This window comes from Thamnophis sirtalis, unplaced genomic scaffold, assembly GCF_051295495.1.
Source record: "Thamnophis sirtalis isolate CommonGarterSnake01/CBP01778 unplaced genomic scaffold, rThaSir2_p1.2 scaffold_2, whole genome shotgun sequence".
Taxonomy (NCBI): Eukaryota; Metazoa; Chordata; class Lepidosauria; order Squamata; family Natricidae; genus Thamnophis; species Thamnophis sirtalis.
In genome coordinates, this window is record NW_028261382.1 from 4,626,078 (window position 1) to 4,696,783 (window position 70,706).

At 46.0% G+C, this 70,706-nt stretch overlaps 3 protein-coding genes across 8 annotated transcripts in view; 2 read left to right on the forward strand and 1 right to left on the reverse strand.

Annotated features, from left to right (window-relative positions):
* The first annotated feature begins 7,634 nt into the window (after positions 1-7,634).
* Positions 7,635-30,018, forward strand: PRMT2IP (PRMT2 interacting protein). Of its 6 annotated transcripts, XR_015695413.1 has the most exons (5): positions 7,635-7,988; positions 19,042-22,448; positions 24,374-24,407; positions 24,847-24,972; positions 28,719-28,817. XR_015695413.1 is itself a non-coding variant. In XM_087704065.1 (4 exons), the coding sequence occupies exons 2-4, from the start codon at positions 19,052-19,054 to the stop codon at positions 28,753-28,755; spliced, it is 3,468 nt and encodes a 1,155-aa protein (XP_087560191.1). In that variant the 5' UTR covers positions 7,635-7,988; positions 19,042-19,051; the 3' UTR covers positions 28,756-28,890. The 6 variants fall into 6 exon arrangements, 5 of the variants coding, with proteins under 5 accessions (XP_087560191.1, XP_087560193.1, XP_087560192.1 ...); XM_087704065.1 differs by lacking the exon at positions 24,847-24,972 and having other exon boundaries at positions 28,719-28,890; XM_087704067.1 differs by lacking the exons at positions 24,847-24,972; positions 28,719-28,817 and adding an exon at positions 25,892-26,002.
* Positions 30,019-39,156: 9,138 nt separating this feature from the next.
* On the forward strand, positions 39,157-51,746 carry LOC106546102 (uncharacterized). The gene is made up of 11 exons (XM_087704070.1): positions 39,157-42,241; positions 43,077-43,135; positions 44,371-44,531; positions 44,798-44,919; positions 45,284-45,342; positions 46,243-46,379; positions 47,168-47,292; positions 47,453-47,511; positions 48,600-48,754; positions 49,502-49,611; positions 51,448-51,746. Exons 1-11 carry the CDS (start codon positions 39,158-39,160, stop codon positions 51,682-51,684), a joined length of 4,308 nt encoding a protein of 1,435 aa, XP_087560196.1. The 5' UTR covers position 39,157; the 3' UTR covers positions 51,685-51,746.
* Positions 51,747-59,533: 7,787 nt separating this feature from the next.
* LOXL1 (lysyl oxidase like 1) overlaps positions 59,534-70,706 on the reverse strand; it is a 21,421-nt gene continuing 10,248 nt past the window's right edge. The window contains exons 2-7 of the mRNA XM_087704071.1: positions 67,844-67,952; positions 64,473-64,610; positions 63,122-63,278; positions 61,949-62,044; positions 60,687-60,802; positions 59,534-59,787 (exon numbers count right to left, since the gene is read on the reverse strand). Coding sequence (XP_087560197.1) covers positions 59,781-59,787; positions 60,687-60,802; positions 61,949-62,044; positions 63,122-63,278; positions 64,473-64,610; positions 67,844-67,952 — 623 coding nt within the window. The 3' untranslated portion in view covers positions 59,534-59,780. The remainder of the gene's footprint in view (positions 59,788-60,686; positions 60,803-61,948; positions 62,045-63,121; positions 63,279-64,472; positions 64,611-67,843; positions 67,953-70,706) is intronic.

Here is a 70,706-nt window from a genome sequence, read left to right on the forward strand (position 1 = left end):
GGAAGCTCTAATTCAGGCTTGTGATCCTTCCATTCCACTTATGCAATTTATTCCAACTAACCCCAGCCGTTTGGCTTCTCCTTTTAGCACTGGAACAATTAGAAGGCCGGAAAGCTGGCATACAGGTTGAACAATTTGGTGGAAGTCAGCAATTGTGTAAATAAAAGGAGGGAATTAAGAAAGAAGAAGCATTTAAGCCCTTTGGCATTTTCTGTTATGTAAACAGAGGTCAATGCATTGTCTTCGGAGGCCTTGATTTGAGATGTTGTCCCCTCCCCCCCCATTCTTTACCCCCAGTATAGGTGGTACCAGGCTCAATAGCAGTAACTGTGGGGCGGGGACTTGGAGTCCTAGTGGGCAACCATTTAAATAAGGAGCCAGCCGTGTGCAGCAGCTGCCAAAAAAGCCAACACAGTTCTAGGCTGCATCAACAGAGGGATAGAATCAAGATCACGTGATGTGTTAATACCACTTTACAAGGCCTTGGTAAGGCCACACTTGGAATACGGCATCCAGTTTTGGTCACCATGATATTAAAAAAAAGATGTGGAGACTCTAGAAAGAGTGCAGAAAAGAGCAACAAAGAGGATTAGGGGACTGGAGGCCAAAACATATGAAGAACGATTGCAGGAACTGGGTAGGTCTAGTTTAATGAAAAGAAGGACATGGGGAGACATGATAGTAGTGTTCCAATATCTCAGGGGCTGCCCCAAAGAAGAGGGAGTCAAGTTATTATCCAAAGCACCTGAGGGTAGAACAAGAAGCAATGGGTGGAAAGCCGCTTTAGCGGCAGAATAAGCCATAAATAAATAAGACAGACAGACAGACAGACAGACAGATAGATAGAGAAAGAGGAGAGGGGTGAGATAGATAGGTACATAGATAGATAGGTAGATAGGTAGATAGATAAAGAGGAGAAAGATGAGATAGATAGATAGATAGATAGATAGATAGATAGATAGATAGATAGATAGATAGATAGATAGATAGATAGATAGAGAGGAGAGGGGTGAGATAGATAGATAGATAGATAGATAGATAGATAGATAGATAGATAGATAGATAGGTAGATAGACAGACAGATAGATACAGAAAGAGGAGAGAGGTGAGAGGTGAGATAGATAGATAGATAGATAGATAGATAGATAGATAGATAGATAGATAGATAGAGAAAGAGGAGAGGGGTGAGATAGGTAGGTAGGTAGATAGATAGGTAGATAGATAAAGAGGAGAAAGTTTAGATAGATAGATAGATAGATAGATAGATAGATAAAGAGGAGTGAGATAGATAGATAGATAGATAGATAGATAGATAGATAGATAGATAGATAGATAGATAGAAGAGAGGTGAGATAGATAGATAGGTAGATAGATAGATAGATAAATAGATAGGTAGGTAGGTAGGTAGATAGACAGACAGATAGATACAGAAAGAGGTGAGAGGTGAGATAGATAGATAGATAGATAGATAGATAGATAGATAGATAGATAGGTAGATAGATAGACAGACAGATAGATACAGAAAGAGGAGAGAGGTGAGAGGTGAGATAGATAGATAGATAGATAGATAGATAGATAGATAGATAGATAGATAGATAGATAGGTAGGTAGATAGATAGATAGATAGATAGATAGATAGATAGATAGATAGATAGATAGATAGATAGATAGATAGATAGATAGGAGAGAGGTGAGAGATAGGTAGAGATGATAATAGATAATAGATAGAAAGAAATAAGGGTAGTGAGAAAGAGGGCTGATGCAATCCAGAAAACTCCTGGGGAAAATTTTTTATTTCTTTATCATTTACCCTGTACCTGTGAAAAACAGCAGAACAGAATAACAGAGTCAGAATGGACCTCGGAAGCCTTCCCTAGACTAAAATCTACTCAATTATTGCAACCGTTCATCCTATGTTTCAGTCTCCAGGCGCGGGTGGGACTAGAAGACCTCCAAGGTCCCTTCCAACCCTGTTATTCCGTGAAGTCTGTTGATGATGATGTCGCTTGGACTTGCAAGGCTCTCAAGGCCTAGGATCCTGGCTGACCGTGGGCCCTCCTCAACCCAACCGCCGGCTAAGCCCCGTGGAAGCGATAAGTCCAGCCGAGGCCGGGGGGGGGGGGGCACGTAGCTAGTAACCTGCTACTCTCCCTTGCTTTCCTCTACAGGATTTCAAAGGCTTCCTCCCCAGGGATCTTGTTAGAGGAAGCTTTCTACTCTGAATTGGCACCTTGACAGAAGGATCTTGCATCATGCTCCAAGGCTCCCTTGTTGGCAAATGTTGGCAAGAGGGAGGCGAGGGAAACATGAGGTGTAGCGGAGTAACGGGTAATAACATGTCAGCCGTTGGCGTGTAATATAAGAGCTCTCTTTTACCCGGGAACCAACGGATTGCCAACAATACCCCCCCTCCCCTCATCCTTAGTGGTTGTGTGGGTTGTGGGTTACACCTAGTGGGTTGTGTAAATCTAACCCTTGTATGGTTCAGAGCTTTGCACGGAGAAGTTGGAACTTAAAAACCTGGGTTGAATAAACCGTAGTTTCACAGGTAATGAAACCACCAGGATGGGCTTAAGATGCTGTACAATACCTGGCACCAGTAAGGCTGGCAAAAATCTCAGCAAACACCTCCCCCAAACGTTGGGAAATGTGACTCAACACGCAGAACATATTATCACGTACGGTGGGCTTGTGGGGAGACTAAGAAGTATTGGAAAAGCGTTAAAAATTGGCTAGAGTCAACAACAGGAGTCAGAATAGATGGGAAACCAGAACTGTTTCTACTAGGAATAATGACTGCGAAATATTAAAAAAAGGAAATCCAGTGTTTAATTTTACACATAATTACGGCGGCGAGGATTGCCTCCGCTCAGAAATGGAAAAACAAATTAATACCAAGCGAAGATGAAATAATAAGAAAGGTGATGGACTGTGCCGAAATGGACAAATTAATAAAAAAAAATCCAGGGAAAAGAAGAAACAGAATATTATTACCAGATATGGGGAAAATTGTATAAGTGGATGGAGGAAAGAAACAAGGATCAATGAATGAAGTCAGTAAAATCCAAAAATAGAAGTTAAGGATAATTAACATATATCTATATCTATATCTATATCTATATCTATATCTATATCTATATCTATATCTATATCTATCTATCTATCTATCTATCTATCTATCTATCTATCTATCTATCTATCTATCTATCATCTATCTATCTATCTATCTATCTATCTATCTATCTATATCTATATCTATCTATCTATATCTATCTATCTATCTATCTATCTATCTATCTATCTATCTCTCTCTCTCTCTCTCTATCTCTATCTCTCTATATCTATCTATCTATCTATCTATCTATCTATCTATCTATCTATCTATCTATCTATCTATCTATCTATCTATCTATCTATCTATCTACACACAAGAGAGTTTAAATTTATCAGAGGTAATCATTCAAATAGCAGATGAGTAAAATAAGAGGGTTAAAAATGGTGAAACACAAATGAAATATACTAGAAAGGGAACTAACATAAGGAGAATCGCATCAATTGGAAATTGCTATTAGAAAGAACAGGAGCTTCCCCTTCATACTGTATTGTGTAAACGTAGTTTACGTCTTAAGTTTTGTGTGTGTGTGTATTTTGTATGTTTGTAAATAAATAAAAATATAAAAAAATTAAAACAAAAAAGATGCTGGGCCATAATGCCGGCAGCAACCTCCCCCCCACCCCCGCCTCGGTGCTTGCCAAAACAGTTGTAAATCTTGGATTACGGATTAGTGGGTTCGTGGCAACTCACCCCAAGACGGTTTGGGCAACCAGGGTCAAGCGATTTGGGGGAGCAAACGCTGAGATTTGTTTTATTTATTTTAAAAGGTTACAGAGTATAAAATGTTCCCTTCCTTGTAAGTCCTACTTGTTGTTTGGGATTTAATTTGGAGTTGATAGGTCCACAAAGGCTCTGCTAAGCCGGGTTTGTTGATTTTAGCCGAAATCTAAACAGAAATAATTAGCTGGTGTATCAAGACAAATTCAGCGCTGGGCACAGGAGGATTATCGTTATTTTTCTTTCCTTTTAGCTGGAAATGGGGAGAGACAGGAGCCTTTCTCATGGTGGCCTGGTGTGTAAATTATAATTTAGGAGACGATTTGCAGCATTCGCTCCATCTCTGAATCAGGCTGTGAAATTTCATTTCATTTCATTTATTGAATTTCTATGCCGCCCAATCCCGAAGGACTCCGGGCGGCTTACAGAAATGAAAATTTTTTAAAAAAAGAATTATTAAAAACAATGGGACACAACAGAGTTAAAAAGGAACACAACAGACACCGAATCAGGAGGGGGCTGGACCTCAATCAAGGGGTCAACAGCCCCAAGCCTGCCGGAAAAGCCAGGTTTTAATAGCTTTGTGGAAGGCCATGAGAGTGGGCAGGGCCCGGATCTCTGGGGGCAGCTCATTCCATAGGGCTGGAGCGGCAACAGAGAAGGCCCTACCTACTCTGAGGCATCGCCAGCCGGCATTGTCCCGCTGAAGGCACCCGGAGAAGGCCCATCCTGTGCAGTCTTATTGGTCCCTCTTAAAAACAGGGACTTGCGTGCGTCGCCAGGCCGAAAGAGGATTGGCTGCTGCGTTTTTGCACCGAGCGAGTTTACAATTTCTGGGGTTGTGCAAATCCAACTCCTGGGGTTCATTTAACCTGGGGTGGTGGTGATGATGTCGAACTCGATTTCATTGAGGGCCGCATCAGGGTTGTGTTTGACCTTGGGGGGGGATGCGGTGGATGTGGCCAGCTCAATGTCACTCGTGTTGAGGGCACCCGTGGTAGCTTGAGCGTACTGCCAGTGAAAACGGGCTCCCAAGCTTGGGAGTGCTGCCTCTAGCAGCCTTGCGAGCTCCGTTTTAGGCTGCGACAGCCTCCTGCAGCCCTCTGCCAGCGAAAACGGGGCTCGGGAGGGCCGTACGCAGCTCTCCCGAGCTCCATTTTCACTGGCAGAGGTACTGCGGGCCGGTTCTTCACTGTTTCCAGGGTGTCCCCCACGGGCCAGATCTAAGCAGCCCTTGGACCGGATCTAGTCCCCGGGCCTTGTGTTTGGTTTAACCATATTTAAATAAATAAGGGGATGTTCATTGGATAAAACGGCTGTAATAGATAGAGCCGAGGTGGCGCAGTGGTTAGAGTGCAGTACTGCGGGCTACTTCAGCTGACGGCTAGCTGCAGTTCGGCAGTTCGAATCTCACCAGGCTCCAGGTTGACTCAACCTTCCATCCTTCCAAGGATGGTAAAATGAGGACCCAGATTATTGGGGGCAAACAGGCTGACTTGTAAACTGCTTAGAGAGGGCTGTAAAAGCACTGTGAAACGGTATTTAAGTCTAAGTACTATTGATTCCTTCCTTCCTTCCTTCCTTCCTTCCTTCCTTCCTTCCTTCCTTCCTTCCTTCCTTCCTTCCTTCCTTTCTTCCTTCCTTGTGGTTAGAATGCAGTATTGCAGGCTCACTCTGCCCACTGCCATGAGTTCGATTCTCACTGGCTCAAGGTCGACTCAGCCTTCCATCCTTCCAAGGATGGTAAAATGAGGACCCAGATTACTGGGGGCAAACAGGCTGACTTGTAAACCACTGAGAGAGGGCTGTAAAAACACTGTGAAGCGGTATATAAGTGCTATTGCTATACTTTGGGGCTATAATAGCCCAGGATTCTGCAGAGAATAAAGTGGCAAATTTAAAAACTATGATGGCTTTTTCTGTCTGATCCACCCATTGCAATTTTAAGTGTCTTTCTTCCCTAGAGGCTTCAGGGATGATGAAAAAAATCCTTGAATGGTGGATCTTCCACTCTGGCTGAAAGATCCCTTGTCTTTTGGTCCAACTGAACTGGATCTTGTTCAGATTTGAAACCAAAAAAACAGGGATTGAATCTGGTCACTGCCTGAAGTTTGGAGACCAGCCATGGACCCATCTGGCTGCTGCACCCATGGCAGATGTGCCCAATGGTTGGTGCAACATTAGGCTGGCTTCCATCCCATTCATCCAAGAGAGGAATTGATGGGTCCTGTGGTACAAGTTACAGTTCATGGAACGCTCATTTGGATGGTGTCCATGGATTATAGAGACACAAAGTTTCCATCCTGATCTACTTACCTGATCGATTATTGATTATGCGCCATTCGGAGGGGGGGGGGTTGGCTCCTAGGTACCCCATAGATTTGACCTTCTCCATAATGATCTATATGCACCAACAAAGGTGCGTATAGTCAATGCTATGGTTTCCCCAATTGCAATGGATTGCTGTGAAAGTTGGACCATAAGGAAGGCTGGGTGTCAAAGAATGGAGGCCTTTGGACTCTAGTGCTGGAGAAGACTCCTGCATTGAGTCCCTTGGACTGCAAGGCCATCCAACCGGTCAGTCCTAGAGGAGATCCACCCTGACTGCTCTTTAGAAGGCCAGATCCTGAAGTGGAAACTCAAGTGCTTTGGCCACCCAATGAGAAGGAAGGACTCCCTGGAGAAGAGCCTCATGCTGGGAACGATGGAGGGCAAAGGAAGAAGGGGACGGCGGAGAATGAGGTGGCTGGATGGAGTCACCAAAGCAGTTGGCATGAGCTTGAATGGACTCCAGAAGATGGTAGAGGACAGGAAGGCCTGGAGGAACGTGGTCCATGGGGTCGCAATGGGTAGAACACGACTTTGCAACTAACAACCACCACCACTACCAGAGAGCTGGGATCTTCCCATGACAGATCCACATAGGATATTTTAAGCCTTTTAGGCCTTAGGTGAGAATTCTGGGGATCTGTTCCATAACCCATGCTTTGCTATGATTCCCTAGTTGCTGTTCTGTGCACTTTTTCCAAAGTCCCAACATCTTTGTGTGTGTGTGTGTGTAATTCAACCTTGTTTCACAACTGTTTTTTGCAAACCGGGCCGCCTTTCAGTAGGTTATCTAAGTCGGGGTTGTGCGGTCTCCCGGTATATCCCCCACCCACTCACCGGCTCCCACAGCCCCGTCCCGACGGTGGCTTCTTCGGGCCACGTGCATGCCCGCCCACGCGTCTCCGGAGTCTCCTTTCCCCTTAAAACATCTGGGCGGCCTGCAGAGGATGCTATTTCTCCCCTCCCCTCCTTCCCTCCGCGCCTTGCAGAATTGCAACCGAAAAGTGCCACGCTGGGCGAAGGTGGGCGAGTGGGGGGGGGGGAAGAGGCGCCCCTTAGAAGTCAAGCGGCGCAGAGGAACGGGGCGCCCTTCGCGCGTGGCTCCCTGCAAGTCACAACTCACTGGAATTGCAAAGGGTTGGGAAAGGGGGAGGGGGACGCTGAAGGGCTCGGAGGGGACAGGCTGACCTGCCAAGGCTGTTGTGCCAAGGAGGGAGGGGAGAGCCGCAGGAAGGCACATCGTGCCAGGGCAAGGAGGAGGAAAGGAAAGGCAGGCGCAGCTTCCCACCCCGAACCAGAGCGCAAACTTCTGGCTTGGCCGCTGGGTTTCCATTGGCTGGGCGCGACCGGGTCCCGGCTCCTCCTTTCTCTCCCCCCCCCCTCTCCGCCCCCACACCCATGGGCGCCTTCCTCCTCCTCTCCTCCTCCTCCTCCTCCTCCCGCCCTTGACTCGCGAATCGCGATTGCGGGGAGGGATCGGCGCGAGAAGAGGAGCGGCTGCGCCACCCCCGTCACTCCGGATCAAGCTGGCGGGACTTGCCGGGCGCAGGGAGAGCGGAGCCGGCTGCTGCTGCTGCTGTGACTAAACCGGAGCGTCGGATTTTCGGGGAAAGCGGAGCGACTCCGGATCGAGGAGCCGGACCGGAGGTCGGACTCAGGAAGGAAGGAAAGAAAGAGGGAAAGAAGGAAGAAAAGAAGGAGGCGAGCGCGCCCTCTCCCCCCAGTTCCCTCCAAACGGCGCGCCGCCTTTGCAAACTCTCCGTCCGGGCGCAGAAGCGGAGCGTCCGGGAAGAAGATGCGGCGGCGGCGAGGGCTGCGGGCGCCGGAGGTGAGAGGAGAGGAGAGAGAATGGAAGGAGAGAGAGAAGGAGAGAATGGAAGAGAGATAATAGAAGGAGAGAGGAGAGAAAGAAAGAAAAAATGGAAGGAAGGAGAGAGAGAATGGAAGGAGAGAGAGAGAGAGGAGGAGGAGGGGGACTACAGCCCCCATCGGGCGCAGCCGGGCTGCTTCCACCGGGTGGGGTGTTGGGCACGATCCGGAGCGCCTGGAAGGCTGCCTCCGCTTCGCACGTGACGGGCGAGGAGAGAAGGAAGGAGAGAGAGAGAGAGAGACGTGTTTACACGGAAGTCAGGCTTTTGAAGGGTTGGGGTTGTGGAGGGAAGGGGCGAGGGGTCGCCCTCCCCCTCCCCTCCATCCCGACCGGTGGAAATGCTCCGGATCCTTCTGATTCTGACCACCAACGATCAATTGCGGTTCTGATTTTGCTGCGGCGCTTTGAAAACTTCGGCCAAAACTCGGGTGGAATTGGGGACTCTCCTCCCGAGTCGATTTGCAAAGGATGCGGGGGGTGGAGGAGAGAGAGGAGCCTTCCCATCCCGGTTTAGCGCACCCCTTCTTTCTCCCTCCCCGCCCCCCCAATAAAAGCTGGGCATCCTCCAGCTCGGTTGGACTTCGGTTCCCATCCTCCCCTGCCCCGGTGCCTCTCTGTCGGTGGGCAAAGGAGGTTTGATCCGCAACAGGCCTGTGTTGAAAGAGATGCCGCTTGATAAACCCCTTGATTGCATCATTTTTCTGGGGGGGGGGGTAGGGGGGAGGAGGAGGAGGAGGAGGAGGGAATGGTGACCCAGAGCATCCAGGTGTTCTGCTTTCTGCAGGGAGGGGGGGTGCCCCCCCCTCTCTTCCCAGATAAACAGATGTTTTGTTTTTTTTAAGAAATAAAAACGAGAGGGGAAGAAAACAAAAATCCTGTTTAGTCTAATAAAGGGTGGGATTGGAAGGAAGCCAAAAACCACGGGTGGGGGGCACCCAGTGTTCTCCAACTTCCTCTGCCCTTCCTTGGGCACCATTAGCCCAAGTTTTAAACCAGGGTCTCCTTGGAAGGAGCTGCGGAGGGATGTGGGTTTGGGGGGTGTCAAAGAAAGAAGGGGAAACTGGGGGAAAGGATTTTTTACTTCCTCAAATTCCGCTGTGCCCAAGTTGACTTGCCAAAGCCTCCGGATGACCACACGCTCTGTACGTGTGCTGGGACTGTTAAAAAGTCATGTTATCGCTTGCTTTTTTTTCCCCAACAACAATGGAGTTTCTGAAGTAACCAAAAAACCAAAAACCACAGGGCGGCCTTTTTTTTAAGCACACGGATTCCATCCGATGCATTTATTTTTACGAAGCGGAGGGCAAATATCTGCGTCCCACAATAACGTCGCAAGGATCCAATCTGGGCCGATCAACCGGGGACCAGAGGTTTTTAGTCTTCTGAGCTTTCGGATTCGTGCTAGAGCCTCCATGCTCAGGGATAGTCTCTCTGCATTTCTTTTGGCTGTTTTTTTGGGCTGGCCTTAGCTAACCTGGTTTCCTTCTGCGTGCGCGACAACATATTTACATGAGTTGTTTGAGATTTCCCGAGCGGTGTGTGTGTGTGTTTTCTTCTGCGTGTGACAAAAAACGTTTAAATGAGTTGAGATTTTAAGAAGGGATTGGACTTGTCTGAGATGGTAGACGTTCTCCTGCTTAAGCAGAGGGCTGGACTAGAAGACCTCCAAGGTCCCTTCCAGCTCTATTCTATTTCTATATGTGTCGTCCCCCCACCCCCGAGATCAACTGTTATGGGTTGGAGGGCTACAAAAGTGGCCTTGAGCCATTTAGAGATTGCTGGGGTATATGTGTGTGTGTGTGTGTGTGAGAGAGAGAGAGATTTATTGATTTATAAGTGGGATGTGTGTATTTGCACAAGCATGAAAGCATGCTTAGGCCTCCTCTGGGGGGGACCGGTGCCCTACTATGCTCTTAAAAGGAGGTGTTATACCCCCTGTAGAGATGGGAGGGGTGGTTAAGCTGTGAAAGCAATGTTTGCGGTAACTATAGAGCTTGGGTACACAAAAGGTGATGTGTGTGTGTGGAGGGTGTAGGAAATGCCGCTGCTGTGAGTTAGTGAGTGCCGATTGGAAGACAGGGCTCACACGTTAGGTGCTGATTGGCTGCAGTTGCTCTGTAAAACCCAATCCTATAAAGCATTGTTGTCCGTCCTGGGCAACCTTTAAGCCTGGTGAACTTCAATTCCCAGAATTACTCCAGCCCAGGGAATTCTGGGAGTTGAAGTCCACCAGTTGCCTGGGTTTGGACATGCCTGCTATAAAGAGTCAAGAGACGAATAAGGCTTGTTGTCGCATTTCGAATCCCAGTTGTTCAGATTGTGCCTGCTTTTTCTTTTGAAGGCACCTGGGGCATATGTGCGCTATCTTGTGTGTATTTTCTTATGAGTAGACCACCCTGGCTTCAATGTTAGGTAAGCTCCCCGTTGGGAGAAGCAAGTGCGTTCAGAGAAGCGTTGTGAGAGTTGTGTTGGAGAACACACAAACCAGCATACACAGACACTGCAGTTTAAATAGGCTTTTACTTTCGTGGAAATAGAGGTATCAGAGTCCATCCAAACAGTCCAAGTCATACATGGATAAGACAGTCAGTCATCAACATCTTTCAGTTAAGGGATAATCCAAATAACATAGTCCAGTAATCATATAATCAGTCCGGTACACAAAGTTTGCTACCAGTTGCAAAACTTACAATAGCTCACGGCACTTTCTAACAGGCAGCTTCCAAAAACACTCAGATCAGATCAGCCCAGCATCTTAACGAAACAGAGAGCTAACAGTCACTCTGGCTCCCTCTTATGGCCGATTGAGGAAAACAGCAACCAATCACGTTTTACAGTATGATTTAAAGAAACAGGCACAACATTGTTACATGATTTATATATTGCCAACCCAACCCTTAGAATTATATTTCTAACAGTAAGACTTACACTCTAGGGGGGGAAAATTAAATCTTTTTGGATGAAAACTGGTCCTGTCCCCTTTAAAACCTTGTTGGCATTTTTAGTGCCCCTATTTAAGTTGGGAAGAGATGGCAAAAGTTACACATTTGCCCCTTGTTCTCTGTTTATTTATTTATTAGTCTGTGATTTTTATATAAGACACACACAACGCATAGATGCAAAACTTTTAAGATCTGCCTAGAAAAAACCTGTCCAAAAACACCAATAGGCACAGAAGAAACATTTCTATATATTCAGTTGGAGTGAATATATTACATATTAAATGAGTTTTAGTTGCAACAATCAGCAGGTTTGATGCAACACACAGGCCACGTTTCCTGTTGGAGGAGGCGAAAGGGAGAGAAAATAAGGAATAATCCCTTTTGGTTTTAAGTCCAGAGAGTCCTCAATTTATAACCCTCCATTGCATGGCCGTTCAAAATTAGAACGGCACTGAAAAAAGCTATTGAGGACCAATCCTCGCACTTACAACCATCCGTAATATCTCCCTGGACAAAAGTTGATAGACAATTTAGGCAAATTTCTACAAGTATGGATTTATGACGATTGATTGCAGAGCCCCGGGGTCAAGTGATTTTCGGAAATTGTGAATGTTGGTTTTGTTTTTAATATGTTTGTCTCATTTCCCCCCTTTCCCTTGTCTTTTGTGAGCCGCCCGGAGTCCTCCGGGAGTGGGCGGCATACAATAGCAATAGCAGTAGACTTATATACCGCTTCATAGGGCTTTCAGCCCTCTCTAAGCGGTTTACAGAGAGTCAGCATATCGCCCCCAACAATCTGGGTCCTCATTTTACCCACCTCGGAAGGATGGAAGGCTGAGTCAACCCTGAGCCGGTGAGATTTGAACTGCTGAACTGCTGATCTAGCAGTAGCCTGCAGTGCTGCATTTAGCCACTGCGCCACCTTGGCTCTACAAGACAAATAAATAAATAAAGAAATAATACAATAAATAAATAAATTTGCAACCTTTCCAGCTGGCTTCAAAGTCAAGGCGGAGGGGGGGGGGGAAACCAGGTTTGCTTAATGATACCGCACTCACTTAACAACTGCGATTGGTTTAGCGACCATGTCAAAAAAAAAAGTCATCCTATCAAGGGCGACTCACTTAGCAACCGCCTTAGAAATCCTGCTCCCAATTTTGTCGTTACGGGCGAGGACTATCTGCAAATGAAAATTAAACAGGGAAGGATTTGTATGACACCCACACAGTTTGAGTTTCTATTCCCCTTCTCCCCCCATCCCCCACCCCCCACTCCGCCTCTTCTGGTTACTAGGTCAGCAAAACCAGATTTTAACTCCTGGAAGTCTTAAGATGTCAAACTCATAAATTCCTTGCAAGAGACCTGGAAAATGAGGCAATGTTGTAAAAGAAAACACACACACGCACACACAACCATGATTGAGGCACCAACATCTCCATATGTGGGAGTCTAACTTTGCCCAGACTAATCTCTCCCAGGAATGTATCCCTGGCATATTTTCCTTTCTCTGTTTGCAATAAATTTAAATTGAATGATCAGTGAAAGATCATCAAGGCGGGAATCATGCCGTTTTATAGAAGGAAGAGGTGAGATTTAAACAAATGAGCATAGCGCCTTATCAAAACCCACCATACTGTAAAGGGAGATCCGACAGGCCTGGGGCTAAAGAGCTGTTGCCCCCGTCTCATTTCATTTACATTTCATTTCATTTATTATATTATATATATCTCGAATGGTATGACTGTTGTGTGTTTTTAAATTATGTATTGTTATGCTTCGTCTTTTATTTTTTGTCTGTACCCCCCTTCCCTGATTTGAATTGTGAGCTGCCCTGAGTCCCCTTTGGGGGAAAAAGGGCGGCATATATAATAAAATCAAATCAATCAAATCAAGATGTGCGTCTTATGCTTAGCAAAAGCATATGTATCGGAAAAGATGAAATGCCTTTTTAAGAAAAGAACTGGTTTAACTCCCGATAAGGAGACAACTGTTTTCACTCTAGATCAAGAGACATTGGTTTGCAATAAGTGAGTACAGTCCATTCTATTGATCATGACGGGCAAAATTTCTAATCTTTAGATAACGCTACCCAAGAGAACAATTTAAAAATACATTAGGCGTGTCTTAACACTCCAGGGAATCTTAAGTCCCAGGGCAATTAGAGGCTGTGCTTTAAAAAAAAAAACGCCAGTGGAATTCTCCTAAATCAGCTAACAGTCACATTGGGAAATTGAGAACCAAATTCAGAATTTGGTAGCGAGAGGAGTTATTAAAAAAGGGGGGAAGCGTTTGTGAATTAAAGCTTATTACGCCTTTTTTTAAAAAATAATTTGGGAGTCTGAAAGGACCGGATTCCCTGCCTGTAAGCTCCTGATTAAGAGAGATTGAAATGTGGAGGAATATGGAGAACTCAATGCATTCTAACCCTGATGCCTTAACTGGCTTGGCAAACACTGTCTCGTCGGCATTAGGGTGACCGGGGTGGAAGGGGTCACAGGTGAAGAAAGGTGGAGGTGTTGCATATGTCCTGATATTCCTGTAACAGCCGTTGTGTCATTCCGTAATTCTTACCTTCCTGATTGCATGCGGTAGAACATCTCACATGGTTCATAGCCAGTTCTCTTTCCCAAGAAATTTCCCAATTTTTTTGTAATCTATCTATCTATCTCTGTCTCTCTGTCTCTCTCTCTCTCTCTCTCTCTCTCTCTCTCTCTCTCTCTCTCTCTCTCTCTCTCTCAGCAAACAGCATTGATAATAAAAGCTGGTTTAGCTAGTAAGCTAACTCTCTCTCTCTCCCCCCCTCTCATCACTTAGCAAGCAGCATTGATAATAAAAGCTGGTTTAGCTAGTAAGCTAGCTCTCCTCTCTCTCTCTCTCTCTCTCTCTCCCTCTCCCTCTCCTCTCTCTCTCTCCCCCCTCTCTCTCACTTAGCAAATAGCATTGATAATAAAAGCTGGTTAGCTAGTAAGCTCTCTCTCTCTCTCTCTCTCTCTCTCTCTCTCCCTCTCCCCTCTCTCTCTCCGCCCCTCTCTCTCACTTAGCAAATAGCATTGATAATAAAAGCTGGTTTAGCTAGTAAGCTCTCTCTCTCTCTCTCTCTCTCTCTCTCTCTCTCTCTCTCTCCCTCCCTCTCCCTCTCCTCTCTCTCTCTCCCCCTCTCTCTCACTTAGCAAATAGCATTGATAATAAAAGCTGGTTTAGCTAGTAAGCTCTCTCTCTCTCCCTCCCTCCCTCTCCCTCTCCTCTCTCTCTCTCCCCCCTCTCTCTCACTTAGCAAATAGCATTGATAATAAAAGCTGGTTAGCTAGTAAGCGCTCTCTCTCTCTCTCTCTCTCTCTCTCTCTCTCTCTCTCTCTCTCTCTCCCTCCCTCCCTCCCTCCCTCTCCCTCTCCTCTCTCTCTCTCCCCCCCTCTCACTTAGCAAATAGCATTGATAATAAAAGCTGGTTTAGCTAGTAAGCTACCTCTCTTTCTTTCTCTCCCTCGCCACCCCCCCCTCTCTCTCATCACTTAGCAAGCAGCATTCAAGGTTCAAGGTTCATTTTATTTAATTTATATGCCGCCCTATTCCCTGGGGGACTCAGGGCGGCGCACAAACAGCATTGATAATAAAAGCTGGTTTCACCATTCCTACTCTCCTAAAACCCGGTCAAGGCCACGCAGCTGGAAAACCTTAAGCATTGTGAGTTTTTTTTCCCCCCTCCATTTGTGTGGCTCCCTTTGGCACATTTAACGGTGCCCTGTTTTGGGACTGGGAAACTTCCTGGAAAGACAAGGCACCATCCACACCTACCCTACATTTGTTTGGGGCAGGTGGCCCATGAAAAGGATATTGGTAGCTCAGGATTGAACTGGGGGGGGGGGTCCTTGTCCCAAAAGTGTTTTTTTCAAAAGGCGACCAGACTTTTTTTGGGGGGGGGAGGAGGGGGGGGGAAGACGTTTCACTTCTCATCCAAGCAGCTTCTTCAGTTCGTCACTGAAGAAGCGTTTTGGATGAAGTGACACGTCAAGGAAACAATGAAGAAAGCCCAGCTGCCTTTTGAAAAAAAGCACCTTTGGGACAAACCTGGATGATGGGCAGGCGTTTCATGACCCAACTAGGGAATATCATCAGTGCTAGAAGGGAGTGGGCTTTGCTCTCTGGTTATATAGGAGCCAAGGTGGCGCAGTGGTTAAATGCAGCACTGCAGGCTGACTGCTAGATCAGCAGTTCAGCGGTTCAAATCTCACCGGCTCATGGTTGACTCAGCCTTCCATCCTTCCGAGGTGGGTAAAATGTGGACCCGGATTGTTGTTGGGGGCAATATGCTGACTCTGTAAACCGCTTAGAGAGGGCTGAAAGCCCTATGAAGCGGTATATAAGTCTACTGTTATTATTATTATATACAAGTGGTTTGCCCTGCTGGTGTCGGTGGGAGTTCTCAGTTCAAGATCAGAGAGTAAAGTTTGTAAGGCCGTGGGTAGAGCCAAACACGAGGATAATAGTCTATGGCAGTGTTTTGCAACTTTAAGGTGTGTGGACTTCAACTCCCAGAATTCCACAGCTAGCATGTGACCTAAAGAGCCGTTTTAACCCTCCCATCGCTGCTCAGGCACAATAAAAGGAAGGGAGAAAACATCTGACTTCCAAGATGTTGCCAAACTCCATTTCCCAACAACCCAACCAGCATCGCCAGTGGTGAGGGATTTGGGGAATTGTAGTTCATTAATCCCAGGTGCAAGGAAGGAACTAGGCGTCTAAAAACCCGGCCATGGGTTGAGTGTTGACGGATTTCTTACTTCGTTGGGCAGAAAATATATATATATATATATGGAGGCATAGATAGCACAGCCTCTGTTGTGGCCCACCAGTGGCCAACAGAGCTGGCGGAAGATTCGGACGGTGAGGAGGTTGGGGCGGAATATGGGCCAGTCCTGGAGTCTGGGGAAGGCTTGGATGAGGGCTCTGTGTCGGAGGCAGAGATGGGGCCAGAGCCGTAAGCCAGTTATCAGCTGCCTTCAGAGTCAGGCATCAGTAAGGCAGAGGAACAGCTGGAGCCTGTTCCCAGTGTCCGCATGCACAGAGTTGCCAGATGGAGGGAAGAGCTAAAGAACAGAGGTCGACTTGGGAGTAAGTCCATAGGTGGAGGATGAATGGCCTCTCCCAGAGGGAATAAAAGAGGAGCGAAAGGGGAGTGGAGTTTGCAGGAGACAATCTCTAAGACCAATAAGATCGCACAGGATGGGCCTTCTCCGGGTGCCTTCAGCTGGCCCAATGCCGGCTGGCGACGCCTCGGAGTAGGGCCTTCTCTGTTGCCGCTCCGGCCCTATGGAATGAGCTGCCCCCAGAGATCTGGACCCTACCCACTCTCATGGCCTTCCGTAAAGCTATTAAAACCTGGCTTTTCCGGCAGGCCTGGGGCTGTTGACCTCTTGATTGAGGTCCAGCCCCCCCCTTTGATTGGGTGCATGTTGTGTTTTCTTCTTAATCTTGTTGTATCTTGTTGTTTTAATCCTTTTTTAATATTTTTCATTTCTGTAAGCCGCCCGGAGTCCTCCGGGATTGGGCGGCTTATAAATGAAATGAATTGGTTGGTGACTCTCTGAGGCTCTTTGCCAAGTTTTGCAGAGATCGACCTGGCAGCTCTCCAAGCCAGATAAGGTCTGTGACCGTAAATCCTCCCCCGAAAGACTTTGCTGGATGTGAAGGAGCAGAATTCACAGTCAATTAATAAAAGAGGTTTTTGTCGGGACCAGGAGTTGGCTTCGTGTTCTTGGGAAGCCTCGGTTCGAACAGCCTCCTTCCTGTTTGGCAGAGCGCCGCAGGGACCCAGGAAGGATTTCCTAGGAAGTCGGGCAGGAACTTTGGCCGACACGGTAGAAGGAGATTTTTTGCCGCGTTCCACCCTTGTTTGGCTGAATGGAGAAGCTCCTTGGTAATATGACTCATACCTTCTTCCTCTCCCTCTTCCTTCTGACTTGGCGGTTTCTGAGAAGCCGAGAAACCAAAAATACTTTAATTACTAAGCAATTTGAAGGCTTTCCAAGAAATCTCGTGCTGAGCTTAGGAGTGGGTGGCCCAATTCTTCGGCTAGACTCTTTTATTATGGATTTTTGCATATATATATATATATATATATATATATATATATATATATATATATATATATATATATATATATATATATATATATATATATATATATATATATATATATATATATATATATATATAATAATTGGGAACGCCACAAGGACGGTTCATTTTGGCAATTCCTCGACTTACAACAGTTTATTTATTGACTGTTCCAAGTGTCAGCGGCACGGAATAAAGGGACTTGGGGCCAGTATTCACAGTTGCAACCTTTCCCCATGGTGGAGGGCTTCCTGCCTAAACAGGGGGCTGGACTAGAAGACCTCCAGGGTCCTTTCCAAGTCTATTCTATTCTAATGGAGAAGGGTACCTGCGAGACCACCTACTGCCACCGGTAGCCTCCCACCTTCGTCCAGTGCGATCCCACAGAGTTGGCCTCCTCAGGGTGACGTCGGCCAGACAGTGTCGGCTAGCGACCCCCGGGGGGAGAGCCTTCTCCGTGGGAGCGCCTTCCCTCTGGAATGAGCTGCCCCCCCGGAGCTTCGCATAATCCCCGACCTCCGGTCCTTCCGACGCGCCCTAAAAAGTCGGCTTTTCCAGCAAGCCGGCCTGGCCTGAATCAAAACAAAATAAATGATTGATTGCTGTTAATTTTAATTCGAATTTTTTTTAAAAAAAATGTCATTGTCAATTTTAATTGGGTTTGGGATATTCTATTTAACTGTTTTTTAAACTTTTGTATTATGTGTTTCTTTTAATGTTGTACGCCGCCCTGAGTCCTTGGGAGAAGGGCGGCATATAAATCGAATAAATCTAAACCTTATGAATGCTTTGGCATTCTTGCCAAGAAAATGAGGGGGAGTTTATCTAGGCATCACCAGAAGTTGAATCATCATTGCAAGAGTGAATGTTATGTCTTCCTCCAATGCTCTGGGTTTCCATTCCCAGCTGCCTCCACCAAAGTGGCCGAGATCTGCTAGGTTTCCTTTTCCTGAGTTGTATGCAGTCTGAGAGATTTGGAAAATAAATTCTCCCTTGCTTTGGAGGTGGTGGCCAAGAGCCCAAAGCGTGTGTATTGTGTGCGTATGTGTGGCTTTGTAGCTGTTGTAACATTGAAAAATGGGTCGGATTTTAGGGGGTCTGTGGTAAGTTCAAAAGGGAAAAAAATTGAAAACAAAATATGTTATGAATGAAGGTGGATAGAAGGTTGTGTCCCAGAATAATGTTAGAATAGAATTAAAATTAGAATAGAGTAGGATTCATAATAGAATAGAATAGAGGAATGAAGGAGTAGAATAGAATAGAATAGAATATAGAATAGAATAGGATTCAGAATAAGATTCAGAATAGAATTCAGAATAGGATTCAGAATAGAATTCAGAATAGAATATAATAGGAATCAGAATATAATAGAGGAATGAAGGAGTAGAATACTATCAAATAGAATATAGAGTAGAATAGGATTCAGAATAAGATTCAAAATAGGATTCAGAATAGGATTCAGAATGAAATAGAATAGAATAGGATTCGGAATATAATATAATAGAGGAATGAAGGAGTAGAATAGAATCGAATAGAATACAGAATAGAATAGGATTCAGAATAGATTCAGAATAGGATTCAGAATAAAATAGAATAGGATTCAGAATAGAATACAATTCAGAATAGAATAGAGTAGAATAATTTGACCCCTCCCTCTCCTTTGTGGCAGCCCCTCAAGGAGGAGCCAATCTGGGTCAAGTACGATCCAATCTGTTGTAGGATCCAATTTGGGTCGGTCAGCAGGACCCAGAGGTTTTATCTTCCAAGCTTTTGGAATCGTGCTGGATTCTATGTCCCCTGAGGATGGGCCTCCCGCACGAATCCCAGAAGCTCGAAAGACAAAACTTCTGCTCCAGATTGAATCCTGCAAAGTACGAGATTTTTTGGGGGGGGATAACAATTAAACTGGGGAAGGCATGAAGACTGATTCTTTTTTTCCTTGTCTCCCGTTTCAGAACAACCTGAATGACTGCTCCGTTTCCTAGCCCAGCAGCCAGAAAGCATCTACCAATGGCGGAGAAGCGGGTCCTGGAAGCTGTGAGCACCATGAGTTACAGCAAGCTCCCTCGAATGGAGCTGGACCCAACCCACATCCTCCCGGTTGGTATGTGCCGGTCGAGCAGGCTGACCGAACTCCCCATGGAAGACCATTACACTTATAAAGGCTCCTATTTTACTTTCCCGCTCCAGTGCCAAGAAGCGCCCAAAACTTTATCTCACTGGCCGGCTGCCGAGAACTACAGCCATTGCCCGGCCAGTACGCCTGGCCACTCTCCAAGGACAGAGAAAACGACTTGCCAGTCCGGGATGGAAAGTTTGAAAGCCCACCACAGATTTCCGGGTTCTGAGAAGGTCAATGAATGTCTCCCCCGTGAACGGTGGGCCAGCTACGTGGGTCACGCAGGGGTCATCCAGCAAGGTTGGCTCCAGGCAGGATACCCAACCCAGCCGCTCCCTCCAGCTCCGGCTGCTCGCTCCACCTTGGCAGCCCCCAAACCGGTTTACCGAAGCCAGGCGTACGGGACGGAATCGGGCTACTCTTCCAAAAGGGCTCTGACCTTCCAAATGCAGATGGAGAACTACTCAAAGCGTTTGGAATGGACTTCCCCATCCTCGGTTTTGCCCGCCGGCGCCGAGAGTCGCGGTTTCAGCACAGCGGACGCCAAGACAACCTCGATGGGTGAGAATGGCGCAGTGCAGTTCCGGAAAGGTCCCAAAGAGGGCGCTGTTCACTCGTCTGGCTTCATGCCGTACCAGAAGACGTTGGAGAAATGCCAGGGGGCGCAGAATGGCCCTTCCTTGGATGCCAGCTACCCCTCCGTAAGTCAGAAAAACAATGCGGAGTCGCCAACGGGTAGCAACTCCAGAAAACACATGTGGTCCCGGCTACCGCCGTCACCTCTTCCTTCTCCTCTTCCTCCTCCTCCTCCTCTTTCCAGCTTGCTGGTGAATCGCCAGGACCTGGCGTACCAGGAGCGATCGCCCTCATGCTACCCTCTAGGATCATATCCTCTGACGTCTCACGAGCAGATGTTGTTGTACCATCAGAGCTACGTGCAAGCCGAAAAAACGAACTCCGTCTTTGCTTTGGCGGCCTGCAAAGGTTTCGGGTCTCCTCCAAGCCGTGAAGATGGGCCGGTCTTCCCTGGGTCATATTTCCAGCAAACGTCTCGCAGCTATTATCCCGGGCATCTGGAGAGCTACCTTTACCAGGCGGTGGGCCCACCTCCCTTGACCCCTTCGGACGAGCTTCCCTCTACGAGAGAACACGAGCAGACGCAGAACACGGGGGCCAAGGTGGACTTCCCCCCAAAGACTCCTGTCTCCGCCTGTGCTCTGCCTGAGAAGACTGCTCCAGCTTGTAGTCCTTGGCGCAGCCGAGGTGGCCTTCCAGACTGGTGTGAGAGTGGTTGCGTCGCAAGAGAAGCCAGCACAAATTCTTCGGGTCTACAAGCTTTCCCTTCCCTTCATCAAGTAGACCAGCTGTCTCACTGTTACAACAGGGTTGAAAAGATGGAGCACAACGCTTGCAAGAAGGATCTTTTCCCGCCAGAAAAGGTGCCGGAGGAGGAAGGATCTTTTGAGACACACAAAAAGATCTTAACTTACGAATCTAGGAAGAGGAACATCACCCCTCACAAAAACGAAGCGGGGGGCTGCATCATGATTCCCGATAGCCCAATGGCCTCCCACAATCCTTACCCCAAGCCAGCCCTGCCGAAAAACCTTCTGAGGGCTCCCAACATCCAGTCTGCGCCTCATGGACATTGGTCCCCGGGGGATCCACCGAAGGGACGCCATGAATGGCGTGAAGGGCCCTTGACGTCTTCTCCTCCCATGCCCATCATCCACAACGTCTTCAGCTTAGCTCCGTACCAAGCCTACTTAGAAGGTTCTGCCGATTTGGTGGAGCTGGACGCCGCCAAACGTTGCCAGGCTGAGGAGTCGCCTCCCAGAAGCCGAGGCAAGAGGGTGGAAAAGAGATGGACAGGTGCTCAACGGTTGACTGAAGGAGGAAGCCTGAATCCGCTTCGGGAGGAAGGAACCCCTCGCAACGCAATCACGAAAGGTGGAGATGCTGACTTGAATAAAAACAGTCTCCCAACAGGGCAAGGGGGTGGAGATTATGCTGGCCCTCGGGAAAGCTTCAAGGTCAAGCTTCTGAATCCCACCGACCCTGCGTCTTGCCAACCCTCCCTTCCCGATCATCCCGACGGTAGAGTTGAGAGGCCAGCTCAAGAAGACCAGGTCTTGGACCTCAGCTTTAAAACGGACGACTCGGCAGAGCGACCTGATCTTCCGCAGTTGCCCAAGAAGGCCGAGGCTCCAGACGTTGGAGGTCCAAAGGTCCAAGGGGAAGACGTCAAGGAGAAAGCAGCCGACAGCCAGGGCTCCATCTCACGGGCCAACGGAGAGACCTCGGTGCTGCCCCTCAACGGTGAGTCGAGAGGCAGCCGGCATTTTCACAGCTCTGCGGCGTTTCTCTTCAAGAAATTCAAAATCCTAAAAGCTCACGCGGCGGAAGCTGCCTCTGGGGTCAAGGACGTCTCCCTCCCCAAAGGGACCGATGCACAAGTAAGTCAGCCCAACGGCCCCTTGGTTGAGCCCAGCCTTCCCCAGGCCGTGACGCCACCCGAAACTCTGATTTTGCAGATCAAGTGCTTGAATGCTAAGCTGCCTGATGCTCCTGCTCTCGTGCCTCCGAGCGCTCTTCCGGGCTCCCCTGCCCTCCGAGAGATCCACGTTCTGGATCCCGCCACGGAAAAACTTCTCGGCCAGCAGAAATATTCACCCAGGCAATATTTCACCGTGCTGCATACCTGCGTCTGCACGGTAATATCCGGCGTGGTGTCTACCTCCTCCCCTGACCAGCTCAAGGAGTGGCTGGAGATGGCCGAGCCCACAGCAGAGCTTCAGGAGAAGACCGTCAGTTCCACCAAGCCCAAAAATGGTTCCAAGGTCCCTGAAGGGCCCAAGCTCTCCAAGGGCAAGGAGATCTGGTTGGCCTTTAAGGGCGTAGAGGTGTTGGTGAAGAAGTTGCAATCCCAACTGGAGATGTTCATGCTCTACAACAAGTGTCCTTTCCCTCACGTGATGCGCGCCGGCGCCACCTTCATCCCTATCCACGTGCTGAAGGAGGAGCTCTTCCCCAATCTTCCCGGCGCGTCGGTCGACCACGTCTTACAGGACCACAAGGTGGAACTGCGTCCCACCACCTTGTCTGAAGAGAAGGCGTTGCGCGACCTGGACCTGAAGACCTGTACTTCTCGGATGTTGAAGCTGCTGGCGTTGAAACAGCTGCCGGACATTTACCTGGACCTCCTGACCCTTCATTGGCACGAGTGCGTCAAGGAGCAGCTTGGTAAGAGCAGACCGTTAGCCTCCTGTAGACGCTTAAGCATTGAACTGACCATACGCGCATCTCGTTCTCCTTTTTCCTCTTCTCTGTCTCGCAAAAAAAGTATGATATCCCTGGTCTTTGGCCACTGGACTTTCCCACTTTGCATGGACACAGCTTTCGTTGGTTTTCCCGATACAGCAGTGACCAAAATTGGGAAAAGTGTATTGTTGAGGTTTTGATGGCTAATGACACCACTTTGTTTTGGGGGTAGCACCCGAAAAGTATATATCAATGGAAAGATAATTTAATCACGAACGTAACGCCGTAACGTTTACGAAGGATTTGCTATTAGAATAGCAGTTACAAAGACGAAAAGTGGGGAAAAAAAAACGTAGAAAAAATGAGATATACAAAAATTATATCTTGACAACTGTCCTCCTCTCAGGTTCAATACGGGACATCGATCACTGAATCCTACTGTGATCTGATTGGCTCATTGCCAAAAGAAGTGACACCTCTCTAAACCCTGGTGCTCATTGGCTACAATCAGATGAAGGAAAGTTGACCGCTATCAACCTTAAGCAAGTTGTGCTTCCTTTTTCCGGTTATTTGGCTATAACTTTTCGTAGAATGCAGATCATTGAACAAGCGTCATTCCATTACATTCTCGATTAAATTATCTTTCCATTGATATATGATTTTAGGGTACTGCTCCAAAAAAAGGGGTATTATTAGCCACCAAACGTCAAAAATACTTTCCCCAAAAGGTCTCCCCAATTTTGTCCACTGCTGTAGATGTGGGTAGAAAATTTACATAGTGATCAGGGTCGATGCCCGAGACAGAATTTAGCAAACTCTACCAAGATTGATGGTACTCTGCTTTCTAAATGCGGAGAGGACAGGGGAAAGGGATCTTAAGAGAGTAGGCTATGTTTAAAAGGGAAGGAATTGAGTGCCTGTAATTATGGGCTTGTCGATCAGAAACGTCAGCAGTTCGGGGGTTCGAATCCCTAGCGCTGTTAACGGAGTGAGCTCCCATTACTTGTCCCAGCTTCTGCCAGCCTAGCAGTTTGGAAGCAAGTAGAAAAATAGGAACCACCTTTGGTGGGAAGGGAACAGCGTTCCGTGCGCCTTCGGTGTTTAGTCATGCCGGCCACATGACCACGGAGACGTCTTCGGACAGCGCTGGCTTTTCGGCTTTGAAAAGGAGATGAGCACCGCCCCCTAGAGCCGGGAACGACTAGCACGTTTGTGCGAGGGGAACCTTTACCTTTTTATTATGGGCAAATGACTGATGTACAGAGAGTCCTTGACTTATGACTATTCCTTTAATGGATTTTCAAAGTTACGATGGCGCTGACTTACAAGTGATCCTCACACTTATGGCCATTATTTCCTACATGATCATGAGATCAAAGTTGAGGTGATTGGCAACCAGCATATATTTCGAATGGTTGCATTGTTCTGGGCCCACCTGATGACCCCTTACATCCTTCCCAGGGGATGTTCTGTCGTGCAAAGTCAGCGAGATGGATCCTCTTAAGGACCATGGCAAAAAGTAGGCACATCTCACTTAACAACCGCATCGCTTGGTCAGAGACGTTTCTGTTCCAATTGTGGTCGTAAGTTGAGGACTACCTGTAATTCAGAGCCTATCGAGATCCGTAATTCAACCAACATCTATCTTCCCCCCCATTGTATCTTGATAGCAGCTGTTTGGCTTGACAACCCTGGGAGTTCTAGTCTCAGAGGGTGCTGTATTAGAAAAACTGGCAGTGGATAGCTTTGGGGCAAGATGGAACATTCAGGTACCACGGCCCACATCTCACGCAAACCACGTGCAGCCATGCCCACAGTCCCGCTTCCATTAGCTCTGACCAACTGTGTCCCCCTCCCTCCAGCCAGTGTCATTTCAGATGATTCTCGACCACCTTTATTTTTTCCAGGTCCAAGTTCACAGGCACGCCTGCACACTTCCAAGTAGGTATCCATTCTCTGCGTGGGTGCGTCTTGCTCATTGCTGGGTTTAGTTGGAGTTGAGGGAGGCCTTTGGGCACAAGTTGAGGTGGTAGATGTCAGGACTCCAAATAGCATCCAAAAGTAAATCAGAGCCCAAGGCAAAGTATTGCTCCAATTTATGAAGAGAGCCGTGTTGGCATATCTGGGGAAAGCCGAATCTGAAAGCTTCCCGGTTTCCCCCACCCAGTTGAAAGTTCAAGATCTTGCCCCCACACCCACAAGTCCATCCCACGGTCCAATCTCCCACTGCCATGCTGGCAGCTTCCACCCATCCAGTTCCGGTCAGGTGCAGAGATTCAAAGACAAAGGATGACCTTGGTTTTCTAGAAAGAATGTTGTTATGGCTACCTAGCATCTAAACTCTGTACAATCTCCCTTCCCTGTTTTTCCCCCACAATAGAAAATGCATAGTAGAATAATAGAAAGTGTGGCAGGCCAAAGATCCAAAAGAAAAGATGGCTGCGGGCCTGACAGTAGGGCTTCTTGCGATGTTGCCAGCTAGTTGTGCTGCTCCTGTGCTGTAATGGTAGGTGGGAATGGCCTTGGGAGACAGGAGGAATAGCTGCACGCAAGGCAGTGGATAGATAAGAAGAGGCAGATTAGCCCAGGGAAGGAATAGAGCCAGGCACACATCTCAAAAGAGACCCTGTCAGAGATTTGGCAGTGTGACTATTTATTATGAGATAAATCCAGGAGCAAAAATACAGCACACAGCACACAGAGCCTTTAGAGAATGAACAGTGATTTATATACAAATATATACAAACACATGGTAGATAAATCCCTTACCACTCAGCTACGTACACAAGGAGAGAAATGAGATACATGACGAGAGAGAGAAACACCCTCTAATGGCCATCTATATATAGACACCTCTTAAAACAGTAAATGCCTTATGTGGACCCCTCTTATAAGAGCCGAGGTGGCACAGTGGTTAAATGCAGCACTGCAGGCTACTTCAGCTGACTGCAGTTCTGCAGTTCGGCTGTTCAAATCTCACCGGCTCAGGGTTGACTCAGCCTTCCATCCTTCCGAGGTGGGTAAAATGAGGACCCGGATTGTTGTTGGGGGCAATATGCTGACTCTGTAAACCGCTTAGAGAGGGCTGAAAGCCCTATGAAGCGGTATATAAGTCTAACTGCTATTGCTATTATGTATTGCTGAATCATCCTCATTGCATCAGCTTACAGTTTTACAGCTTCCAACCTTACACCAGCTGGCAGCTATTAAATCCTCATTACCTGGCAGACCCTCTCTAGTTTCTCGAGCTGCAGAAACGAGGGAGGGGGAGGGCAGGAGCGACGTACTCTCAGACTTGCAAGATAAGATAGAGGTTATCCCTGCGAGGTAGTCCAGATGGGCAGCACCACCCAAGGAAGCACCCGTGTCCCGCCTTGCTTCTAAAGGCGACGTTAACGGAATCTTGCAATGCTTGAATCTTATAGACTGACCAGTTGATGTAAATGGTATGTGGAAATGGCCTTGTCAGAGAGGAGGAAGAGCCACAGACAAGACAGTGGTCGGATAAGAGGCAGCTGGATCCCCGGAAGGAATGGAGCTGGGTAAACACCTCAAAAGGTTTTCAAGCCAGATTCTTACCTCGTTTCTTAGAGTGTAAAAATTACAGGGGAAGAAAGGTACTTTTAGGGAGGTCTGTAGGGATTCGCACTCACATCCAGGTGACGGTTGCCCCAAAGGTGCTTTTTTTCAGGAGGCAACTGGACTTTTTCCCCCCCCTTTTGAAGATGTTTCGCTCCTCATCCCAGAAGCTTCTTCAGCTCTGATTTGGATGGGGTGGGGAATGGAAGGATTGATACTCCTTGCAGACAGCTGTTCATTTGCATCCTTTCTGGAGGGTCGTTGAGGCCACTTGGAGGATTATTTGTGTCTTCTTTAAAGACCTTTCGCTTCTCATCCCAGAAGCTTCTTCAGCTCTGATTTGGATGGTGGGGAATGGAAGGATTGATACTCCTTGCAGACAGCTGTTCATTTGCATCCTTTCTGAGGGTCGTTGAGGCCACTTGGAGGATTATTTGTGTCTTCTTTAAAGACCTTTCGCTTCTCATCCAAGAAGCTTCTTCAGATTTGGATGGTGAGGAATGGAAGGATTGATCCTCCTTGCAGACAGCTGTTCATTTGCATCCTTTCTGAGGGTAGTTGAGGCCACTTGGAGGATTATTTGTGTCTTCTTTAAAGACCCTTCGCTTCTCATCCCAGAAGCTTCTTCAGATTTGGATGGTGGGGAATGGAAGGATTGATACTCCTTGCAGACAGCTGATCATTTGCATCCTTTCTGAGGGTAGTTGAGGCCACTTGGAGGATTATTTGTGTCTTCTTTAAAGACCTTTCGCTTCTCATCCAAGAAGCTTCTTCAGATTTGGATGGTGGGGAATGGAAGGATTGATACTCCTTGCAGATAGCTGTTCATTTGCATCCTTTTTGAGGGTCGTTGAGGCCACTTGGAGGATTATTTGTGCCTTCAGGTCTTTTGGTCCTTTGAGACTTGCAAGATTCTGTTAAAGTAACCTTACAATAAAAATAGAGCTAGCATTCCGGTTTGTGCGTCTTGCCTGGATTGCCTCGCCTCAGTCTTGCACCCCCCTCCTTTTTATTTTCACTCTTACTGTCCCCAAAGGAAGGCGCCTCCCCTTTTGAGTCACTTTCTCCACCTCCTTCAGACTCGGGTTTTGTTTACCCAGATCGTTGTCTAGGCTGCATCTCTTCCTCCTGTCTCCCAAGGTCATTCCCCTATGCCATTACGGGGGCCTTTTTGTGGAAAACACAAGGCTTTGGAGGTTAGCAATTATAGCCAGACGGGGCTGAAGGCGCTCCTGAAGGACCTTGCGAATGGCGCATGGTGCTCCTGCAAACCAGAGGCAAGCCCGAGAGAATTTGTCAGCAAATAGTGGGGTTTCGTTTGATCTTTTTTGGTCCTTGGTTTCCCTGGGTTCGTGGACATCTGATGTACAGAAGAGCAATGGCTGTTCTGATTTCGGATGGATAGAGATAGATAGATGATTGATTGATAGATAGATAGATAGATGATAGATAGATGATAGATAGAGATATAGATAGAGAGATAGATAGATAGAGAGAGAGAGAGAGAGAGAGAGAGAGAGCAGAAAGACAGAAAGACACAAAATAGTCATAGATTAGATAAAATAGATAGATAAGGTAGGTAGATTAAATAAGATAAAATAGATAGATTAGATAAAATAGATGGATTAGGTAGATAAGAGACCCAGATAAGATAGATAGATACATGATAGATAGATAGATAGATAGATAGATAGATAGATAGATAGATAGATAGATAGATAGATATAGATAAAATAGATAAATTAGATAGACAGAAAGAACAGATTGGATAAAATAGACCGATTAGGTAGTTAGATAAGATAAAATAGATTAGATAAAATAGATAGATTAGATAAAATAGATGGATTAGATAAAATAGATGGATTAGGTAGATAAGAGACATATAGATAGATAGATAGATAGATAGATAGATAGATAGATAGATAGATAGATAGATAGATAGATAGATGATAGATAGATAGAAAGAAGGGATTAGATAAAATAGATCGATTAGGTAGATAAATAAGATAAAATAGATTAGATAAGAAAGATAGATGAGATAGATAAGAAGATAAAATTGGTTGGATAAGATAGATAAGATAAAATAGGTTAGGATAGATAGATAGATAGATAGATAGATAGATAGATAGATAGATAGATAGATAGATAGATAGATAAGATAGATAGATAATAGAGAGAGATGATGATTATGATGATAAGAGGGACAGAGAGCGATAGGAGAGATGGACAGATAGAACCATCCTTGGCAGTTGGGCTGCAGCGTGATATCTCCTGGAGCATCAGAAGAGGAGAAGGGACCTCTTGATTAAGACAACCTTGGAGAATTTTGGTGTCTTCTTCAAAATGTGTGTTGAGATTATACTTCCTTTTTTTCTGGAATTCTGGAAACTAATCCCAACACATCTGGAGTTCTTGGTTTTGTGAAGAACTCTGAGATGAAGAGATCCTTTGGGTTGGGCACATCACCCAAGAATCTCCTACTCCATCACCTGAAATGAAGCGAGTCTTAGAAGTTATCCGGTGGGATCCATTCTCTCTTTAGAACAGTTTTGGGTTAGTTGAGAGTGGAGGAGAGTAGTTGAACTGTTGGAAGAAGAGTTTAGGATCTCAACTGTGGACAGTGAATGAAGATGCTCATTCAGTTGACTCTTCTTGTGTTTTTCATTTTCCCAGAGGAACCTGCGAAGTTGATCCCAAACAGAGAAGTTGAGGCGTTAGAAACAGATGAAACCACCGAGTCTCTTGACCAGGATTTCCAAGAGAAGAGGACCAAAGGCCAAACCTGTGGATTGGCAGCCTGTTTTGGGACTACGTCCTTGCAGTATGAGACTCTCCATCCAGATCATCAAGAGACCCTAGACAGATGTCCTTCACCTTCCCTACAACGTAGTTGCGTGCTAAAGGGGGTGAAGGTGCTTCCGAAGGAAGACACAGCTGTGGAGACCAAGGGGCTCACTCTTTGCCCTGGTGCTAGGAGGCCATCCCGTAAACAGCCAAGGGCTCTCAAGTTTAAATTGACTGCGAAGGTCGCGAGGAGGACAACGAGGGCTTCCAAGATCCTTCATCTCCGGAAATCTGTGGTTCACATCCAATTCCAGAATGCTCTTCAAGACATTCAAGGACCTCAGATTCTTGGTCCTTCAGGGAAGGGCAAGAAGGTTCCACCACCGCTTCTCCTCAAGCGTTTCAAGCGTCGGAGACACAGTCGTGCCGAGGTTTCTTCCTTGCCCTCCGAGTATCCAGAACTTGTTGGGAAGAGGATCAGGCACTTGTACGAGGAGAAGGACAAGACCGAGGCCTGGTATCAGGGCGTCGTCCTTCGCGTCCACAAACCCCACAAGAACCCTTTGAAGACAGTTTACGAGGTGAAATATGACAGTGAGCCAGAATGGCAATATTACCTTGAGATTCTTCAGGATTATAAGAAAGGTTGGGTGGAGCTGGATGAATGAAGGTGTGGGTGTGTATTTGTGTGTGTGTGTGTGTGTGTCAAATTGATTGAGAAGAGGGGAGATTTGATTCATCCACCTGCCTGTCGGATTGGAACACAATGGAAAGGATTCGAGATTAAAATGGCTTCCCTACATCTCGCACAGCGTCATCACGAAGACACCCATTAGCTTAAGTTGACACTGGACCCGATTCAGATCGTCCTCTTGTGGTCCTCAACACCTCAGGGCTCCATAACACTTCCAGAAACCCCACATGAAGTAGCGTTCGGGGTTTGAACAATGTTTTGAAACACAGCTGGGTTTACAAAATGGCTTCCTGTCGTCCCAACGGACACCGGAAGTGAAATACGGTACATTTTACAGATCTTCTACATGGGTGGGCGGAGCTCTCAGGACGTCCCAATCTGGTGGGCCCATCCTCGGTCCTGAATTCCAGATTGTTCCAGAGGCAGCGAGTTTGTCCAATTCCTAGAGTGTCTCTAGAACAGTGTTTCTCAACCTTGGCAACTTGAAGATGTCCGGACTTCAATTCCCAGAATTCTGGGAGTTAAAATCCGGACATCTTCAAGTTGCCAAGGTTGAGAAACACTGCTTTAGAACGACGCTTGCCCCAGGGCATTATGGGAAAGCCATGATTTACATTGCTAAGCAGGGCGGTTGTTTAATCGAGTTGTGTCCGATTTTTACCATCTTTTTTTTGCCATGGTTGTTAAGTGAATCACTGCAGCTTGTTAAGTGAACCCAGCTTCCCTGATTGAGGAGGTAGGATTCGCTTAAGAAATGCAGTGATTTGCTTAACTGAGGGCGGGGGGGGGGGGAAAGGGCCATTTAACGACCGCCTTGCTTAGTGACAGAAAGTCTGGTCCCAATGGTGATAGTAACTCAAAGACTACCTATATATGCCTCCTTTTTTAAAAAAAAAAGGGGGGGGAAAGAGAAGGAAAATTGAACTTGAGGAACTCCTGTAAAGTCCACCAACCCACTTGATGAAATACAGCTCAAAGAAAACTTACACACACACACACAACACACAACACGCACACACAGCATACACACACATACACACGTACACACAACATACACACACACAACATACACACACACACAACATACACACACACAGACACACAACACACACACACACATATATTTGGACATGTTTTTTAAAAAGTACCAACTTCGTACACCTAAAAAAACCCTGCGTGCTTCAGTTTTGATTTTTGAAGAGCTGTGCTGTTTCCACACCCCCCCACAACCCGAGGGGCATAAATATGGCACATTTTAGAAATGTGATTTATTTTGCCTTTATAAGGAATTGCTGCTGGTTTCCAAGGTGTGTTGACTTTCTTTTCAGTGCGTTTAAAAAAAAAACACACACACACACACACAAGACTTTCTGTCGGAGACTTGTATCCCTGACATCGGTCAATGTAATTTTCAATCCCGATTGATTTTTCAGTTTAAATGACCTTTTTTTTTGAAGCTCCCAAATGCTTATGTCTTTAAAAACAAAAAAGTAATGGGAAGGATAAAACATGGATAGTTCAAGCTCCTTTGCATTTCCCAGGTCAATTAAAAAAAAAAAAAGTTCTGAGGAATGAGGCTTGGAGAGAATCAAAAAAGAAGAAGAGCAGGGAAGAAGATAATTTTATTTTTGAAACTTTTCTAAAAGCACCCGCAGGTTAGTTTCTAAAAAGCCGAAATGAGCTGGGGAGAAGCTGGGGAAGATGTTCCTTCTCCCATTTAAACCATGCTGAACACTGGGAGATGATCTTTTGAGGGCAAACCTGTCCATTCCACCAATTCTGGCCAAATAGATAAAGGGAAAGAATCGTTGCTAGTTACAAACCGAAGAAATCCTCGTTTAATATTTTGAATGTACACCTGGTGCAGTTTGCATCCTTTCTGCTCCGAGGAATGCTGTGTATTTTCCACCTGCTTGTTTCAAAGTTGTGTGTCTTTCTCTCTCTCGGACGAGGGTGCAAGACAGCTCGGGATGGGGGGGGGGGAGGCGGGGGGGGGGAAGAACCCCACGTGTTTTGCTCTCCTTCCAGACGAGAAAGCAAAATTAAGCGGAATTGCACTCTGCTGCCAAAGAGAAAAACCGATGCATAATACTGTAAATGTTGTACATAAACCGGGAGCCTGTTTTGGCCTTTTTTTTTTTTAATTTAATTTTTCTCCCCGCTCCTTCCCTCTTTTGGTCAGGATGCAGTTTTTAAGAGGTGCTTCATTAAAATTAAAACTACTGTTTTGGAAGTGGTGACTCCGCGGCTTCTCTTTCTGTGTCCGTCGATGGTTCCCTCAGAAGCAAAGCTCCATTGGTCAAGTGCCAAGTCGGTTTGAGAAAGGGATCCCAAGGTGCTGGGAAAAGTATAGAGCGGGTTTCTCATTCCCTCTTGTGGGTAACGTCTCCCATCTTCTGACTTTTGGGAATTAACAGATCACCAGGGAGTTGGAAGGGACCTTGTAGGACATCTAGTCCACCCCCCAAGCAGGAGACCCTACACCATTTCTGACAGATGGCAGTCCAATCTCTTCTTGAAAGCCTCCAGTGATGAAGCTCCCACAACTTCCGAAGGCAACTTCTGCTCCATTGGTTGATTGTTCTCACTGTCAGAAAACTCCTCCTTATTTCCAGATTGAATCTCTCCAGTTTCCATCCATTATTCCTTGTCTGGCCTTCGGGTGCCTTGGAAAATAGCTTGACCCCCTCCTCTCTGTGGCAGCCCCTCAAATATTGGAAGACTGCTATCCTTTCTCCCCTGGTCCTTCTCTTCACTAGACTAGCCAGGCCCAGTTCCTGCAACCGTTCATCGTTATGTTTAAGCCTCCACTCTGGGAATGGCGACCTCTGAGTTTGTCAGGTGAAGTGAAGCTAATTCATTATTTCATTCGATTTGTGATCTGCCTTTATTTGTTTTTATAAACAACTCACATGTCTAAGATTCCTCCTCCCTCCTGTTTTTCTTCACAACAATCCTGTGAGGTTGGGTGAGTTAAGAGAGAGTGACAGAGATCCAAAATCACCCAGATGGATGGATGGATGGACACTGGAAGAGGTAACCAACCAGGCAGTTTGGTCTAGCAGAGAAGGCACCAGGTTAAAAATCAGGAGGCACTGAGTTCTAGTCCCGTTTTAGGCATGAAAGCTGGCTGGGTGACATTGATCGTAAGGAGACTGGGAGTTCTAGTCTCACCTTAGCCATGAAAACCCAGCTGGGTGATTTTGAGCCAATCACCAGGAGACTGGGAGTTCTAGTCTCATCTTAGCCATGAAGACCCGGCTGAGTGATTTTGAGTCAATCACCAGGAGACTGGGAGTTCTAGTCTCACCTTAGCCGTGAAAACCGGCTGGGTGATTTTGAGCCAAACACCAGGAGACTGGGAGTTCTAGTCTCACCTTAGCCATGAAAACCCGGCTGGGTGATTTTGAGCCAAACACCAGGAGACTGGGAGTTCTAGTCTCACCTTAGCCATGAAAACCCGGCTGGGTGATTTTGAGCCAATCACCAGGAGACTGGGAGTTCTAGTCTCACTTTAGCCATGAAAACCCGGCTGGGTGATTTTGAGCCAAACACCAGGAGACTGGGAGTTCTAGTCTCACCTTAGCCATGAAAACCCGGCTGGGTGATTTTGAGCCAAACACCAGGAGACTGGGAGTTCTAGTCTCACCTTAGCCGTGAAAACCGGCTGGGTGATTTTGAGCCAATCACCAGGAGACTGGGAGTTCTAGTCTCACCTTAGCCATGAAAACCCGGCTGGGTGATTTTGAGCCAATCACCAGGAGACTGGGAGTTCTAGTCTCACCTTAGCCATGAAAACCCGGCTGGGTGATTTTGAGCCAAACACCAGGAGACTGGGAGTTCTAGTCTCACTTTAGCCATGAAAACCCGGCTGGGTGATTTTGAGCCAAACACCAGGAGACTGGGAGTTCTAGTCTCACCTTAGCCATGAAAACCCGGCTGGGTGATTTTGAACCAATCACCAGGAGACTGGGAGTTCTAGTCTCACCTTAGCCATGAAAACCCGGCTGGGTGATTTTGAGCCAATCACCAGGAGACTGGGAGTTCTAGTCTCACTTTAGCCATGAAAACCCGGCTGGGTGATTTTGAGCCAAACACCAGGAGACTGGGAGTTCTAGTCTCACCTTAGCCATGAAAACCCGGCTGGGTGATTTTGAGCCAATCACCAGGAGACTGGGAGTTCTAGTCTCACCTTAGCCATGAAAACCCGGCTGGGTGATTTTGAGCCAATCACCAGGAGACTGGGAGTTCTAGTCTCACCTTAGCCGTGAAAACCGGCTGGGTGATTTTGAGCCAATCACCAGGAGACTGGGAGTTCTAGTCTCACTTTAGCCATGAAAACCCGGCTGGGTGATTTTGAGCCAATCACCAGGAGACTGGGAGTTCTAGTCTCACCTTAGCCATGAAAACCCGGCTGGGTGATTTTGAGCCAATCACCAGGAGACTGGGAGTTCTAGTCTCACCTTAGCCGTGAAAACCGGCTGGGTGATTTTGAGCCAATCACCAGGAGACTGGGAGTTCTAGTCTCACCTTAGCCATGAAAACCCGGCTGGGTGATTTTGAGCCAAACACCAGGAGACTGGGAGTTCTAGTCTCACTTTAGCCATGAAAACCCGGCTGGGTGATTTTGAGCCAAACACCAGGAGACTGGGAGTTCTAGTCTCACCTTAGCCATGAAAACCCGGCTGGGTGATTTTGAGCCAATCACCAGGAGACTGGGAGTTCTAGTCTCACCTTAGCCATGAAAACCCGGCTGGGTGATTTTGAGCCAATCACCAGGAGACTGGGAGTTCTAGTCTCACCTTAGCCATGAAAACCCGGCTGGGTGATTTTGAGCCAAACACCAGGAGACTGGGAGTTCTAGTCTCACCTTAGCCATGAAAACCCGGCTGGGTGATTTTGAGCCAATCACCAGGAGACTGGGAGTTCTAGTCTCACTTTAGCCATGAAAACCCGGCTGGGTGATTTTGAACCAATCACCAGGAGACTGTGAATTCTAGTCTCACCTTAGCCATGAAAACCTGCTGGGTGATTTTGAGCCAGTCCCTCTGTCTCAGCCCAGCCCACTTCACAAGGTTGTTGTGATGAAAAGAGGAGGAGAAAGAAGTAATGAAGTATGTTTATAAAAATAATAAAGGTGGGATTTGAATAAACCAGTCTTAAAAGTATTTATCAAATACCTCCAAAGAGCTGCGTTTGCCTGTTGTAGAAAAAAAAAAATTCCATCTTTAATGGGCTCCGTGATAGCTTTAAGCACTTAAATGGTGGGTTAGAGGCCATGTCCTCATGTGCATATGCGATTGTTGTGAGTATAGTTGTATTCTTGGCCTGCAGGCTCAACTGAAGAGGGGAACAGGAGGAAGAAGATTATATGATGAGGTCAAAGGGAAATTTAGGAGATGTAGACAATCAGTACAGATTAACAGCCATTCATAAAAGATTTATGGCCCTACCAGGGAATTGCTTGCAGCTGTTAACACAACCACAACGATAAGAACTTTGTCTCTTCTCCATTCCAAACATGACAATTAAACCTTTAGAGGTATTCAATGTCAAAAAAAAAAAAGTTTTTTAAAATCCACAATTTGCTTTAAGTACAGAAAGGAAGCAGAACTCCTTATCCAAATTCACCCCTCCAGTCTTTTAAATGCCTTTTAAATTTAGATGTTCACATCGACTCACAATCTTTGTTAAACTTTTTTGAGCTTTTTTTTTTAATGGTTCCCCAAAAGATATTCCAGGATCTACTTCATGTATTTCCTTTTCCCCCCAATAAACTGCTGGGTTTCTTAGCTCATTATGTAAGAATGACAAAGGCTTGGATCACTTCTTTTAAATGGGTTTGGGATTTTTTTTTTAAAAAAGGTTTTTAAATTTTTTTTATTCTCTTACATACTGTTACCAGGGATAGACTCACATAGTGATAGTTCTTATTTATATTTATCACTTTTGCACATTTTTTCCCCATATAAAAAGTTAAATTATACTTTCTGGGATGCTTTGTTTATCATCCCCTAAACCTATTTTGTATTATCACCACTCTGCTTTTCCTTTCTTTTCTCCCTCCCTCCCTTCTCTACTTCCTTCCTCCTCTCCTTTCCCTTCCCTTTTTCCCTTACCTCTCTCCCACTCCTCTTTTCTTCCCCTTCCTACCCTCACTCCTTCTCTTTCTATCCGTCGCCGCCTTCCTCTCATTTCCCCTTTCTTCCTTCCATCTCTCTTCTCCTCTCTTCCTCTTTTCCCTTTCCTTCTTCCCTTACCTCTCCCCTGCTCCTCTCTTCCTCTCCCCCTTCCTACCCTCTCTCCTTCTCTACCCCTCCCACCTTCCTCTCATTTCCCTTCTTCCTTCTCTCTCTTCTCCTCTCTTCCTCTCCTTTCCCTTTCCTTCTTCCCTTACCCCTCCCCTGCTCCTCTCTTCCTCTTCCCCTTCCTACCCTCTCTCCTTCTCTTTCTAGCCTTCCCCACCTTCCTCTCATTTCCCCTTCCTTCCTTCCTTCCTTCCTTCCTTCCATCCATCCATCTCCTCCTCTCTTCCTCTCCTTTCCCTTTCCTTCTTCCCTTACCTCTCTCCTACTCCTCTCTTCTTCCCCTTCCTACCCCCTCTCCTTCTTTCTATCCCTTCCAGCTTTCCTCTCCTTTCCTCTTCCTTCCTTCCCTCTCTTCTCCCTTCCTTTTCTGTTGTGGTACCCACTGGCATTTTGGTAAAGGCATAGGTGCAGCCATTCAGTTGGCAATCCTGCCATGCAAAGGCTCAAAAAAATAGCTTTGCTTTCCAACGCTCCTTCTACAATACAAATACAATACATAATAACAGAGTTGGAAGGGACCTTGGAGGTCTTCTAGTCCAACCCCCTGGTTAAACAAGATATGCTACACTACTTCAGACAAATGGTTAGCTAGCAACTTCTTAAAAAGTTCCAGTGTTGGAAGATTCACAACTTCTGGAGGCAACTTCTGTTCCGCTGATTAATTGCTCTAACCCTCAGGAGGTTTCTCTTCAGTTCTAAGTTGCTTCTCTCCTTGATTAGTTTCCACCCATTGCTTCTCGTCCTACCCTCCCTTCATTTATTCTGCAACCAGCCTACTGAAGAGAAACCAAACCTGGTTTTGGGTCTCTTCCCCTCTCCACCTGCCCCCTCCCCCCCCAGCCCCGCCCGAGGCGCCCCTCCGTCTCCTAAAAGGTGCTAATTGGCCTCCTGGGAATCCGAGAGAGACCCGCCCACAAAAGCGCTCGCAATTAGCCGCTTAGGAGGGGCGCAAGAGCCGTCGCCTCGCTCCAGGTCGCAGGTAAGAGCTGGGGGTGGAGGGGGGCGCTTGACTGGAAAGGGGACCAGGTGTGCATTGTGTGTGTGTGTGTGTGTGTGTGTTCCCCCTCCCCAGAAGCAGCCTTTCCTAACGCCGGGGGGACTACAATTCCCATTCGGCTGGCTGGCTGTTGTAGTCCGCTGCGCCCGCGCGCGTGGCGAGGCGCTTTTGGAGCAAGGCTGCCTGCTAAGGCCTGCCCAAGATGAATGGGCTGCATTTAGGTAGCAGGTGCTCCGGTTCAGCGCAAAAGGGGCTCGAAGGATTGGGGTGCGCGTGTCTCTGGGCCGAGGGTGCAGGGGCGGGAAACCCCTCCCTCCCAGCGTGATTCCCCCCCAGCAGTTTTGGGAATGTGCGCGCTTCTCCCCAGCAGCTTTGGGAATGCGCGCGCTAAGGCGCACGGGACCCAAAACCTTGGATGCACTCCGAGATCCATTTCCACAAGTATCGCTGCGCCCCACTTTCCTTCTGCAGATTCCCCTCTTCTCTGCGCCCTCCCAGGCCGGTTGCTTTATCGTAGTCTTTCTCAAACCCGAGTAAAGGATCCCCCCCCCAATGGGGAAAAGTTGGTTTTTCTTTGAATAACGCACAAACGCCTCTATTAACCAACAGGGGCATGCATTTAAATAAAGATTTTGTGATTTGTGTAATTTTGGGAAGCAGCGTGTTGCCTCTGCTGCTTTCTCCCACCAATTTCAACGAATTTCCCTTAAGCCACAATTCTCTGGCTTATTTTTCTCTAGCCAGCATTTGGGGTTCTGTTAGAAAGCTTGGCTTGAACAAGAAACTCCGTTTTCACAGAGAGGGAAGGCGAACAAGGTGCTTTTCCCAAAGGCAACTGGACTGGCGTTTTTTTCTTCTTTTTGAAGATGTTTTGCTTTTTTTCTAGAAGCCAAAGGGGAAAAAAAAGTCCAATTGCTTTTTGAAAAAGCACCTTTGGAACTTCTGAGTAGCTAAGTTGAATTTTCAGTGGCTTTGGGGACCTGGCTTGAAGTTGGCTTGGAAGCAGTTTGTGGTTCCTTTTTATTGGAGAGATGCTTTTTCTGTCTCCAATCTTGGTGGTTTCTTAGTGGCCTCGCCTTCTAAATTAAGGGATGGGGTGGCTCAGTGGCTAAGACCCTGAGCTTGTCGATCAGAAAGGTCGTTCGTCGGTTCGAAACCCAACCCCCCTGCGTAACAGAGTGAGCTACTTATTCCAGCTTCTGCCAACCTAGCAGTTGGAAAGCACGTAAAAATGCAAGTAGAAATTGAAATTGAAATTTAATGAATTTATATGCCGCCCAATCCCGAAGGACTCCGGGCGGCTTACAAAATACAACTCTAAAAAAGATAAAAATTAAAAATAGGGAAGAGAAACAGATTAAAAAAGAAAGACGTCATGCACTCAATCTAGAAAGTAGAAAAATAAGAACCACCTTTGGTGGGAAGGCAACAGCGTTCCATGCACCTTCGGCGTTTATTCATGCCAGCCACATGACAACGGAGACATCTTCGGATAGCGCTGGCTCTTCGGCTTTGAAATGGAGATGAGCACCGCCCCCTAGAGTCAGGAACGACTAGCACAGATGTGCAAGGGGAACCTTTACCTTGAGGTTCCTTAGCTGTCTTTTGGGGTTAAGAGAACCCAGATGGGGGATTTCAAAACCAGAGCAATGATAATCAAAAGAATCTTTTGAATTAATCTGTTCTCTCCCTGCTTAGCTTCCAAGGCTAGCTTTTTAAAGAGGAAAATAAAAAGGGGAGGGCTTTCTTACATAATCCAGAAGCTCCAATTCTTGGTCTCAAGCCTGCAAGGCTGTTGGTCATACTGGCTGAGGAAGATGGGACTTGCAGTCCAGACAAGCTGGAAGGCCACTCGGGGAGGGCAGTTTGCTATCCCCGAACAGATCAAATTGGGGGTTTCTCATTGCGATGGAAGGTGGCTTATGCATTCACATACAATCTAGAGTAGGGCTCTCCAACCTTGGCAACTTTAAGACTTGTGGACTTCAACTCCCAGAGTTCCTCAGCCAACAAGCTGAGAGTTGAAGTCCACAAGTCTTAAAGTTGCCAAGGTTGGACACCCCCTGGTCTAAAACTTACTAGTTAGGATGTTTGGGGCTTGCAAACAAATCATGGTTTGTACAATTTAATGGGGCCCAAACCAAATACATTTGGGTGTTATGAAAACCCCCCAAAATTGAGTTACTTGGCTTGAACGGCGTCACAAAAAGAGAGTTTAGGAGTTGTGTTTTAGTTGCTCCCAACTTGTTTCGGGGGGGGATGAATATTCTGGGAAATCGCACATCTGCTCAAATAATTTTCCTTTCTGTTGTTTCACAGTGAAGCAGCCATGTTGGGATCCTCTACTATCAGATGCCAAGGGACCGGACCTCAGTCTCCAGACCTGCTCTTTGCCCACCGAAGAATTTTATGTCCTCTTCCCAGCTCAGTAAGCGTTGCCAGAACACCAAGGTGGTCCATTCTCTTCACCATTCTTCTTCTTTTCGTCACCACAGCTGCCACCACGGGAGATCAAAGCTTTTTAAATACAGTTTCTGCTGCCGGTTGGCCAGTTGGCAATGCCACGACTGTCTCGGCTGAGAAACCCACCAATCTTGGACTCGGCCCAGAAAAAACAGACTTGCCTTTTAATAGGTTAATTAATCAAACTGGTGTAAGTCAGAGAAATGCCGACCAGCTTCATACCTCTCTTCCTCAACCTCTTGATGCTTTCAGTGTTGAGAGAAAGAAGACCAGTAGAAGATCTTACTCAACATCAGCCAGCGTTAAGTCAATGGGTGCAAGTCTTCAGGATCTGGTTTCTTCTCCTGGCACAGAGTCTCTTGGCACCCTCGAGAGAAGATCAGTGTTTCTCCCCTCAAGTAGTGAAGGAACAACTCAGAGTTCTGGGGCTTCCAAGTTCTTCAGATCTCCTAGCAATAACTTCCCAGGTCCCACTTCAATTCCATCTCATGTGGCAAGCTCAAGGAAGACCCTCTTTGACCAGATGGCCAAATATAATGAAGAACGTGATACTGCTGGATTGGTTGCTACTAACTTCCCCGCAGATGTCACCATTCCTGTAACTCAACCACTCTCCTCCCGTTGGGTCTCTGCTGGACACCCAACTGAAACCACTGCTCATTTTGTTATGTCTACATCTGAAACCTCGACAAGGTTGCAGTCCGAAGAGACCACTGGGGTTTCCGCTCAGCGGCAAGTGGAACCTCTGAGCCTCACTTGGTCTTCACGTGGACACGTTCCCAGAAGGATGGAGCCCCGTGAGGTTTCCCCTCCGTCAACTGCAATGGCTAGATCCCATCTTGATCCAGAGGATTCCACAGCAATTCATCCTTATGAAGAAAGTGTCACGGCTTCTCCACCTATCCACGGCTTAGTTGCATTGGTGGGTTCTTCAACCCAACCATCGACAACAGATTCCATCTTGCAGGCATCTCGACAGCTTGGAGACAGTTTCACAACGCCGTTGACAAGTTCCAGTCCATCGAGCTCATCTACTGTGGAAGCCGAATTTTCTCCTGATGCGGCTAATGATGGGAGCGATCGGATGGTGCCAAGATCTACCGATACTATTCCTATGTCTGTAGCTGGGACACCAAGGAACCAAGTTTCACTTGGAGTGACACAGCTTGCTTTTGCAACTGCAACTGTTGGCCCTCTGAAGGAAGCCAATCCTTCTCTTGAACCCCCAAGTTCTCTGTTGAAAGAACACATCGAAAGCTTCCCAACAACTCTGTCTTTTGGAACTTCCAAAGAAGATGAGATCTCCTTGGTTTCTCACAGCATACTAAATAGCTCCCTTGTGGAAGCCATCAAACTGGAACCAAAGGATAACACTTCCTCCATTGTTGAAAGCTTGGTTGGCCCTACAGTGAGCTCCATCGATGGGCCCATCTCAGTTTCCTTTCAGACCGATCTGTTGGACACTACTGATGACAGGAAGCCATTAGAGACCCAACACTATGGAAGAAAGAGGCAGATCTCAGCAAGTATGGAAGAGATACCTACTTCAAAGTCTCCTCCAACTGCTATGGAAGCTGATTCAGTCAGAAAACTGACCAATGTCCAGCCAGTAGATGCCTTGCCAAAGAGAGGAACTGGAGCTCCTCCATTATCTCCTCTAAGTTCTACCACTCTTATGTCCAAGATGTGGCAAACATCAAAGGACTCTTCTGAGCTTGAGACAATTACAGATTCCTTGGTGACCAAGGTGTTTAGTCTTGGTACCACAAAAACTGACTCTGCTGTTCCATCATTCCCATATTTAGATATAGGAGATGTTCTACATCCAATTGGAGCAACCTCAACTAGACTGACCTACACTGATCTTCTAGAAGGATACACCACTAGTCCTTCAGTGAAGTCTTTGGGCAGTTCTTCTGTTGAACAGAAGCTCCCCAGTCCATCACAATCTCATCCCACAGTTTCTCTTCCAGGTTTGATAGAATTTGATAGATCTTCAGTCCCACCATCCCACCGCTCTTTATCATCAAGCATGACCTCCATTCCCTTCTCTGGAATCAGTGTCCCCGAGACAACTTCAAAAACATTTATTAACATTACGGAGGGCCACCTAGTTAGAATAGGGCAGGTGATGCCTAGAGGTACAAAGTCATTCAGTGCCACCCCACTCCCTCTAGAGTCAAGGAGTACAGGGGGTGGAATAGCACTGTCCTTGCCTACAAAAGTTCCTAGAGTCGGCTTGCGTACCTCTTCTGAGATGGCCACCTTGGAGAATGCAATGGGACACCAGGTCACAACTACCTCCACTGTAAATAATATACAAGCGATTGGCAGATCAACGTTGCCCATTCGTAGCTCAAGTTCCACCACATCCAGTAATTCTAGTGTTCCCGCCTATCCTTCACCTGTCCTGGAGACCAGATCCAGCCAGGGAACTCCTATATTTTCTGCTTCAGCTACGCTGTGGACCACTCAAAGAACTCTTCCAGTTGAGCCAAAGACTACTTGTAGGAGCATCTCTTGCCCAGCGAGTATCTCCACGCCACCTCAGAATAATAGATCAGCTCAAAGCATGACTCCCCAACCATTCTTGGCTAGAAGGGATTTGAGCACTATCTCAGGGACGAGGTCGCCCAAGGAGAGCACGAGCCTTGCTGGTGCCAGTGGATCCAGATCGGAAGAGAGAGACGCAACGGCATTTCCCAGAACCAAAGTTGTGACACGGGTCCAACAGGATCCTTCTTCGCAGCAGCCCAGTTCCAAATTCACCACCTCGCCATTCAACCCGTCGGGGAAGGAGGATTTGACATTGGGTACATTCGCTTCAACTGTTCCGGCAGTGCGTGTTCTGTCTCTGTGGTTTCGTCTCCTCAAAATAAATTACACCAACTCCCTGTTGAACAAGTCTTGTGAAAGTTATAGGAGACTGGAAAAAGAAATCAAATTAACAGTAAGCATTTTCTTCCCTTCCCTTCCTTTAAAAAAAAAATAATAGTTATCCAATGCTGATGTTCTTACTAGGGCAATCTTTTGGTGCCGAAAACGCAGAGCCGAGGTGGCGCAGTGGTTAGGGTGAAGTACTGCAGGCCACTTCAGCTGACTGCTATCTGCAGTTAGGTGGTTCAAATCTCACCGGCTCAGGGTTGACTCAGCCTTCCATCCTTCCGAGGTGGGTAAAATGAGGACCCAGATTGTTATTGGGGGCAATATGCTGACTCTGTAAACCGCTTAGAGAGGGCTGAAAGTCCTATGAAGCGGTATATAAGTCTAACTGCTATTGCTATTGCATGCCCCCACATCTATAATGCAATGCGTGCATGGCCACCCCATGCGCCCTGCCCCCACATGTGCTCCTTCCCCATGACTCCATGCATGGGCCCATGACTCCCTGGGCTCCTCTGCCCAAATAAGCAGGCCCCCACTTCCCATTGAATTAGTAGTGTATTTATGTTGGTTAAAATTGTTCTTCATTTTAAATATTCTTCAGAAGTTCTTCAGAACCTGCTGCTAACAAGGGTTGGAAATACAACTCCCGTGTCTTTATTTTACCCCAAGATTAACATTAAAGAGCCCTTCCTGAGATTTGCAGCTCTTACTTTCGTGATCTTGTGTAGCTTGATAGCCACCATTGCAACAAAGTTGTTGGTTGAACAAAGGGGAAAAAAAACATTGCGCAATATCCATGGATTATCCAGATAGAGTTTTCTCTACTGGCTTCCTACGTTCTTAACGTTCTTCTGGGCAAAACTGCTCTTTAACAATCTCCTTTAATGTTCTGCTTCCAGTTAAAGAAGATACTGTCTACCTATGAGAACTTTCTGCACGCAAAGGTTCTTCGTTTCTTGTAAGTAGGCTGCCAAATGTATCTTTCAGTTTCTAGACAGGAAGAGACCCATGGAATTAAGGATAGAAGGGTATGAAATACCAGTATTGATTGATTGATTGAGAGTTTATTTATATGCCGCCCTTTTCCCTGGGGGGACTCAGGGCGGCTTACAACTCGAAGGGGGGGGGAAACAAACATTTAACACATAAAAACAGTACATAATTAAAAGCACAACATTCATACCATTCGGGTGGGTTACAGTCTTTAGCCCCAGGCCTGACGGGATAGCCAGATTTTAAGGGCTGTGTGGAAAGTCTGGAGGGTGGTGAGGATACGAATCTCCACGGGGAGATCGTTCCATAGGGTCGGAGCTGCCACCGAGAAGGCTCTGCTCCGCGTAGTTGCCAGTCGGCATTGACCGGCAGATGGAACTCGGAGGAGGCCTAATCTATGGGATCTAATTGGTCGCGTGGAGGTGATTGGCAGTAGGCGGTCTCTCAAATACTCTCAAGTATGATAAAGGGGCCACGGTGGCTCAGTGGCTAAGACGCTGAGCTTGTTGTTCAGAAGGTCGGCAGTTCAGTGGTTCGAATCCCTAGTGCCACGTAACGGAGTGAGCTCCCGTTACTTGTCCCAGCTTCTGCCAACCTAGCAGTTTGAAAGCACATAAAAATGCAGGTAGAAAAACAGGAACCATCTTTGGTGGGAAGGTAACAGCGTTCTGTGCGCCTTTGGCGTTGAGTCATGCCAGCCACATGACCACGGAGACGTCTTCGGACAACGCTGGCTCTTCGGCTTTGAAACGGAGATGAGCAGAGATGGGAACTAGGACTAGAGTCGGGAACGACTAGCACGTATGTGCGAGGGGAACCTTTACCTTTAGAATTCCCCCAACTGAATTCTTAGAAGAGAAGTTCTGACTCGGTTTATCAGATCAATTGCAGATTCAAATCAGTTGGATCATTTGGAACAAAATACCTGTGTTGATTCTAACCCATCGTTAGTCCCGTCTGCCCATGTAGCATGAAAGATAAGATATTGGTCCATGCAGAGAGCATTCTCTCCAGAGATTTCCTGTTTTGGACAATGGCACCAATGTTTGAGGTGGAACCATAATGCAGCTTTGTCCAATCTGGAACCTTTCCAATGGTTGTATCTAGAAGTGCTAGACTGCTGGCTGGCAATTCCTGGAGTTCTAACATGCTAGGAAGGGGTTGGTGTCTATAGATGTTCTCCTGAATTCTGTCCCCCAGGAATGGATCTGTCGTAGTGGAGAGCCAGGTGGCCTTCCAGGCAATGGGCCTTCTTCCCACCCCCTCGGACATCATACGGACAATTGTGACAGAGGTTGAGAGCCGGAAAATAGATGCCTTTTTTGACTGGAGGATAGATGTGAGATCTTTGCATTTAAATGGTGAGCCCCCAACAAATGGGCTTTGCTCAGCTTTGGTCGAATTGCCATGATTTCACCTTTAAATACTGTTGGCCTGGATAATCGAGTCTTCATTTACATAAAGAGCGGGTTTAGTTAAGGGACTTAATTTCCTTCCTGCAACAAGGCAGTAGCAAACTTACCGAAATTTATTTTCGAGATTGATAACTATTGGTGGTTGATTTGTAATGGGAAGATGCTTCTGCGGGTGGACATGCTTCTTAGAATTGTCCTCTGGTTTTCACTAGGATTCAGCTTGAAAAATCTAGAACCTGAGAATTTGGCTGTATTTTTCAGTCTCCTGGAACTGGGCTCCACATTTGGGGACGAGAACTTTGCCCAAGAACACTTGGAAAGTCTGAAGATCAAGGTAATGGAGCAAGGTCTTTGACTTCAGGCATGGAGAACACCTGATAGAAGAGAGCCCCCCCCCCCACCCCGCTTCCCGTGGATGAGTTTAGCCAGTCCTACTTGGTCAAATTAAATGAGTAGGTTTCACCCATATTTGGTCTACTGCTTCCAAATTAAGATCTTCGATAATTTTACTTGATGACCTTCTGGGCCAGGAAACTTAATGAAGTGTAAGCATGTTCCAGGATTTAGGGAAGGGTGAGAAATTAAGAACTGGACCGTGAAGGTCTTAAGTATTTTTTCGGTTGAGATGCAGAGTTAATCCTTAACTCTGCAAACTGAATTTATGACTCGGTGATAACAATAATTTCTTCCCCGTACAGATGAAACAGTTGCTTGGGACCCGATACGCAGTTCATTTGATCTCGCTTATTGATAACCGGTACGTAGTAACATTTCTGGGAAGGATCAATTCTGGACATTTTTCCAGGCTGGATACTTTGACCAATCCAAAACAGCTTCATGGGTTCATTTCAACAGTAAAAAAGATAATATTTTTTTCCCCACCTACTGGCATACATTCGCAATCTCAATAAACCTCCAATGACTTTACACCTTTATAACATATTCTTTTTTTTAAAAAATTTATTTTATTTTATCAATTTCATATATACATTCACAATTATATGATCTCATAACTGTTATTAATAATATGTATTTATAACAATTTTTCCCTACTGTTAACAATATACTTGAAGATTGCTTTTTTAACATCCCATAGATCCATCTTATCTTACAACGGTCCTACTTCTTCTTCCCTCCCTCCCTCTTTCCTTCCCTCGTTTCTTCTCTCCTACTCCCCTTCCTTCCCTCCCTCCTTCCCTCCTTCTCTCCTTCCCTCCTTCCTTCCTTCCTTCCCTCCTTTCTTTTCTCCTTCTCTCCTTCCTTTCCCCCTTCCTTTCCTCCTTCCTTCCCCCCTTCCTTCTCTCCTACATTCCCTCCTTCCTTCCCTCCTTTCTTCTCTCCTTCTCTTCTTCCTTCCCTCCTTTCTTCTCTCCTTCTCTCCTTCCTTCCCTCCCTCCTTCCCTCCTTCCTACCCCCCTTTCTTCTCTTTCTTCTCTCCTTCCTTCCTTCCTTCCTCCTCCTCCTTTCCCTTCTCTCCTTCCCCTTCCTCCCCTTTACCCTTCCCCTCTTCTTCCCATTCCTCCCCTCTTTCCTACTCTTACATTCCCTCCCATATTTTTTTTTTGCTTGTAGTCAAATGTATATCAAATGCTGAGTTTTCCTGCAAGACAAAGTCAAGTCTTAACGAACAGAAGGTAACATGATTTCTCTCGTGCAGAAATACCCAAGGTGGCGTTGACATAAATGGAAATATCTTCATCAAGAGCGAAATTCACGTGGAAGTCCCCTGGATTCTCAGAGCACTGGCTGGGCTTTCAAACGTCTCTGTGGACCTCATCTCGCTCTCCATCAATGGTCAGTAGCTACAGATCCACGGCTGACTTCAGGCCGGAGGTTGGGTTCAGGTGAGAGGTACCCTATTTTTCGGAGTATAAGACGCACCTTCCCCCTCTAAAAGAGGGTGAAAATTTGGGTGCGTCTTATACACTGAATTTAGCCCCACCCACCTACCGGCCCCAACCCTTTAGCCTCTGCCTCCCAGCAATTTACCTCTTTGCAGCAAACGGGGGGCTTCCGGAGGCTTCAATAAGTTATAGCAATCTCTGCGGCCTATAACAGCTGATGATCAGGAGAAACTGAAAGTGAAACTTGCTGTTTGCTCCAGGTGGCAAATTGCTCAGAGGCAGATTTTTTTTTTCTTGTGCTAATCAGGCTGTTTGCTGCAAGGAGGTAAGTCAAGAACTATAAATGCCTAGAATGTTCAAATTATTAGGATTATTTTTAATGACTGCTTTATTATTATTCTAGACAACTTAACAAAATGAAGAAGCTTTTTAAAATAAATGCTTGATCTGAAGAGGCCCAGTGCTATTGTTTTAAAAGGTGCTATTCTTTTAGATAGCAGAGAATAACTATACTTCCAGAAAGCACATCAATTTTAACAGCATCTGTACAAATATAGTCTGAAATATAACACTACGAACACTGTATATTGTCTGTACTGTGTGTTGCAAGGAGGCAAATAGCTGAGAGGCAGATATTTTTCCCTTGTTCTCCTCCCCAAAAGCTAGGAGCGTCTTATATTCCATGGCATCTTATACTCTGGAAAATACTTTTCCTTAAGTGCAACTCTTTGCTTCTAGGTTCAAAGCTCAGCCTCCAGGTCTTCCCAGTGTCCTTCATGATCACCAACAGAATATTCACGGAGAAGATGCTGGACCGTTCTTCTGTAGAAGGTCAGAACATTGCAAAGGATCTCTCGGATACGGTACGTGAGGTTGAACGGTTGCTGGAAATCCGAATCCATCTTTTGCTAAATATGTTGAAAACTCTTTCTCATTTTTTTTGATGTGGGGTGTAACAGCTGATAAGGCTTTTGAGGAGGGGTCTGATCTAGGCTCACCTTGTCACAATGATTTGCTTTCCAGCTTGCGCGTATCCTTGGCAAATACGAAAATCTCCTGCAAGTGGCGATCCGTAAGATCACGTGAGTTCATTGAATTGTCTGTCTTTCATAGCCTGCTGATTAGGTAGCCTGTGTTGCTGACCTAGGCTTCCCCAAAAAGCACAAGGCAGATTCCTGGTCCCAACAAAACCCCTTTTATTCAACGGATGTGATTTCCTCTCATTCACCTTCAGCAAAGGCCTGGCAAACAGTCTTTCAAAGGAGTATTTATGATTACAGACCTTATCAATCTTGGAAAGCTGCCATGTCAATATTTTCCAAATGAGATTCTGTGCAAGGAAAGACTCTGGGCACAGAGTCTCTGAGATTCACGGACAGATCTTCACACTCCTGAAACGAGCGAAAGAACAAATTGTTTCCCGCAAAAGCCCACTCCCCTTTCGCTCCTCTTTTATTTCCTCTGGGAGGGGTCATTCACCGTCCACCTGTGGCTTTAACTCCCAAGTCGACCCCTGTTCTTTAGCTGTTCCCTTCGTCTGGCAACTCTGCGCATGCGCACACTGGGAACAGGCTCCAGCTGTTCCTCTGCCTCACTGCTGTCTAGCTCCGAAGGCAGCTGAGAACTGCCAGATGCAGAGCCCTCGTCCGAGCCTTCCCCAGCCTCCAGGACTGGCCCATGTTCCTCCCCAACCTCCTCACTGTCTGACTCTCCTGCCTCCAGGACTGGCCCATGTTCCTCCCCAACCTCCTCACTGTCTGACTCTCCTGCCAGCTCTGCTGGCCACTGGTGGGCCCCAACAGCCTTTTGCTGATGGCATCTGAGATCATCTTTCTTCAACTTGGAGCCTACCAGTTTGGTTGGAACAGCTTTGCCAGTTAGCAGTTTAGCCATGCTGGCATCCATCCTATTTGGAGAACTCCTACTAGCTTCTTCTTTGAGTCTAGCATATAGCCAGACGTTACCTTTTTTCTTGAAACCAGCAACCTTGGGACCCTCTATAGAGGCTGGGCTTGGAGAACCGAGTCGTAACCTGACTTCTGGATATTGGGTTAGTGCAGTGGGCGAACCTACCTGCTCATCACTGTGGGGATGAGCAACCTGGGTTTTAACATCAGCTGTGTGAACCAGATCAACCCTCTTCAGCCACGTCTTTCTCTTGCAATTGTAGAGGTGGCCCCCTCGTTTGTTCTGGAGATGTGATATTCCAGAAACCAGCACCAAGCAACAAGGACGTTCTCCGGACTCTGGCGCGTGCGGTCGATCCCAAGAATTTCCTAGATTCCTCCGGTTTTCAAGTGGATCGGTTCTCCTTTACTGTGGCAGGTGGGATTTCGGTTCTACCATGTTTCCCCGAAAATAAGGCAGGGTCTTATTATTAGAAAGAGCCGAGGTGGCGCAGTGGTTAGAGTGCAGTACTGCAGGCCACTTCAGCTGACTGTGATCTGCAGTTCAGCGGTTCTAATCTCACCGGCTCAAGGTTGACTCAGCCTTCCCTCCTTCCGAGGTGGGTGAAATGAGGAGCCAGACTGTGGGGGCGATATGCTGACTCTGTAAACCGCTTAGAGAGGGCTGAAAGCCCTATGAAGCGGTATATAAGTCTAACTGCTATTGCTATTGTTATTGCTATTTTCTTTTGACCCCCTGAAATAAGCGCTTGGCCTTATTTTTGAGGGGAGGGCTTATTTTAGTGCATATGCTCAAAAGCTCAATTGGGATTATTATCCGGGGAGGTCTTATTTTGGGGGGAAACTGAGCAAGAAGAAGCATCCAGTCTCCTCCGAACCCATTCTGGGCTACAACTTTCGTTTCTTCAAGCCCGTTGAAGCCAGGGATTCAGGCCCTTGGGGAAAAGGCTAGGGGGGACTTCCTTTGCAAAAGGTAGAAGACGAGAAGGAGAAGCTGCAGAGCTTCAATGGGGTTCAATTTCCTGGCTTTGCTTCCCACTGGAGCCGCTGGGCATTTTAACCGGGCGGACGGCTAATTCGTCTCGGGGATAATACGGCGTGAGCTAATATGGAGTTTCCCATGGGCCTATGACCTGATTTAACTCTCTTTTTTAAAATTTCTCAGGTGCTGGGCTCGAGCCTTCCTTGAAAAGACCAGGTGTCCCTGTCTATGCTGTGGTCCTCATCCTTATGTTTCTCCTTGCTGTAATTGCTGTGCCCACTTTCCTTTGGCTGGTAAGAGTTGCAGCCAGGGGTCACTAATCAAGAGATTTACTCCCTTGCTGGACAAGGACGTCATAAAGCATCTCTGCTCTGCTTCTCTCCACTCTCTGGATATGTTAAGTAAGCTCTCCGTTGGGAGAGCGAGTACGTTTAGAGAAGCGTTGTTAGAGTTGTGTTGGAGAACACACAAACCAGCATACAGAGACACTGCAGTTTAAATAGGCTTTTACTTTTTGTGGAAATAGAGGTATCAGAGTCCATCAAACAGTCCAAGTCATACATGGATAAGACAGTCAGTCGTCAACATCTTTCAGTTAAGGGATAATCCAAATAACATAGTCCAGTATCATATAAACAGTCTGGTACACAAAGTTTGCTACCAGTTGCAAAACTTACAATAGCTCACGGCACTTTCTAACAGCCAGCTTCCAAAAACACTCAGATCAGATCAGCCCAGCATCTAACGAAACAGAGAGTTAACAGTCCTTCTGGCTCCCTCTTATGGCCGATTGAGGAAAACAGCAGCCAATCATATTTTACAGTATGATTTAAAGGAACAGGCACAACATTGTTACATGATTTATATATTGCCAACTCAACCATTATATTATATTTGTAACAGAGGGGCTGGGGGTAGGGTGGGCTGGGGGGCCTTACATCATCCTCATCTGATTGCTCCCGATGTCCAGGTGTCCTTCATGCAATTTTTGCCTTGGCGTCTCCTGAAGCTGACATCCCACAGGTTGAGCTAGAGACGTTTCTTCAGATTCACATTCTGAATCTTGAGTCCTGAACCTGGTTCAAGACATAGTCTAGGTCAAGAGTTTGTTGCAGGAAAATCGAATCCAGAAAGCACACGCAGATAACTCATTCAGCTGGATTCGTTAACTTCTTTATATATGTAATAACAGATGGATGAATGTACAATGCCAATAGTGGATTCTTTTTAACGTGGTGGAAGTGGCAAGCAGGAGACAACAGTGAAGTTTCATTTCAGAGCCCAGAGCAGACTGAGATCCGTCTTGTTTCAGTTTCAGTTCTCAGCACAGACTCAGTTCGGTTTCAGCTCCCATTGGCTGGCTTAGTTGCTATGCCTATTCATTGGCCGACCTTGTTACCATGTCTCTCCCAGTCATGAATATTCTAGCTTCTTTGGTCACTACAAGATTAAGAAAGATGTGGGGACTCTAGTGCAGAGAAGAGCAACAAAGAGGATTAGGGAATTAGAGGCTAAAACATGAAGAACGGTTGCAGGAACTGGGTAGGTCTAGTTTAATGAAAAGAAGGACCAGGGGAGACAGGATAGCAGTGTTCCAATATCTCAGGGGCTGCCCCAAAGAAGAGGGAGTCAAGCTATTCTCCAAAGCACCAGAGGGTAGAACAAGAAGCAATGGGTGGAAACTAATCAAGGAGAGAAGCAACTTAGAACTAAGGGGAAACTTCCTGACTGTGAGAACAATGAATCAGTGGAACAACTTGCCTCCAGAAGTTGTGAATTCTTCAATACTGGATGTTTTTAAAAAGAGATTGGATAACCATTTGTCTGAAGTGGTGAAGGGTTTCCTGCCTGAGCAGGGGGTTGGACTAGAAGACCTCCAAGGTCCCTTATTCTATTCCAAATTCTCATGAACCAAAAACAATCTAAAGAATTAGAAAACGGGAAGCTTTTAATTAAAGATGTAATTGTTCGAGAAAGCTTCAATAGCACCTAACAATGGCCACCGTTAAGGACAGCAAACCAATGCGTTTGGGTTGTAAAAAAAACCTGCTACTGTCAGAAATCCAAAAAAGTGTCTGTCTCATCTTGTTATAACTCACATCTTGCTTTATTCTTCCTTTTCTTTGAAGCCCAAAGCACTTGCTCGGCGTGGCAAGATCACAATCCAGAGCAGGTCTAATGGAAGTGTGGATATGGAAGCCTTTGAATTGGATAATCCAGGATATCAAACAACTGTTGAAGAGGTAGAGTTGGGGTGTGGGGGGTTCCTTTCAAACAGTTTCCATTGCAGGAAAAATCTAACAAGATCTCTAGTCCAAGGCACAGTGGTGGGTTTCAAAAATTGTTCGAACCTACTCTGTGGGTGAGGCCTCCTTTGTGGGAGTGGCTTGCCGCCCATGTGACCGGATGGGAGTGGCTTGCCGCCCACGTGAACGGATATGAAGATGCCGACGACATTTGTCAGAACCACCTTAAATGACCTCACACACAGCACTGGCATGCATAAGAATAGGATGTAAACTTGTTTTTTAAAAGGCATCTTTGGTTTGCGTTAAAACAACTTCAACACACGCAATGTTCTGATTGCACCACAAACGCAGTAGTCATCCTTACCTTTCACAGAGAACACCGAGTTTTATAAATAGGAGCATGATAGTGTAGAATAATCATATCCAAGGATCAGTGGTGGGTTTCAAAAATTTTTTGGAGCCTCTTCTGTAGGTGTGGCCGGCTTTCCGGGTCCACTGGTGGAACCTCTTCTAACCGGTTCGGTAGATTTGACGAACCGGTTCTACCGAATAGGTGCGAACTGGGAGGAACCCCCCCTCTGCCATGGGGTCTCCAATCTTGCAACTTTAAGCCTTGTGGACTTCAACTCCCAGAGTTCCATAGCAAAGCTGGCTGAGGAACTCTGGGAGTTGAAGTCCCCAAGTCTTAAGGTTGCAAGTTTGGGGACCCCCCCCCCCTGCTCCAGTCCACCGCGCTGGTTTTTATTTTTTTACAGGACTTTTTGTGGAGATGCTAGCCATAGATATTCCTCGACTTACAACACCTCAATTTAACGACCGTTCAGAGTTCACAATGGCCCACATCACTGCAGTGATTTGCTTTAACAACAGTGTCAAGAAAGCCTGTAAAAAGGGGATAAAAGTTTGCAAATGTCTCGCTTAGCGGCAGGATTTTGGGCTCAGCCGTGGTCCTAAACTGAGGACTAACTCCTTTTCCTATAACCCACAGGAAAAGGCCAAGGACTCCTGCACTGGATACCAGAATGTCTGAACCAGGACCAAAATGCAATCATTTCTCTTTGTCAATGCCACAATGCATCACTGGGCAATTTATTAGATTTGAAATCTTGAGTTTTATTCCGCGGGAAAACTCTCTTAAAACCAGCCTTTTCAAAGGCAAGCTGGTATTTTTTTCCCCTGCTACGAGCTTTTAAGAAAAAGCAGCTGAGATGCAAAGCTCCACTTTTCTATTGCATTTCGGGGGGGGGGGTAGATAATGCAGACATTTTCCCCCAAAGCAAGCATCCCAGTTGCTTTTATTAATTAATCAGTTGGATCTTTTAAACGATGTCTTTAAAGTATTTCTTGCTATCTTTGTACGAAAAAGAACAAATCCCGTTTTCCCTGTTGTTGTTTTTCCCAGATAGAAAAGTTTAACCTTGGGGAGGGAGGGGAAGTTGCGTTTAGTTAGATTTTGAATTTTTTTTTTTTGAGTGGTGGGGGGAGTAGAATATTCGCCTTTGGTTTAAATTTCAACATGTACAAAGCTGCGAAACGGTGAATCTTCCAGGAAACTGAAAAAGCGTGGCACCGTCAGATTTTTTTCTCTCTTTAAAAAAAAAAAAGCAATGTTTGTAGGCTGTGCAGAGTGCGAAAAACACAACCCGAATGGCTGGCTGGATTTGAAAAATGGATGAGAGGATTCCAATTGGTTCTGGACAATTGATCCCAGTGTCCAAACTGACGAGAAGGAAGACCATGTTGTGTGCCCGCACCAAAGTAGCTTACTTGGAGTAAATAAGCAATGGATTTGGGGGCATCCCGATTAATTCTCCAAGGTGGTGATGTGATGCACAAAATGGGTTGGATTGACTCCAAATCAAATCTTTGCCGAATTGGAACAAGCATGTGCCAGTTCCCGATTGCGATGCTGAGCTGAATTTCCATCTTCCTCTTTTCTTTTTTTTTTTTTGACTTCCTAAAATAACCTTCCAACCAAAACTTGATTCTCCAAAGCTGCTTTTTAGCACCGTTAGAAATCTTTTGTGCCCCGGTGCTCGAAGAAGCCAACAGATCCGAATGGTAGAAGAACCACGAAAAAGCAGAGTGGATATTTTGTTTTATCGTTGCGGTATGTTGATGTCGAGAATCGAGGGCTCATGTTTTAATTCTTCTTCGTTTTATCCCCCGGCGTGACATTTTTCAAGGCTCCCGTTGCCTTGACCGTAGCTCTCCAGGGGTTGTCAAGACTACAGCTCCCATCCCCCGCAGGGAAGGATGGGAGTTGTAGTGTAAACACTTCTTGAAGTTTCACCGGCGTCTTATCCCAGCTGCGTCCATTCTGCATTTTGGGGAAAGGGGAAATATCCACTTTTCTGAGGCTGTGGTTGCAGAGACAGAGGTGGTCCCTTTTAACTGCTGAGTTAAAACTTCATTCCCACCCCCCCTGGCATTTCACTTCCTCCCCCCCCCTTTCTACTCCTACTTCCTTAGTCTCACCGTCTGATGGACTTAATTGTTTGTTTTAATAGTGAGCAAGTCAAACCTGCCTGGTGAAGTGGACTTAACTGTACTTCTTCCAGGCTTCCAGCTGCCAAAACGTTTTGTTGTATTAAAATCTAGTTCTGAATAAATTGTAAGGAATTAACCTTCGCCTCGCACCTTGTTTGAGTATCTGGCGTGGGAAGCCATACATTTAGGAATAGGTGGGATGGGTCTGCAGGCGGCTAAGAGAGATTATTTCCTCTGAAATCCCGGGGAGTTGGCAGAATAACAAGAGTCCGAAGGGACCTTGGAGGTCTTCTCGTCCAACCTCTTGCTCAAGCATGAGACCTTATATGAGTCATGGCGAACCTTTCCCGCCTCTGGTGCCAAAAGCGCTATTACATGCAGTCGCATGCCCATAATTTAAACCCCTGTGCTGTGCCCTCTACTCATGCAAGCATGCCCCCCTGCTGTCCCGTGCATGCGAACTCTTTCTTGGCGCCTGGGGAGGGTGAAAAGGGCCTCCCTGCCCCTCTAGAAGCCCTCCCGAGGCACTCTGGAGGCTACGGTCCGTTCTCCGACTTCCGGTGGGCACAATACAGTGGTGGGTTTCAAAAATTGTTCGAACCTACTCTGTGGGTGTGGCCTCCTTTGTGGGAGTGGCTTGCCGCCCATGTGACCAGATGGGAGTGGCTTGCCGCCCATGTGACCGGATATGAAGATGCCGACGACCCTTGTCAGAACCACCTTAAATGACCTCACACACAGCACTGGCATGCATAAGAATAGGATGTAAACTTGTTTTTTAAGAGGCATCTTTGGTTTGCGTTAAAACAACTTCAACACACGCAATGTTCTGATTGCGCCACAAATGCAGTAGTCATCCTTACCTTTCACAGAGGCACTGAGTTTTATAAATAGGAGCATGAGAGTGTAGAATAATCATATCCAAGGACCAGTGGTGGGTTTCAAAAAAGTTTGGAACCTCTTCTGTGGGTGTGGCCTGCTTTCCGGGTCCACTGGTGGAACCTCTTCTAACCGGTTCGGTAGATTTGACGAACTGGTTCTACCGAATAGGTGCGAACTGGTAGGAACCCACCTCTGGCACAGTAGGTCTGTTTTTTGGCTCCAGAGGCTTTCTAGGAGCCTGGGGAAGGTGAAAACTGCCTCCCCTGTCTTTCGGAAGCCAGAGAGGGCCAGTTTTCCAAGTTCCGGTTTGTGCATTGGCCCTTTTTTTTGGCCTCCAGAGGGCAACAAAACGCCCCAACACACAAACCGGAAGTTTAGGAATGGACTTCCTAAACTTCCGGTGCATGATTTCTTGCCTTGCCTTCTGGTGCAGTTAACGGTGGTTACTTGAATAAACCACAATTGGCAGGACTCCACACAAACTGCTACAACACAAAACGAGTCTATTCGGTGGTTGGGTTCACATGTAAATGCTAAATCAAACTCTGGTTTTGGGTCAACTGGGTGTCTATGTTTCTGTGTGAACTTCCATCTGAACACCTATTTAGATTGCTACCGCCGGTTAACATGCAACCCACATAATTTTATTGCATGACGCCCCGAAGGATCAGGGTTCTAAGAACGTCACAAATAAATTAAAAACAACTGCCAACCACTGAAAGCCCTTAAACTCCATTCATCTATCCCCTTCCCCAAACTTGCAAAAATCCCCGTGAGATCAAACACGAAACAAAATCCATTCAAGGTAGACTTGTGTTAAGTTTTTCAGCGATAGCTTGTAGAAGATGAACCATGTTTTATTATTGAAACTTGGGAAGCTTCTGCTTTCTCTTCGTTGATTAATTGGGCGGTGAGACTCTTTAATTACACATTGAACCTTGGGCGATGTGCTTCTTCCTTTAAACAAACTTCTAAAGGATCCCAGGAGATGGGGGTTTTTATCTTGCGTTCTCCATGCAGAATGCAATCTAGCTCCCTTCCTTCTATTGTTTGTCTCCGGTTACCTTGAACTTTGCATTTATTTCAAGTATTCCCTGCTTTTTATGTTTACTTATAGATTCGGCGCCGCTGGGGACCTAATAACCACCTTTATCAAATATTTTAATAGCTTAAAGAGTTTATTTTAAAGTTGTTCGCCTTGGTAATAAAACGTTTACGTCTTATTTGGCTCAGTTAGCTTGGCCAACCTGAGATGATCTTAGATAGTAGTAGTAGTAAGTAGTAGTAGTAATAGTAATAATAATAGCAATAGCAATAGCAGTTAGATTTATATACCGCTTCATAGGGCTTTCAGCCCTCTCTAAGCGGTTTACAGAGTCAGCATATTGCCCCCAACAACAATCCGGGTCCTCATTTTACCCACCTCGGAAGGATGGAAGGCTGAGTCAACCCTGAGCCGGTGAGATTTGAACAGCCGAACTGCAGAACTGCAGTCAGCTGAAGTAGCCTGCAGTGCTGCATTTAACCACTGCGCCACCTCGGCTCTAATAATGATGATGACAGTGAGAACTATTAATTGGTGGAACAACTGGCCTCCAGAAGTTGTGAAAGCTCCAACACTGGAAGTTTTTAAGAAGATGTTGGATAACCATTTGTCTGAAGTGCTGTAAGGTTTCCTGTCAAAACGGGGTTGGATTAGAACAGGGCTCAGCAAACTGCGGCTCGGGAGCCACTTGTGGCTCTTTCCTTCCTCTGCTGAGGCTCCATCACCAGTCGGCGCCACAATTTTGAGAGGAGCTTCCGGTGGGGAGGGGGGGGAGGGAGAGAAGCAGAGTGAGCCAGGAGAAGACTCTATGGCAGGGGGAGGGTTTTCCAGTTGTCTCCACAATTGATAGGGCTTTCGGTTAGAGGAAAAAGGACGCCGCGCTAGGAGAAGATTTTATGGTGGGGGAACTGAACTTCCGGTCAGCTCCAGAATTGAACAGGAGGCTTCCGGTTAGGACCTTTGTGGCTCCCGGTGTTTTCTGTGGGAAATGGGTCCAAATGGCTCTTTTGAGTGTTTTAAGTTTGCCGACTCCTGGACTAGAAGACCTCCAAGGTCCCTTCCAACTCTCTTATTCTATTCTATTCTCTCAAAAGGAGAAGCGGGAAGAAGTCCTGATTGAGTATGAAGATGCTGGCGGGAGACCGAAATTAAGATACCAAATACTCACTTCGATGAGTTTGGTCCAGAATGCAGCCGCTCGAGCGATACTGGGTGTACCTAGATACACCCATGTTACACCGATCCTCCGTGAGCTGCACTGGCTCCCTATTGGTCTCCGAACACGCTTCAAGGTGCTGGTTATCACCTTTAAAGCCCTACATGGCCTAGGACCCGGATATCTCCGTGACCGCCTCCTGCCACATACCTCCCAGCGACCGACAAGATCTCACAGGGTGGGCCTTCTCCGGGTGCCGTCGACTGCACAATGTCATCTGGCAGCTCCTCGGGGGAGAGCCTTCTCTGTAGCTGCCCCGGCCCTATGGAACGATCTACCCCCCTGAGATCCGGACCCTCCCCACTCTCTCGGCCTTCCGGAAGTCTGTTAAGACCTGGCTGTTCCGGCAGGCCTGGGGCTGTTGACCTCTTGAATGAGCTTCAGCCCCATTAAGATCGAGTGCATGTTGTGTCTTTTTTAATTCCCTTTGTTTTTGTATTTTAAAATTCTTTTAATATCTTTTAAGCTGTTTTTGTGTAAGCTGCCCGGAGTCCTTCGGGATTGGGCGGCATACAAATCCATTAAAATTGAAATTGAAATAGCAATAGCAATAGCAGTAGACTTATATACCGCTTCATAGGCCTTTCAGGCCTCTCTAAGCGGTTTACAGAGAGTCAGCATATTGCCCCCAACAACAATCCGGGTCCTCATTTCACCCACCTCGGAAGGATGGAAGGCTGAGTCAACCCTGAGCCGGTGAGATTTGAACCGCTGACCTGCTGATCTAGCAGTAGCCTGCAGTGCTGCATTTAACCACTGCGCCACCTTGGCTCATTTAGCAAATAAAAGTTAATTTCCTTTGCAAGGTTGCCCTCTACTGACGCTTGGTAGTAATGACATCCCCCCCCCCCCCCGGCTCCCTACAGACACATCCAGACATTGAAATCTGATTGGGACACGTCCATCTTAGAAGTAGCCAACGCCAATGTATGTGGGAAATGAGCTTGCGAGATTGGGAGGAGCCGCAACCAGGAGAATGGTTGGATAAGAGGCAGCTGGGCCCAGAGAAGGAATAAGGGCGTGGAAAAAATGTTTCAGAAACCCTCCCTAGTTTCCTGGACGTAAAGGGGGTGGGCGGGTGGGTGGGATATTATTTCAGCTCTGGAGGCTTGTAAACTATTACGAGAACCGAAAGTTTTTTGGCTGCTGCAGCACGGGCCATGAAAAAGGAAACCAGCCTGCCAGGGCCCCACAATAGCTCCCTGCCAGCTCATGATTTACAGGGCAAAGGGGAACCTTTGATCCTAAGGAGGCTCCTGCCTTCCGTGAATGGATCGAAGGCAGCCGAGGTGGCGCAGTGGTTAAATGCAGCACTGCAGGCTACTTCAGCTGACTGCAGTTCTGCAGTTCGGCTGTTTCAAATCTCACCGGCTCAAGGTTGACTCAGCCTTCCCGTCCTTCGAGGTGGGTAAAATGAGACCCGGATTGTTGTTGGGGGCAATATGCTGAATCTGTAAACCGCTTAGAGAGGGCTGAAAGCCCTATGAAGCGGTATATAAGTCTAACTGCTATTGCTATTGCTAGCCTCCTCCATCCCAGTTGTGGTTGCAAACCGAGGAGCTGCCCCGATTTGAAACGGATTTAAAGTGAACCCAGCTGCCCCCACGGAGTTTGCTTGTCAGAAGGTCATTAGATCTAATTAGACCCATTAGATCACACAGATTGGGCCTCCTCCGGGTTCTGTCTACTAGCCAATGTCATCTGGCCACTACCCGGGGGGAGGGCCTTCTCTGTGGCGGTTCCGGGCCTTTGGAACGAGCTCCCCGCAGAGATTCGGACCCTCACCTCTCTCCAGGCCTTCCGAAAAGCCGTTAAAACCTGGCTGTGTCGGCGGGCCTGGGGTCGATGAGTTCCCTTCCCCTCTCGAATCGTCTGGCTGTTGGTTGTTTAAATGCCCTGTACTTTTTGTTGTAGTTCTTGTGTTTCCTTCCCCTCCTTTGGGTTTGTGCGCCGCCCTGAGTCCCGCTGGGAATAGGGCGGCATATAAATAAAATGAACCTCGAACCTCGAAGGTCACCCAAGGGAACCACGTCACACACACCCCCAGGACACAACAACGGTCATCAATGCGAGTCAGTTGCCATGCCTCCGGATTTTGAGGCCGTGGGGATGCGGGAACGACTGCAAGTCTGGGAAAAAAAATGGCTTTTTGCAATGCTTTGAATGGTCACGAAACGGACCGTTGTAAGCCGAGGACTATCTGGACCTGCATTTACACCTTAGCTTATCTTCTGGATCTCTTCTTCCCCACCCCACCTCCCCACCCACCCCCGATCCACAGGCCTGCGAATGAGCTGCCTTCTGCATTTGGGAAACACACCAACCAGCCGAGATTCAGAACAAAAGTATTTATAAAAAGTATTATTAAAGTGACACATTTTCATTTTAACATAGTCTCAAAAAAGAAGAAGAAGAAGAAGAAGCTGTGGAAGAATTCCCATTTCTGTATAGAGCCCCCTCCCCCAGGTGCGATGAGGCCAGTCCCTCCCAGGTGGGCTACACCTTGCGCGAGGCTTTCTGCAGGAGACGAGAGGACGAGGACGCGAGGTGGTGGAAGATCTGCTCCCATCCTGGTTGAAATCAAGACCTGCGAAGGAGACACCAAGAGAGGGAAGGCTAAAATCGGAGGCCAATGCAGGAAACAAGCAGAATTACTTTCAGATCAGGCCAGGCATCTCTCAGAGTGGTGCGATGGCCTACAGGTGGAACTCTTGCCTCACAATCCAGAGGCTGTGGGTTCGAGCCCAGGTAGAGGTAGATATTTTTCTCTCTCGGGGCACAATGAGACTGTATTTGCCAATTACAACTCAGCATTGGCGACAGGGAAAAGCATCCGGCCATTAAAACACTCTGCTAGCTCCAGTCAGTCACCTAGGCTCCACCCCGTAAGGGATTATGGGTTCGTTCAAAAAAGAGCATTATGATTATGTACATAATATTATGTATGTATAGTGGTTGTTTTTCGGGTGTTTTTTGGCCATTTTTCAAGCCAAAACTAGCCTGAAAATGGCCCAAATAATAGCTAGAATAGCCAGATTATGCAGTATCCTTCCCCTGGAATGGGGAGGCAATGGAGATTTTGCAGTATCCTTCCTCTGCCATGCCCACCAAGCCATGCCATGCTCACCAAGCCATGCCCACAGGACTGGTGGTAAAAAATTTGAATCCCACCACTGGGTGGGAGGGAAAAGGGCAGGAAAGAGATCCATCTTACTCACGAAGGTCATCTGCTCTGGGAGAAGATGACTTCAGGCCAATAAAGAGTCCCACCATTTTGACAGGTGGTTCTTTCTCGGATCAAACTAACCCTGTCTCTTCACTAGCAGTGAACCTGATTTCAAGTGTCCAAGCTCTGATCCCAGGACAGTGGAGACACATTTGTTTCGAAGCGTCTCATGGTGGTCCTCTCAATGCTAGACCATCCTGTAAAATAATTGGACTCAGCCTTTCCAGGCTCCCAAAGAGAAAGTTGTTCCAGAGACTTACTGGGAGATTTTGCAGTTTGTGGTGGCCACATAGCGCCCGGTGTAGTGAACGTTGCACCTTACCACGTTGTTGGTGAAGTCTGATTCCATCACGATATATTTGGGATTTACCTGAACCTGAGAGGGTGAGAAAGCAAATCAATGATACAGAACTGGGAAGAAGGTAAAAATTCCCATACAAACCAACCAACCAACCAACCGTCCATCCAACCAACCAACCAACCAACCAACCAACCAACCAACCAACCAACCAACCAACCAATCAACCAAAAATCCAACCAACCAATCAACCAACCAAAAACCCAACTACCCAAAAACCCAAGCAACCAACCAACTCAAAACCCAACCAACCAAAAACCCAACCAACCAACCAATCAAAAACCCAAAACCCAACCAACCAACCCAAAACCCAACCAACCAACCCAAAACCCAACCAACCAACCCAAAACCCAACCAACCAACCCAAACCCCAACCAATCAACCCAAAACCCAACCAACCAACCCAAAACCCAACCAACCCAAAATCCAATCAACCAACCCACCCAAAACCCAACCCACCCAAAACCCAACCCACCCAAAACCCAACCCACCCAAAACCCAACCAACCCAAAACCCAACCAACCAACCAACCCAAAACCGAACCAACCAACCAACCAACCAACCAACCAACCAAACCAAAACCCAACCAACCAACCAAACCAAAACCCAACCAACCAACCAAAAACCCAACCAACCAACCAACCAACCAGCCAACCAAAAACCCAACCAGCCAGCAGCCAGCCAATCAACCAGCCAACCCACCAATCATCTTCTTAGATATGAAGGGCACTTCATTTTGTCCCTTGGTCCACTCATCAATGTATTTTGGCCCACCACCATGGGGGGCGTCCCTAGGACAGCATTTTTAACCTCAATGACTACAAAGATGTATGGACTTCAACTCTGAGAATTCCCCACTCAACCAATAAGTTAAAGATGCTGAGCCTGAGAGACATTGTTGTAGGGTATGATTTAAAAAGTTGAGATGGTGACCACGATGCTGTAATTGAAACTCTGTCTGGCGGGTGTTGCAACACAACCTGGCAGAGGTTTGAAAGCCCCGTTGTGTCTTTTCATCTTGACGTGCCTGACTATATTGTCGATACTCCCAGGCTCCCCTTTTTCAACAGCCACTTGAACTGGACTTCCCACCTATAACACAATCTTTATTTCCCTAAAGTATAGAAAGAAACATTTGGGGGAGTTCAAAATTTTGTGGTGCACCTTTAGGATATAATTCCCGGGCTGAACATCGGTGATATCAATCCACTGGCAATCTATGTCAGCATTGTAAGTGTCGTAGCAACCTGGACTCAGACCCTGGAAGAAAAGAAAAACATGGCTTGGACCTTTAAGTGGATAATTTAAAAAAATCTTGGGTTCAAATCTTGATGACATTTTGATAGACAATAGTTGTCGGACTGGGAAAAGATGTTTGGTGGAAAATAAGCATGAAACAGAGATAATTAGATCTCCTCTTCCTCCTCCTCCTCCTTCTTCTTCTCCTCCTCCTCCTTCTCTTCACTCCTTCTCCCCCACTCCTTCTGCCTTTTCACCACCCCTCCACCTCTTTTTTCTCTACATCTCCTCCTCTTTCTCCTCCTCTTTCTCCTCCTTCCCCCTTCTCTTTCTCCTTCTTCTCCTTGTCCTGCTACTCTTCACCTCCTTCTCCTTCCTCTCCTTCTTCTTCCTTATCCTTCTCCATCAAGGATAGAACCAAAGAATAGGACTTCAGCTGCTAATCAGCTTAATTCAATCTTCAACTCCACACACAAACACACATTTTGGATAAATATTGAAGGGTTTGCAGGCTCTGAAATCCCCCCCCCAAGATTGGGCTGCTCAGATTTTTCAGCAAACAACCCTTTTTATTAAGGGATGTGGTGGCTCGGTGGCTAAAACACTGAGCTTGTCGATCAGAAAGGTTGGCAGTTTGGCGGTTCGAATCCTTAGCGCCGCGTAATGGCGTGAGCCCCCGTTACTTGTCCCAGCTTCTGCCAACCTAGAAGTTTGAAATCACGAAAAAAAATGCAGGTAGAAAAATAGGAACCACCTTTGGTGGGAAGGTAACAGCATTTCATGCGCCTTCGGCGTTGAGTCATGCTGGCCACATGACCATGGAGACGTCTTCGGACAACGCCTAATCCTAGGTAACTCTAATGCACCTTCTCTAAGTAACCCCACTAATCCTTCAAAACCCAAAGAGTTGGGTCCAAAGTGTCATCCTTGACTCTCTAGTAATATCATAATATTGCCATCATACCTTCCACAGGTCTTGGAAGTCAGAAATAATGGCAAAAAAGGGCATTTCCCCATTTCTCAATCTCTTAAAAGATGGTCTTTCTCTGCATTAATTTGAGGGTTCTGAGAAGTGAGCCCGCCCCAAAGTAAACTCACCTGGGTATGTGATGTGCAGGCATAGCGCTTGAGATTCCCGAAGTCACAGGTGGTGTCTTCCAGACAGAAGCTAGCTTTATGGCCTTCAGCTACCTTCTTCCCCGTGGAAGCATCCAGCAAGTCGTAATGGCTGAACTCATCCATGCTGTGATAATGCCTGGAGAATGGAGAATGATGGCTTAGAAGAAACTAAAGTCAACTACAGGAAGGTTTTTGCAAGGGAAGACGCTCATAACAAGTTCTGAATGTGAATGTTATGGATGACCGTCAGAAGGTTGGTCTGCCTTCCACCTCATTTCTGAAGCTCTGGTTTCCATCTTTGACCTGCACTGCAAGGCTGTCTTTTTTTGGGAAAAGCTAGAAGCTCTCCTAAGGTGAGGAATCTTCTAGTATGAAGAGTCAGCATTGGTTGTTCTCTAGTCTGAGAGAACAAATGAACAAGAAAGGAAGGTGTGTCAACCATAGCAAGTACCAAGGTGTGATGGGATGTAGTGAGAAGGTAATCCCCCAATTTCCAGAAGAGGAAGAGACAACACAGCCCAGATATCAGGTGTGTGAGAAAGAGGGTGAAGACAGCTCCTTCTCAATAGGTCCCATATTGTAGAGGCAGATAGGAAAGTCTTCAGCCTGGCAAGATTCAAGTCTATAGGTGCACAAAAATTAAAGAACTCAGTTGAGAAAAATTGCCATGTGTCATTCATGGTTTTGGGCCTGACATATGGTGACTGATGAATTCTGGGACTTGAAGTCCACACAGCATGGCTGATGAATTCTGGGACTTGAAGTCCACACACAGTGACTGAGGCATTCTGGGACTTGAAGTCCACATGTGATATGATGGAATGCAGTGAGGAGGTGGATTCCTAGGAGGAAAAGGGTGCATTCCCGAGGAGAAAGACGCAACTCAGGGCAGCTATCATGTGTGAGAGAAAGAGGGTGAAGACAGCTCCTTCTCAATAGTTCTCAGAGTATATGATAGATAACATCTAGGAGAGTCTTCAGTCTGGCAAGATTTTTGTCGATCTTTTGTCGAAACAATAAACAACTCAGTTTGGAAGAATCGCCATGTGTCTTTCTCGGTTCAGACCTGACCCAAGATTACATGTTTTCTGGATGTGTAGAAACCGTTGAACTCTCAACCTTGCAGACCAACTGGGGAAGGGTTCACTCATTAGGCTTAAACATCCCAAAACAAGCAATTTTGCAATTAACCAGTTTTAGTGTTGGGTGGGAATGCAGTCGCTGGGTGGTGAACAATCTTGGTTAAGCTGGTTGGGTGAATTCAACCAGGCCGTTGCACACTTTCACACCACTTTCACACACCGGTTTCTGATGTTCAAGGGACACTTACTGATGGCAACTGTGCCATTCCCAAGTATGACGGGCTCGGTTGGGCAGGAAGTCCGCTGTCCCCTGATTCTTCACTCGCTGCGGGAAACGCAGTAGCACCCGGACGTCGTAATCGGTCGCTTCCGCGGTATAAGCCGTGCTGGACGAAAAAGAAACCGAGATACGAGAGGAAGAATATAACTTTGGTGCTCAACTGAATCAATTCTAACAAATCTAACGACTGAACGAACGAATTGTTTCCTGCAAAAGCCCACTCCCCTTTTGCTCCTCTTTTATGTCTTATGGGTGGGCCTGTTGTAGAAAAAACAGGACACGCAAGCCAGCTCTTCAGGGAAGGAATAGTTTATTTGCGCAGGTTCATAGCAAAGGCCTGAACATTGAATGAAATTCAGGGACTTCCTTATATAGTTTATCACTTTCAGCTAAAGCCATCTGTTAGTTTTGGAAACACCCCTCAAGATTTGCCCTTGAGTTACAGCAATATTATGTCTACAGGAAGTTATAATACATAGTCAGCTAACGGAGCAGAGTAGCTCGTATTTTGAGGAACTGACAATATACGTCTACCAAACAGATTTACAGTCAAGCCAGCAGATAGATTAAAATAGATTGCTTCAGCAGATTTCAGCAGATTTCACGTGCAGACTTCCTTCTAACCAGTGTCAACCGCACCATGTTTTAAAAGCAGACTTTGCAATTTCTATATATGAACAGTTAAAGCTTAATATCATGAAACCCTACCTTGGTTCAGCCTGCCACCTCAGCCCATTCACCTTCCATCTGTGACTTTACTCCCATGTCGACCCTGATTTCTGAGCTGTTCTTTTCTTCTGGCAGCTCTGCGCATGCGCACACTGGGAACAGGCTCCAGCTGTTCCTCTGCCTCACTGAAGTCTAGCTCCGTAGGCACCTGATCACCACCAGACGGCCTCGGCCCCGTCTTTGCCTCTGACACAGAGCCCTCGTCCGAGCTTTCCCCAGCCTCTAGGACTGGTCAATGTTCCTCCCCAACCTCCTCACTGTCCGACTCTGCTTCCAGTTCTGCTGGCGGGACACAACATATACTGATGTGTGTTTGAGTGTGTGTATGAAACTCTGGCTTGCGAATTGTGAATTGCAAGATGAGAATTGTGTCACTCTATGGATGTCACAAATCACGAGTCTCGGCACCCATTTTTAGCTTAAGATGTTTCATTAAAAGGGAGAAGTTTTTGTCTGAACCGACGGCATCTGATGACTGCTTCATCAGATGCAATCATCCAGGTTTAAACCAAGGATGTCCAGGCATGGCGACTTGAAGACCTTGTGAACTTCAACTCCCAGAATTCCCCAGCCAGCCAGAAAACCTGTGGATTCTGGGAGTTGAAGTCCACAAGGTTCTTCAAGTCGCCAAAATTTAAACTCTGTGCAAACTACTTCCATCTCGGTGAAAACGCAGCTTTTAAAATCCATGTAAATAATATCTTTTTGAGCTCTTTCTCAGCGTTCCTTACTTAAAATTCCATTTAAGGGCCTTCTTGAACGGGCTGTCCAATCTTCCTTCAATTAAATCCCGGCTTAACGGAATTGAAGAGTCTGAGCAATTTTTTCCCCCTTTTAAAATAAATTATCGTTTTGGCCAGTTGGTAATCTACACTTGGAGGCCAGTCGATGTGGCTTGGATAAGTTCCCAGTTTCGTTTTGCCTTTTTAAAGCAAGGAAATATATTCAACATGTTTATTAAGGGCTGCCAACCTTGCTCCGCCCTGTATGGGTTTCCTACCCTCTCTTTTATTTTGGCTTCTTTTTAGGAAGTTCCTTCCCCCATTCTATCTTCAAGTTCAGCATTTCCTCTGTGTTTCTGACAGTGAAACCTCTCCATTGTTTCTCGGTTTTGTTGGCACTTGTCAACTGACTTCAAAATTAAGAGTAAACTTTGCCATATCTGAACTTTTATTCCCCCCGTCCTTTTATCACCAAAAGATGCCACTAACGAGCCCCAGCTGCATTGTTAAACTTGCATCCCGAAAAGACTCACAGGAGACTTCTGCTGAGTCACAACAGGTAGTGACATGGTTGTTAAGTGAATACGGCTTCCCCAATTGACTTGGCTCACCAGAAGGTTACAAAAGGGAATCACGGGATCCCATCATCATGATCACGATCCATTCTAATTGCCGATTCAGTTTCCAAATATCTGGATTTTGATCGTGTGACCTTGCGAATGGTGCAATGCTCATAAGTGTGGAAAAACAATCGTAAGTCACTTTTTTCAGGGTAGATGGAATGATGGTTCAATGGAATTATAGCTAGAATGATAGATGAAGATCTGGAAATATAGATGAGAGAGGATAGATAAATAAATAGATCAATAGAATTAAAGCTGGAATGATAAAGATCTGGAATGATAGATGGCATGATAGATAAATAGTTCAATAGAATTATAGCTAGAATGATAAATAAAATCTGGAAATATAGATGACAGAGGATAAATAAATAGATCAATAAAATTATAGCTAGAATGATAGATAAAATCTGGAATGATAGATGACAAAAAAGATCAATAGAATTATAGCTAGAATGATAAAGATCTGGAATGATAGATAAATAACTCGATAGAATTGTAGCTAGAATGATAGATAAATCAGGAATGATAGATGACAGAGGATAAATAAATAGATCAATAAAATTATAGCTAGAAAGCTAAAGATATGGAATGATAGATGGCATGATAGATAAATAGTTCAATAGAATTAGAGCTAAAACGATAAAATAAAATCTGGAAATATAGATGACGGAGGATAGATAAATAAATAGGTCAATAGAATTATAGCTAGAATGATAGATAAAATCAGGAATGATAGATGAGAGAGGATAGATAAATAGATCAATAGAATTAAAGCTAGAATGATAAATAAAATCTGGAAATATAGATGACAGAGGATAAATAAATAGATCAATAAAATTATAGCTAGAATGATAGATAAAATCTGGAATGAGAGATGAGAGAGGATAGATAAATAAATAGATCAATAGAATGAAAGCTAGAATGAAAGATCTGGAATGATAGATGGCCTGACAGTGAAATAGCTCAATAGAATTATAGCTAAAATGATAAAATAAAATCTGGAAATATAGATGAGAGATGACAGATAAAAGACAGAATGATAGTGGGCTGGATAGAATGATAGATAATATATCCATGATAACTTATTGGTTAGCGTGGCCAGTTTGATTTTTTTCTTTCTTATAAAAATCGCTCCTAATTGGTTGGTCTACAACCCAATGATGCTGTGTCTTGCTTGGCCATGCAGGTTGGACAAACAAACAAACAAACAAACAAATGAATGAATGAACAATTAAGCAAAGAAGAGAACATGGAGAGAGGGTTACCTTGCGAGACACTTCTCTTCAGCTGCGCAACGGAGTGAGTAGAGGTGAGCTCTCTGAACGTAAGTGGATGCTTGGACATAATTTGGATCCGGCACAAGATCAGGGAGCCCTAGGGAGGGAAGCAAGGATTGGGAGGAGCTTAGAAACGTAGGATGCAAAACTTGACGAGGAGACATCAGAATTCAATCGAAGTCCAACAGGGTTTTACTGATCTGACTTTCTAAGTTCTCGTCCCTCTTACCTGCAAATCTTTAACGGTTAACATTTTTATTAAGTTACTAGCTGAATACCCATGCTCCGCTATGAAACTGCATGATCAGGCTTGATAAATCGACACTTAGCAGCTTGAAAATAAATGAGTAGTTACGATTGCCCTCCCCTCTCCCCTTCTCCCCCCTCAGGCTTAGCCTACAGAGGCCTCTCCCATCTTATCCCCTTCTTTCCCTCAGTCTAACTCCTTAGCATCAGAGTGTTTTTCAGGTGTGGGGGAGTAGAATGTCTAAACTCCCAGCCTGCAGGCCGGATGAGTCACGTGCTGACCACGCCCAAGTGGCAGTTGGAACAGAGTTCTTTTCAGGTGGGGAGGGGGAGTAGAATGTCTAACCCCCCACCGTATTTGTTTCGGGAGAGTAAGTAATCTGTGTACCAAGTTTGGTTGAAATTGCTCGAGGTGTTCCAGAGTTATGCTGGAACATACACACACAAGGACAGCCATATCTATCTATCTATCTATCTATCTATCTATCTATCTATCTATCTATCTATCTATCTATCTATCTATCTATCTATCTACCTACCTACCTACCTACCTACCTACCTACCTACCTACCTACCTACCTACCTATTGATAGAGATACATAGAGATCATATATATATATATATATATATATATATATATATATATATATATATATATATATATATATATATATATATATATATATATATATATATATATATATATATATATATATATATATATGTTTTCTGAGGTTTTCGCGGGTGTTACTATGTAGGTCTCTAGTTGTTCGGGTTTTCTCCCGCGTAGAATTGGATATGTCTTTGCGACGTTTCGACGAAGTCACATTCGTCATCTTCAGGCTGCTGCTGACTACTTCAGGAAAACACCAAACCTGAAGTAGTCAGCAGCAGCCTGAAGATGACGAATGTGACTTCGTCGAAACGTCGCAAAGACATATCCAATTCTACGCGGGAGAAAACCCGAACAACTAGAGACCTACATATATATATATATATATATATATATATATATATATATATATATATATATATATATATATATATATATATATATATATATATATATATATATATATACATATATACATATATACACACACATACACACACATACACACACATACACACACATACACACACATACACACACATACACACACACATACACACACACATACACACACACATACACATACACATACACACACACACACACACACACACACACACACACACATATATATATATATATATTTAAAGTCACAACCCCTGGTATGCCCCAATTATGGGAAGAAGCTAACTGCTTCCATTCTATTTATCAGCACAAATAAACACACACACACACACACATATATAGAGATAGATAGATAGATAGATAGATAGATATACAGTAGATATAGATAGATATAGATAGATAGATGATATAGTGATAAAGATAGATAGATAGAGATACATAGATGATATAGAGATAGAGATAGATAGAGATAGATAGATAGAGATATAGGTATAGGTATAGGTATAGATATAGATATAGATATAGATATAGATATAGATATAGATATAGATATAGAGATAGAGATAGAGATAGAGATAGAGATAGAGATAGATAGATAGATAGATAGATAGATAGATAGATATAGATAGATAGATGATAGATAGATGATAGATAGATAGATAGAGATAGAAATAGATGATATAGAGATAGAGATAGATAGAGATAGATATAGATAGATAGAGATAGAGAGATAGAGAGATAGATAGATAGATAAGAGATAGAGAGATAGATGATATAGAGATAGATAGATATAGATAGATGATGATATAGCGATAGAGATAGATAGAGGCCACCAAAACTGGATGCAACCAAATTTTAAAGCTTCCCATTCCTCACTTTTCGGTCCTTCTCTGTACTTTCAGATGTCCTTCCTCAAAGCACATCAAGATACACCCCCCCCTCCTCCAAAGGGCTGACTCCTGTCTCCTTAAGAGAGGCCCTAGCAAGGCATGAAGAGATGCTGACAAGACACTTTATTCTCTCTCTCTCCCCCATTCCCTCCCCCAACATATCTCTGAAGAGACTCGGTGCAAAAAGGAACCGAGCCAGCATGTCAATGAGATTAGTCAAGGTGCATCCCAAAAACTCTGCTGTGGGTTTTGACAAGCGCCCCGCGGGGCTCCCCCGACTGGTTTTTCCACAAGCAAAAAAAAAAAGAACAATGCCGCCTTGTTTTTCCTGACCGGTCTCCGTGGAAGGAATCACGTCACCAGTTTAGCTCTTGTTTCCTGTCTCTGTCAATTGATGCCTTCTGCTGATGTCAGGCCCAAGGGAGCCTTACTTTGAGACAAGTCAAAGAAGGATTAGGGGGGAAGGTTGGGAAGGGAGGGGGAAAAACCCATTTTGGGTTGGTTTGAGTACAGAGTTGTCGCCGCCAAAATATCAATAATAATCCAAAGGGAGACTTCTTCCTGAAGCCCCCGAGATTTCTTCCGTAAGGGTCTTAGGTAGATGAATGATCACAACTAGATGAGCTGAATCTTAGAAGACGGAATCAGGGTGCTGGAAGTGATCTAGTGGACGATCACTTGAAGCATAGAAACCACA

Bases quoted from the DNA above. Each gene is read 5' to 3' on its own strand.
- PRMT2IP (XM_087704064.1), top strand. From the start codon at position 19,052: ATGACTGCTCCGTTTCCTAGCCCAGCAGCCAGAAAGCATCTACCAATG. The intron at 22,449-28,718 runs GTAAGAGCAGAC...TCATTTTCCCAG, and splicing joins GTGCGTCAAGGAGCAGCTTG to AGGAACCTGCGAAGTTGATC.
- LOC106546102 (XM_087704070.1), top strand. From the start codon at position 39,158: ATGTTGGGATCCTCTACTATCAGATGCCAAGGGACCGGACCTCAGTCT. The intron at 44,920-45,283 runs GTAATGGAGCAA...TTCCCCGTACAG, and splicing joins TGGAAAGTCTGAAGATCAAG to ATGAAACAGTTGCTTGGGAC. The intron at 49,612-51,447 runs GTAAGAGTTGCA...TTTTCTTTGAAG, and splicing joins TGCCCACTTTCCTTTGGCTG to CCCAAAGCACTTGCTCGGCG.